Here is a 72,089-nt window from a genome sequence, read left to right as displayed (position 1 = left end):
TTTAGTTGTCGATTATTCACTTTTTAGCCGGCTTTGGTTGCTTGGACATGAGGTGGAACCATAAAATTTTGCATGAAAGGAAGACTAGCAGCCACGTTGCACCGGAGAATGCGAAAAGTGTTCATATGTAGTAAAAACCTGAGAAATCCGTCCGTTTTCGTCATTTGTTATCGAATCGTCTTAAAGCCAGATCATCACATTGGCCGCTTTTCTCTCTGAGACGGTTACATTTATCGTCTGCAAAGCTATGTCGCGTGCTGCGGTATGCGGAGACACTAAAAGCACCATAGTAGAACACAGAAGAAGCTTCTAAGTTGTAGCAATAGCCAGTAAGAAGTAGTACAATTGAAGTTTTAGTTGTCGATTATTCACTTTTTAGCCGGCTTTGGTGGCTTGGACATGACCTAGGACCATACGATTTTGCATGAAAGGAGGACTAACAGCCGCGTTGCACGGGATAATGTGAAAAGTGTTCATATGTATTAAAAACCTGAGAAATCCGTCCGTTTTCGTCATTTGTTATCGAATCGTCTTAAAGCCAGATCGTCACATTGGCCGCTTTTCTCTCTGAGACGGTTACATTTATCGTCTCCAAAGCTATGTCGCGTGCTGCGGTATGCGGAGACACTAAAAGCACCATAGTAGAACACTGAAGAAGCTTCTAAGTTAAAGCAATAGCCAGTAAGAAGTAGTACAATTGAAGTTTTAGTTGTCGATTATTCACTTTTTAGCCGGCTTTGTTGGCTTGGACATGACCTAGGACCATAAGATTTTGCATGAAAGGAGGACTAACAGCCGCGTTGCACGGGAGAATGTGAAAAGTGTTCATATGTAGTAAAAACCTGAGAAATCCAGCCGTTTTCGTCATTTGTTATCGAATCGACTTAAATCCAGAAAGTCACATTGGCCGCTTTTCTCTCTGAGACGGTTACATTTATCGTCTGCAAAGCTATGTCGCGTGCTGCGGTATGCGGAGACACTAAAAGCACCATAGTAGAACACAGAAGAAACTTCAAAGTTGAAGTAATAGCCAGTAAGAAGTAGTACAATTCAAGTTTTAGTTGTCGATTATTCACTTTTTAGCCGGCTTTGGTGGCTTGGACATGACCTAGGACCATAAGATTTTGCATGAAAGGAGGACTAGGAGACGCGTTGCACGGGAGAATGTGAAAAGTGTTCATATGTAGTAAAAACCTGAGAAATCCGTCCGTTTTCGTCATTTGTTATCGAATCGACTTTAAGCCACATAGTCACATTGGCCGCTCTACTCTCTGAAACGGTTACATTTATCGTCTGCAAAGCTATGTCGCGTGCTGCAGTATGCGGAAACACTAAAAGCACCATAGTAGAACACAGAAGAAGCTTCTAAGTTGAAGTAATAGCCAGTAAGAAGTAGTACAATTGAAGTTTTAGTTGTCGATTATTCACTTTTTAGCCGGCTTTGGTGGCTTGGACATGAGGTGGAACCATAAAATTTTGCATGAAAGGAAGACTAGCAGCCACGTTGCACCGGAGAATGTGAAAAGTGTTCATATGTAGTAAAAACCTGAGAAATCCGTCCGTTTTCGTCATTTGTTAGCGAATCGTCTTAAAGCCTGATCGTCACATTGGCCGCATTTCTCTCTGAGACGGTTACATTTATCGTCTGCAAAGCTATGTCGCGTGCTGCGGGATGCGGAGACACTAAAAGCACCATAGTAGAACACAGAAGAAGCTTCTAAGTTGAAGCAATAGCCAGTAAGAAGTAGTACAATTGAAGTTTTAGTTGTCGATTATTCACTTTTTAGCCGGCTTTGGTGGCTTGGACATGACCTAGGACCATAAGATTTTGCATGAAAGGAGGACTAACAGCCGCGTTGCACGGGAGAATGTGAAAAGTGTTCATATGTAGTAAAAACCTGAGAAATCCAGCCGTTTTCGTCATTTGTTATCGAATCGACTTAAATCCAGATCGTCACATTGGCCGCTTTTCTCTCTGAGACGATTACATTTATCGTCTGCAAAGCTATGTCGCGTGCTGCGGGATGCGGAGACACTAAAAGCACCATAGTAGAACACAGAAGAAGCTTCTAAATTGAAGTAATAGCCAGTAAGAAGAAATACAATTCAAGTTGTAGTTGTCGATTATTCACATTTTAGCCGGCTTTGGTGGCTTGGACATGACATAGGACCTTAAGATTTTGCATGAAAGGAGGACTAGCAGCCGCGTTGCACGGGAGAATGTGAAAAGTGTTCATATGTAGTAAAAACCTGAGAAATCCGTCCGTTTTCGTCATTTGTTATCGAATCGACTTAAAGCCAGATCGTCACATTGGCCGCTCTTCTCTCTGAAACGGTTACATTTATCGTCTACAAAGCTATGTCGCGTGCTGCGTTATGCGGAAACACTAAAAGCACCATAGTAGAACACTGAAGAAGCTTCTATGTTGAAGTAATAGCCAGTAAGAAGTAGTACAAATGAAGTTTTAGTTGTCGATTATTCACTTTTTAGCCGGCTTTGGTTGCTTGGACATGAGGTGGAACCATAAAATTTTGCATGAAAGGAAGACTAGCAGCCACGTTGCACCGGAGAATGCGAAAAGTGTTCATATGTAGTAAAAACCTGAGAAATCCGTCCGTTTTCGTCATTTGTTATCGAATCGTCTTAAAGCCAGATCATCACATTGGCCGCTTTTCTCTCTGAGACGGTTACATTTATCGTCTGCAAAGCTATGTCGCGTGCTGCGGTATGCGGAGACACTAAAAGCACCATAGTAGAACACAGAAGAAGCTTCTAAGTTGTAGCAATAGCCAGTAAGAAGTAGTACAATTGAAGTTTTAGTTGTCGATTATTCACTTTTTAGCCGGCTTTGGTGGCTTGGACATGACCTAGGACCATACGATTTTGCATGAAAGGAGGACTAACAGCCGCGTTGCACGGGATAATGTGAAAAGTGTTCATATGTATTAAAAACCTGAGAAATCCGTCCGTTTTCGTCATTTGTTATCGAATCGTCTTAAAGCCAGATCGTCACATTGGCCGCTTTTCTCTCTGAGACGGTTACATTTATCGTCTCCAAAGCTATGTCGCGTGCTGCGGTATGCGGAGACACTAAAAGCACCATAGTAGAACACTGAAGAAGCTTCTAAGTTAAAGCAATAGCCAGTAAGAAGTAGTACAATTGAAGTTTTAGTTGTCGATTATTCACTTTTTAGCCGGCTTTGTTGGCTTGGACATGACCTAGGACCATAAGATTTTGCATGAAAGGAGGACTAACAGCCGCGTTGCACGGGAGAATGTGAAAAGTGTTCATATGTAGTAAAAACCTGAGAAATCCAGCCGTTTTCGTCATTTGTTATCGAATCGACTTAAATCCAGAAAGTCACATTGGCCGCTTTTCTCTCTGAGACGGTTACATTTATCGTCTGCAAAGCTATGTCGCGTGCTGCGGTATGCGGAGACACTAAAAGCACCATAGTAGAACACAGAAGAAACTTCAAAGTTGAAGTAATAGCCAGTAAGAAGTAGTACAATTCAAGTTTTAGTTGTCGATTATTCACTTTTTAGCCGGCTTTGGTGGCTTGGACATGACCTAGGACCATAAGATTTTGCATGAAAGGAGGACTAGCAGACGCGTTGCACGGGAGAATGTGAAAAGTGTTCATATGTAGTAAAAACCTGAGAAATCCGTCCGTTTTCGTCATTTGTTATCGAATCGACTTTAAGCCACATAGTCACATTGGCCGCTTTACTCTCTGAAACGGTTACATTTATCGTCTGCAAAGCTATGTCGCGTGCTGCAGTATGCGGAAACACTAAAAGCACCATAGTAGAACACAGAAGAAGCTTCTAAGTTGAAGTAATAGCCAGTAAGAAGTAGTACAATTGAAGTTTTAGTTGTCGATTATTCACTTTTTAGCCGGCTTTGGTGGCTTGGACATGAGGTGGAACCATAAAATTTTGCATGAAAGGAAGACTAGCAGCCACGTTGCAGCGGAGAATGTGAAAAGTGTTCATATGTAGTAAAAACCTGAGAAATCCGTCCGTTTTCGTCATTTGTTATCCAATCGTCTTAAAGCCAGATCGTCACATTGGCCGCATTTCTCTCTGAGACGGTTACATTTATCGTCTGCAAAGCTATGTCGCGTGCTGCGGGATGCGGAGACACTAAAAGCACCATAGTAGAACACTGAAGAAGCTTCTAAGTTGCAGCAATAGCCAGTAAGAAGTAGTACAATTGAAGTTTTAGTTGTCGATTATTCACTTTTTAGCCGGCTTTGGTGGCTTGGACATGACCTAGGACCATAAGATTTTGCATGAAAGGAGGACTAACAGCCGCGTTGCACCGGAGAATGTGAAAAGTGTTCATATGTAGTAAAAACCTGAGAAATCCGTCCGTTTTCGTCATTTGTTATCGAATCGTCTTAAAGCCAGATCGTCACATTGGCCGCATTTCTCTCTGAGACGGTTACATTTATCGTCTGCAAAGCTAAGTCGCGTGCTGCGGGATGCGGAGACACTAAAAGCACCATAGTAGAACGCTGAAGAAGCTTCTAAGTTGAAGCAATAGCCAGTAAGAAGTAGTACAATTGAAGTTTTAGTTGTCGATTATTCACTTTTTAGCCGGCTTTGGTGGCTTGGACATGACCTAGGACCATACGATTTTGCATGAAATGAGGACTAACAGCCGCGTTGCACGGGAGAATGTGAAAAGTGTTCATATGTATTAAAAACCTGAGAAATCCGTCCGTTTTCGTCATTTGTTATCGAATCGTCTTAAAGCCAGATCGTCACATTGGCCGCTTTTCTCTCTGAGACGGTTACATCTATCGTCTGCAAAGCTATGTCGCGTGCTGCGGTATGCGGAGACACTAAAAGCACCATAGTAGAACACTGAAGAAGCTTCTAATTTGAAGCAATAGCCAGTAAGAAGTAGTACAATTGAAGTTTTAGTTGTCGATTATTCACTTTTTAGCCGGCTTTGTTGGCTTGGACATGACCTAGGACCATAAGATTTTGCATGAAAGGAGGACTAACAGCCGCGTTGCACGGGAGAATGTGAAAAGTGTTCATATGTAGTAAAAACCTGAGAAATCCGTCCGTTTTCGTCATTTGTTATCGAATCGACTTAAAGCCACATAGTCACATTGGCCGCTCTACTCTCTGAAACGGTTACATTTATCGTCTGCAAAGCTATGTCGCGTGCTGCAGTACGCGGAAACACTAAAAGCACCATAGTAGAACACAGAAGAAGCTTCTAAGTTGAAGTAATAGCCAGTAAGAAGTAGTACAATTGAAGTTTTAGTTGTCGATTATTCACTTTTTAGCCGTCTTTGGTGGCTTGGACATGACCTGGGACCATAAGATTTTACATGAAAGGAGGACTAACAGCCGCGTTGCACGGGAGAATGTGAAAAGTGTTCATATGTAGTAAAAACCTGATAAATCCGTCCGTTGTCGTCATTTGTTATCGAATCGACTTAAAGGCAGATCGTCACATTGGCCGCTTTTCACTCTGAGACGGTTACATTTATCGTCTGCAACGCTATGTCGCGTGCTGCGGGATGCGGAGACACTAAAAGCACCATAGTAGAACACAGAAGAAGCTTCTAAGTTGAAGTAATAGCCAGTAAGAAGTAATACAATTCAAGTTTTAGTTGTCCATTATTCACATTTTAGCCGGCTTTGGTGGCTTGGACATGACCTAGGACCATAAGATTTTGCATGAAAGGAGGACTAACAGCCGCGTTGCACGGGAGAATGTGAAAAGTGTTCATATGTAGTAAAAACCTGAGAAATCCGTCCGTTTTCGTCATTTGTTATCGAATCGACTTAAAGCCAGATCGTCACATTGGCCGCTTTTCTCTCTGAGACGGTTACATTTATCGTCTCCAAAGCCATGTCGCGTGCTGCGGTATGCGGAGACACTAAAAGCACCTTAGTAGAACACTGAAGAAGCTTCTAAGTTGAAGCAATAGCCAGTAAGAAGTAGTACAATTGAAGGTTTAGTTGTCGATTATTCACTTTTTAGCCGGCTTTGGTGGATTGGACATGAGGTGGAACCATAAAATTTTGCATGAAAGGAAGACTAGCAGCCACGTTGCAGCGGAGAATGTGAAAATGTTCATATGTAGTAAAAACCTGATAAATCCGTCCGTTGTCGTCATTTGTTATCGAATCGACTTAAAGGCAGATCGTCACATTGGCCGCTTTTCACTCTGAGACGGTTACATTTATCGTCTGCAACGCTATGTCGCGTGCTGCAGTATGCGGAAACACTAAAAGCACCATAGTAGAACACAGAAGAAGCTTCTAAGTTGAAGTAATAGCCAGTAAGAAGTAGTACAATTGAAGTTTTAGTTGTCGATTATTCACTTTTTAGCCGGCTTTGGTGGCTTGGACATGAGGTGGAACCATAAAATTTTGCATGAAAGGAAGACTAGCAGCCACGTTGCACCGGAGAATGTGAAAAGTGTTCATATGTAGTAAAAACCTGAGGAATCCGTCCGTTTTCGTCATTTGTTACCGAATCGACTTAAAGCCAGATCGTCAAATTGGCCGCTTTTCTCTCTGAGACGGTTACATTTATCGTCTGCAAAGCTATGTCGCGTGCTGCGGTATGCGGAGACACTAAAAGCACCATAGTAGAACACAGAAGAAGCTTCTAAGTTGAAGTAATAGCCAGTAAGAAGTAATACAATTCAAGTTTTAGTTGTCGATTATTCACATTTTAGCCGTCTTTGGTGGCTTGGACATGACCTAGGACCTTAAGATTTTGCATGAAAGGAGGACTAGCAGCCGCGTTGCACGGGAGAATGTGAAAAGTGTTCATATGTAGTAAAAACCTGAGAAATCCGTCCGTTTTCGTCATTTGTTATCGAATCGACTTAAAGCCAGATCGTCACATTGGCCGCTCTTCTCTCTGAAACGTTTACATTTATCGTCTATAAAGCTATGTCGCGTGCTGCGTTATGCGGAAACACTAAAAGCACCATACTAGAACACTGAAGAAGCTTCTATGTTGAAGTAATAGCCAGTAAGAAGTAGTACAAATGAAGATTTAGTTGTCGATTATTCACTTTTTAGCCGGCATTGGTTGCTTGGACATGAGGTGGAACCATAAAATTTTGCATGAAAGGAAGACTAGCAGCCACGTTGCACCGGAGAATGTGAAAAGTGTTCATATGTAGTAAAAACCTGAGAAATCCGTCCGTTTTCGTCATTTGTTATCGAATCGTCTTAAAGCCAGATCGTCACATTGGCAACTTTTCTCTCTGAGACGGTTACATTTATCGTCTGCAAAGCTATGTCGCGTGCTGCGGTATGCGGAGACACTAAAAGCTCTATAGTAGAACACTGAAGAAGCTTCTAAGTTGAAGTAATAGCCAGTAAGAAGCAGTACAATTCAAGTTTTAGTTGTCGATTATTCACATTTTAGCCGGCTTTGGTGGCTTGGACATGAGGTGGAACCATAAAATTTTGCATGAAAGGAAGACTAGCAGCCACGTTGCACCGGAGAAAGTGAAAAGTGTTCATATGTAGTAAAAACCTGAGAAATCCGTCCGTTTTCGTCATTTGTTATCGAATCGACTTAAAGCCACATAGTCACATTGGCCGCTCTACTCTCTGAAACGTTTACATTTATCGTCTGCAAAGCTATGTCGCGTGCTGCAGTATGCGGAGACACTAAAAGCACCATAGTAGAACACTGAAGAAGCTTCTAAGTTGAAGCAATAGCCAGTAAGAAGTAGTACAATTGAAGTTTTAGTTGTCGATTATTCACTTTTTAGCCGGCTTTGGTGGCTTGGACATGACCTAGGACCATAAGATTTTGCATGCAAGGAGGACTAACAGCCGCGTTGCACGGGAGAATGTGAAAAGTGTTCATATGTAGTAAAAACCTGAGAAATCCGTCCGTTTTCGTCATTTGTTATCGAATCGTCTTAAAGCCAGATCGTCACATTGGCCGCTTTTCTCTCTGAGACGGTTACATTTATCGTCTGCAAAGCTATGTCGCGTGCTGCGGTATGCGGAGACACTAAAAGCACCATAGTAGAACACTGAAGAAGCTTCTAAGTTGAAGCAGTAGCCAGTAAGAAGTAGTACAATTGAAGTTTTAGTTGTCGATTATTCACTTTTTAGCCGGCTTTGGTGGCTTGGACATGACCTAGGACCATACGATTTTTCATGAAAGGAGGACTAACAGCCGCGTTGCACGGGAGAATGTGAAAAGTGTTCATATGTATTAAAAACCTGAGAAATCCGTCCGTTTTCGTCATTTGTTATCGAATCGTCTTAAAGCCAGATCGTCACATTGGCCGCTTTTCTCTCTGAGACGGTTACATTTATCGTCTGCAACGCCATGTCGCGTGCTGCGGTATGCGGAGACACTAAAAGCACCATAGTAGAACACTGAAGAAGCTTCTAAGTTGAAGCAATAGCCAGTAAGAAGTAGTACAATTGAAGTTTTACTTGTCGATTATTCACTTTTTAGCCGGCTATGTTGGCTTGGACATGACCTAGGACCATAAGATTTTGCATGTAAGGAGGACTAACAGCCACGTTGCACGGGAGAATGTGAAAAGTGTTCATATGTAGTAAAAACCTGAGAAATCCGTCCGTTTTCGTCATTTGTTATCGAATCGACTTAAAGCCACATAGTCACATTGGCCGCTCTACTCTCTGAAACGGTTACATTTATAGTCTGCAAAGCTATGTCGCGTGCTGCAGTACGTGGAAACACTAAAAGCACCATAGTAGAACACAGAAGAAGCTTCTAAGTTGAAGTAATAGCCAGTAAGAAGTAGTACAATTGAAGTTTTAGTTGTCGATTATTCACTTTTTAGCCGTCTTTGGTGGCTTGGACATGACCTGGGACCATAAGATTTTACATGAAAGGAGGACTGGCAGGCGCGTTGCACGGGAGAATGTGAAAAGTGTTCATATGTAGTAAAAACCTGATAAATCCGTCCGTTGTCGTCATTTGTTATCGAATCGACTTAAAGGCAGATCGTCACATTGGCCGCTTTTCACTCTGAGACGGTTACATTTATCGTCTGCAACGCTATGTCACGTGCTGCGGGATGCGGAGACACTAAAAGCACCATAGTAGAACACAGAAGAAGCTTCTAAGTTGAAGTAATAGCCAGTAAGAAGTAATACAATTCAAGTTTTAGTTGTCGATTATTCACATTTTAGCCGGCTTTGGTGGCTTGGACATGACCTAGGACCATAAGATTTTGCATGAAAGGAGGACTAACAGCCGCGTTGCACCGGAGAATGTGAAAAGTGTTCATATGTAGTAAAAACCTGAGAAATCCGTCCGTTTTCGTCATTTGTTATCGAATCGACTTAAAGCCAGATCGTCACATTGGCCGCTTTTCTCTCTGAGACGGTTACATTTATCGTCTCCAAAGCCATGTCGCGTGCTGCGGTATGCGGAGACACTAAAAGCACCTTAGTAGAACACTGAAGAAGCTTCTAAGTTGAAGCAATAGCCAGTAAGAAGTAGTACAATTGAAGTTTTAGTTGTCGATTATTCACTTTTTAGCCGGCTTTGGTGGATTGGACATGAGGTGGAACCATAAAATTTTGCATGAAAGGAAGACTAGCAGCCACGTTGCAGCGGAGAATGTGAAAATGTTCATATGTAGTAAAAACCTGATAAATCCGTCCGTTGTCGTCATTTGTTATCGAATCGACTTAAAGGCAGATCGTCACATTGGCCGCTTTTCACTCTGAGACGGTTACATTTATCGTCTGCAACGCTATGTCGCGTGCTGCAGTATGCGGAAACACTAAAAGCACCATAGTAGAACACAGAAGAAGCTTCTAAGTTGAAGTAATAGCCAGTAAGAAGTAGTACAATTGAAGTTTTAGTTGTCGATTATTCACTTTTTAGCCGGCTTTGGTGGCTTGGACATGAGGTGGAACCATAAAATTTTGCATGAAAGGAAGACTAGCAGCCACGTTGCACCGGAGAATGTGAAAAGTGTTCATATGTAGTAAAAACCTGAGGAATCCGTCCGTTTTCGTCATTTGTTACCGAATCGACTTAAAGCCAGATCGTCAAATTGGCCGCTTTTCTCTCTGAGACGGTTACATTTATCGTCTGCAAAGCTATGTCGCGTGCTGCGGTATGCGGAGACACTAAAAGCACCATAGTAGAACACAGAAGAAGCTTCTAAGTTGAAGTAATAGCCAGTAAGAAGTAATACAATTCAAGTTTTAGTTGTCGATTATTCACATTTTAGCCGTCTTTGGTGGCTTGGACATGACCTAGGACCTTAAGATTTTGCATGAAAGGAGGACTAGCAGCCGCGTTGCACGGGAGAATGTGAAAAGTGTTCATATGTAGTAAAAACCTGAGAAATCCGTCCGTTTTCGTCATTTGTTATCGAATCGACTTAAAGCCAGATCGTCACATTGGCCGCTCTTCTCTCTGAAACGTTTACATTTATCGTCTATAAAGCTATGTCGCGTGCTGCGTTATGCGGAAACACTAAAAGCACCATACTAGAACACTGAAGAAGCTTCTATGTTGAAGTAATAGCCAGTAAGAAGTAGTACAAATGAAGATTTAGTTGTCGATTATTCACTTTTTAGCCGGCATTGGTTGCTTGGACATGAGGTGGAACCATAAAATTTTGCATGAAAGGAAGACTAGCAGCCACGTTGCACCGGAGAATGTGAAAAGTGTTCATATGTAGTAAAAACCTGAGAAATCCGTCCGTTTTCGTCATTTGTTATCGAATCGTCTTAAAGCCAGATCGTCACATTGGCAACTTTTCTCTCTGAGACGGTTACATTTATCGTCTGCAAAGCTATGTCGCGTGCTGCGGTATGCGGAGACACTAAAAGCTCTATAGTAGAACACTGAAGAAGCTTCTAAGTTGAAGCAATAGCCAGTAAGAAGTCGTAAAATTGAAGTTTTAGTTGACGATTATTCACTTTTTAGCCGGCTTTGTTGGCTTGGACATGACCTAGGACCATAAGATTTTGCATGAAAGGAGGACTAACAGCCGCGTTGCACGGGAGAATGTGAAAAGTGTTCATATGTGGTAAAAACCTGATAAATCCGTCCGTTTTCGTCATTTGTTATCGAATCGACTTAAAGGCAGATCGTCACATTGGCCGCTTTTCTCTCTGAGACGGTTACATTTATCGTCTGCAACGCTATGTCGCGTGTTGCGGTATGCGGAGACACTAAAAGCACCATAGTAGAACACAGAAGAAGCTTCTAAGTTGAAGTAATAGCCAGTAAGAAGTAATACAATTCAAGTTTTAGTTGTCGATTATTCACATTTTAGCCGGCTTTGGTGGCTTGGACATGAGGTGGAACCATAAAATTTTGCATGAAAGGAAGACTAGCAGCCACGTTGCACCGGAGAAAGTGAAAAGTGTTCATATGTAGTAAAAACCTGAGAAATCCGTCCGTTTTCGTCATTTGTTATCGAATCGACTTAAAGCCACATAGTCACATTGGCCGCTCTACTCTCTGAAACGTTTACATTTATCGTCTGCAAAGCTATGTCGCGTGCTGCAGTATGCGGAGACACTAAAAGCACCATAGTAGAACACTGAAGAAGCTTCTAAGTTGAAGCAATAGCCAGTAAGAAGTAGTACAATTGAAGTTTTAGTTGTCGATTATTCACTTTTTAGCCGGCTTTGGTGGCTTGGACATGACCTAGGACCATAAGATTTTGCATGCAAGGAGGACTAACAGCCGCGTTGCACGGGAGAATGTGAAAAGTGTTCATATGTAGTAAAAACCTGAGAAATCCGTCCGTTTTCGTCATTTGTTATCGAATCGTCTTAAAGCCAGATCGTCACATTGGCCGCTTTTCTCTCTGAGACGGTTACATTTATCGTCTGCAAAGCTATGTCGCGTGCTGCGGTATGCGGAGACACTAAAAGCACCATAGTAGAACACTGAAGAAGCTTCTAAGTTGAAGCAGTAGCCAGTAAGAAGTAGTACAATTGAAGTTTTAGTTGTCGATTATTCACTTTTTAGCCGGCTTTGGTGGCTTGGACATGACCTAGGACCATACGATTTTTCATGAAAGGAGGACTAACAGCCGCGTTGCACGGGAGAATGTGAAAAGTGTTCATATGTATTAAAAACCTGAGAAATCCGTCCGTTTTCGTCATTTGTTATCGAATCGTCTTAAAGCCAGATCGTCACATTGGCCGCTTTTCTCTCTGAGACGGTTACATTTATCGTCTGCAACGCCATGTCGCGTGCTGCGGTATGCGGAGACACTAAAAGCACCATAGTAGAACACTGAAGAAGCTTCTAAGTTGAAGCAATAGCCAGTAAGAAGTAGTACAATTGAAGTTTTACTTGTCGATTATTCACTTTTTAGCCGGCTATGTTGGCTTGGACATGACCTAGGACCATAAGATTTTGCATGTAAGGAGGACTAACAGCCACGTTGCACGGGAGAATGTGAAAAGTGTTCATATGTAGTAAAAACCTGAGAAATCCGTCCGTTTTCGTCATTTGTTATCGAATCGACTTAAAGCCACATAGTCACATTGGCCGCTCTACTCTCTGAAACGGTTACATTTATAGTCTGCAAAGCTATGTCGCGTGCTGCAGTACGTGGAAACACTAAAAGCACCATAGTAGAACACAGAAGAAGCTTCTAAGTTGAAGTAATAGCCAGTAAGAAGTAGTACAATTGAAGTTTTAGTTGTCGATTATTCACTTTTTAGCCGTCTTTGGTGGCTTGGACATGACCTGGGACCATAAGATTTTACATGAAAGGAGGACTGGCAGGCGCGTTGCACGGGAGAATGTGAAAAGTGTTCATATGTAGTAAAAACCTGATAAATCCGTCCGTTGTCGTCATTTGTTATCGAATCGACTTAAAGGCAGATCGTCACATTGGCCGCTTTTCACTCTGAGACGGTTACATTTATCGTCTGCAACGCTATGTCACGTGCTGCGGGATGCGGAGACACTAAAAGCACCATAGTAGAACACAGAAGAAGCTTCTAAGTTGAAGTAATAGCCAGTAAGAAGTAATACAATTCAAGTTTTAGTTGTCGATTATTCACATTTTAGCCGGCTTTGGTGGCTTGGACATGACCTAGGACCATAAGATTTTGCATGAAAGGAGGACTAACAGCCGCGTTGCACCGGAGAATGTGAAAAGTGTTCATATGTAGTAAAAACCTGAGAAATCCGTCCGTTTTCGTCATTTGTTATCGAATCGACTTAAAGCCAGATCGTCACATTGGCCGCTTTTCTCTCTGAGACGGTTACATTTATCGTCTCCAAAGCCATGTCGCGTGCTGCGGTATGCGGAGACACTAAAAGCACCTTAGTAGAACACTGAAGAAGCTTCTAAGTTGAAGCAATAGCCAGTAAGAAGTAGTACAATTGAAGTTTTAGTTGTCGATTATTCACTTTTTAGCCGGCTTTGGTGGATTGGACATGAGGTGGAACCATAAAATTTTGCATGAAAGGAAGACTAGCAGCCACGTTGCAGCGGAGAATGTGAAAATGTTCATATGTAGTAAAAACCTGATAAATCCGTCCGTTGTCGTCATTTGTTATCGAATCGACTTAAAGGCAGATCGTCACATTGGCCGCTTTTCACTCTGAGACGGCTACATTTATCGTCTGCAACGCTATGTCGCGTGCTGCAGTATGCGGAAACACTAAAAGCACCATAGTAGAACACAGAAGAAGCTTCTAAGTTGAAGTAATAGCCAGTAAGAAGTAGTACAATTGAAGTTTTAGTTGTCGATTATTCACTTTTTAGCCGGCTTTGGTGGCTTGGACATGAGGTGGAACCATAAAATTTTGCATGAAAGGAAGACTAGCAGCCACGTTGCACAGGAGAATGTGAAAAGTGTTCATATGTAGTAAAAACCTGAGGAATCCGTCCGTTTTCGTCATTTGTTACCGAATCGACTTAAAGCCAGATCGTCAAATTGGCCGCTTTTCTCTCTGAGACGGTTACATTTATCGTCTGCAAAGATATGTTGCGTGCTGCGGTATGCGGAGACACTAAAAGCACCATAGTAGAACACAGAAGAAACTTCAAAGTTGAAGTAATAGCCAGTAAGAAGTAGTACAATTCAAGTTTTAGTTGTCGATTATTCACTTTTTAGCCGTCTTTGGTGGCTTGGACATGACCCAGGACCATAAGATTTTGCATGAAAGGAGGACTAGCAGACGCGTTGCACGGGAGAATGTGAAAAGTGTTGATATGTATTAAAATCCTGAGAAATCCGTCCGTTTTCGTCATTTGTTATCGAATCGACTTAAAGCCACATAGTCACATTGGCCGCTCTACTCTCTGAAACGGTTACATTTATCGACTGCAAAGCAATGTCGCGTGCTGCAGTATGCGGAAACACTAAAAGCACCATAGTAGAACACAGAAGAAGCTTCTAAGTTGAAGTAATAGCCAGTAAGAAGTAGTACAATTGAAGTTTTAATTGTCGATTATTCACTTTTTAGCCGTCTTTGGTGGCTTGGACATGATCTGGGACTATAAGATTTTACATGAAACTAGGACTGGCAGCCGCGTTGCACGGGAGAATGTGAAAAGTGTTCATATGTAGTAAAAACCTGATAAATCCGTCCGTTTTCGTCATTTGTTATCGAATCGACTTAAAGGCAGATCGTCACATTGGCCGCTTTTCACTCTGAGACGGTTACATTTATCGTCTGCAACGCTATGTCGCGTGCTGCGGTATGCGGAGACACTAAAAGCACCATAGTAGAACACAGAAGAAGCTTCTAAGTTGAAGTAATAGCCAGTAAGAAGGAATACAATTCAAGTTTTAGTTGTCGATTATTCACATTTTAGCCGGCTTTGGTGGCTTGGACATGACCTAGGACCTTAAGATTTTGCATGAAACGAGGACTAGCAGCCGCGTTGCACGGGAGAATGTGTAAAGTGTTCATATGTAGTAAAAACCTGAGAAATCCGTCCGTTTTCGTCATTTGTTATCGAATCGACTTAAAGCCAGATCGTCACATTGGTCGCTCTTCTCTCTGAAACGGTTACATTTATCGTCTACAAAGCTATGTCGCGTGCTGCATTATGCGGAAACACTAAAAGCACCATAGTAGAACACTGAAGAAGCTTCTATGTTGAAGTAATAGCCAGTAAGAAGTAGTACAATTGAAGTTTTAGTTGTCGATTATTCACTTTTTAGCCGGCTTTGGTGGCTTGGACATGAGGTGGAACCATAAAATTTTGCATGAAAGGAAGACTAGCAGCCACGTTGCACCGGAGAATGTGAAAAGTGTTCATATGTAGTAAAAACCTGAGAAATCCGTCCGTTTTCGTCATTTGTTATCGAATCGTCTTAAAGCCAGATCGTCACATTGGCTGCTTTTCTCTCTGAGACGGTTACATTTATCGTCCGCAAATCTATGTCGCGTGCTGCGGTATGCGGAGACACTAAAAGCACCATAGTAGAACACTGAAGAAGCTTCTAAGTTATAGCAATAGCCAGTAAGAAGTAGTACTATTGAAGTTTTAGTTGTCGATTATTCACTTTTTAGCCGGCTTTGGTGGCTTGGACATGACCTAGGACCTTAAGATTTTGCATGAAAGGAGGACTAGCAGCCGCGTTGCACGGGAGAATGTGAAAAGTGTTCATATGTAGTAAAAACCTGAGATATCCGTCTGTTTTCGTCATTTGTTATCGAATCGACTTAAGGCCAGATCGTCACATTGGCCCCTCTTCTCTCTGAAACGGTTACATTTATCGTCTGCAAAGCTATGTCGCGTGCTGCGGTATGCGGAAACACTAAAAGCACCATAGTAGAACACAGAAGAAGCTTCTATGTTGAAGTAATAGCCAGTAAGATGTAGTACAATTAAAGTTTTAGTTGTCGATTATTCACTTTTTAGCCGGCTTTTGTGGCTTGGACATGAGTTGGAACCTTAAGATTTTGCATGAAAGGAAGACTAACAGCTGCGTTGCACGTTAGAATGTGAAAAGTGTTCATATGTAGTAAAAACCTGAGAAATCCGTCCGTTTTCGTCATTTGTTATCGAATCGTCTTAAAGCCAGATCGTCACATTGGCTGCTTTTCTCTCTGAGACGGTTACATTTATCGTCTGCAACTCTATGTCGCGTGCTGCGGTATGCGGAAACACTAAAAGCACCATAGAAGAACACTGAAGAAGCTTCTATGTTGAAGCAATAGCCAGTAAGAAGTAGTAAAATTGAAGTTTTAGTTGTCGATTATTCACTTTTTAGCCGGCTTCGGTGGCTTGGACATGACCTGGGACCACATGATTTTGCATGAAATGAGGACTAGCAGACAAGTTGCACGGGAGAATGTGAAAAGTGTTCATATGTAGTAAAAACCTGAGAAATCCGTCCGTTTTCGTCATTTGTTATCGAATCGACTTAAGGCCAGATCGTCACATTGGCCACTCTTCTCTCTGAAACGGTTACACTTATCGTCTGCAAAGCTATGTCGCGTGCTGCGGTATGCCGAAACACTAAAAGCACCATAGTAGAACACAGAAGAAGCTTCTAAGTTGAAGTAATAGCCAGTAAGAAATAGTACAATTCAAGTTTTAGTTGTCGATTATTCACATTTTAGCCGGCTTTGGTAGCTTGGACATGACCTAGGACCTTAAGATTTTGCATGAAAGGAGGACTAGCAAACGCGTTGCACGGGAGAATGTGAAAAGTGTTCATATGTAGTAAAAACCTGAGAAATCCGTCCGTTTTCGTCATTTGTCATCGAATCGACTTAAAGCCAGAGCGTCACCTTGGCCGCTCTACTCTCTGAAACGGTTACATTTATCGTCTGTAAAGCTATGTCGCGTGCTGCAGTATGCAGAAACACAAAAAGAACCATAGTAGAACACAGAAGAGGCTTCTAAGTTGAAGTAATAGCCAGTAAGAAGTAGTACAATTCATGTTTTAGTTGTCGATTATTCACTTTTTAGCCGGCTTTGGTGGCTATGACATGACCTAGGACCATAAGATTTTGCATGAAAGGAGGACTAACAGCCGCGTTGCACGGGAGAATTTGAAAATTGTTCATATGTAGTAAAAACCTGAGAAATCCGTCCGTTTTCGTCATTTGTTTTCGAATCGACTTAAAGCCAGATCGTCACATTGGCCGCTCTCCTCTCTGAAACGGTTACATTTATCGTCTGCAAAGCTATGTCGCGTACTGCAGTATGCGGAAACACTAAAAGCACCATAGTAGAACACAGAGGAAGCTTCTAAATTGAAGTAATAGAGAGTAAGAAGTAGTACAATTCAAGTTTTAGTTGTCGATTATTCACTTTTTGCCGGCTTTGGTGGCTATGACATGACCTAGGACCATAAGATTTTGCATGAAAGGAGGACTAGCGTCCGCGTTGCACGGGAGAAAGTGAAAAGTGTTCATATGTAGTAAAAACCTGAGAAATCCGTCCGTTTTCGTCATTTGTTATCGAATCGACTTAAAGCCAGATCGTCACATATGCCGCTTTTCTCTCTGAGACGGTTACATTTATCGTCTGCAAAGCTATGTCGCGTGCTGCGGTATGCGGAGACACTAAAAGCACCATAGTAGAGCACAGAAGAAGCTTCTAAGTTGAAGTAATAGCCAGTAAGAAGTAGTGCAATTCAAGTTTTAGTTATCGATTATTCACTTTTTAGCCGGCTTTGGTGGCTTGGACATGACCTAGGTCCTTAAGATTTTGCATGAAAGGAGGACTAGCAGCCGCGTTGCACGGGAGAATGTGAAAAGTGTTCATATGTAGTAAAAACCTGAGATATCCGTCTGTTTTCGTCATTTGTTATCGAATCGACTTAAGGCCAGATCGACACATTGGCCCCTCTTCTCTCTGAAACGGTTACATTTATCGTCTGCAAAGCTATGTCGCGTGCTGCGATATGCGGAAACACTAAAAGCACCATAGTAGAACACAGAAGAAGCTTCTAAGTTGAAGTAATAGCCAGTAAGAAGTAGTACAATTCAAGTTTTAGTTGTCGATTATTCTCTTTTTAGCCGGCTTTGGTGGCTATGACATGACCTAGGGCCATAAGATTTTGCATGAAAGGAGGACTAACAGCCGCGTTGCACGGGAGAATGTGAAAAGTGTTCATACGTAGTAAAAACCTGAGAAATCCGTCCGTTTTCGTCATTTGTTATCGAATCGACTTAAAGCCAGATCGTCACATTGGCCGCTTTTCTCTCTGAGACGGTTACATTTATCGTCTGCAAATCTATGTCGCGTGCTGCGGTATGCGGAGACACTAAAAGCACCATAGTAGAACACTGAAGAAGCTTCTAAGTTGAAGCAATAGCCAGTAAGAAGTAGTAAAATTGAAGTTTTAGTTGTCGATTATTCACATTTTAGCCGGCATTGGTAGCTTGGACATGACCTAGGACCTTAAGATTTTGCATGAAAGGAGGACTAGCAGACGCGTTGCACGGGAGAATGTGAAAAGTGTTCATATGTAGTAAAAACCTAAGAAATCCGTCCGTTTTCGTCATTTGTCGTCGATCGACTTAAAGCCATAGCGTCACATTGGCCGCTCTACTCTCTGAAACGGTTACATTTATCGTCTGCAAAGCTATGTCGCGTGCTGCAGTATGCAGAAACACAAAAAGAACCATAGTAGAACACAGAAGAAGCTTCTAAGTTGAAGTAATAGCCAGTAAGAAGTAGTACAATTCATGTTTTAGTTGTCGATTATTCACTTTTTAGCCGGCTTTGGTGGCTATGACATGACCTAGGACCATAAGATTTTGCATGAAAGGAGGACTAGCGTCCGCGTTGCACGGGAGAATGTGAAAATTGTTCATATGTAGTAAAAACCTGAGAAATCCGTCCGTTTTCGTCATTTGTTTTCGAATCGACTTAAAGCCAGATCGTCACATTGGCCGCTCTCCTCTCTGAAACGGTTACATTTATCGTCTGCAAAGCTATGTCGCGTACTGCAGTATGCGGAAACACTAAAAGCACCATAGTAGAACACAGAGGAAGCTTCTAAATTGAAGTAATAGAAAGTAAGAAGTAGTACAATTCAAGTTTTAGTTGTCGATTATTCACTTTTTAGCCGGCTTTGGTGGCTATGACATGACCTAGGACCATAAGATTTTGCATGAAAGGAGGACTAGCGTCCGCGTTGCACGGGAGAAAGTGAAAAGTGTTCATATGTAGTAAAAACCTGAGAAATCCGTCCGTTTTCGTCATTTGTTATCGAATCGACTTAAAGCCAGATCGTCACATTGGCCGCTTTTCTCTCTGAGACGGTTACATTTATCGTCTGCAAAGCTATGTCGCGTGCTGCGGTATGCGGTGACACTAAAAGCACCATAGTAGAACACAGAAGAAGCTTCTAAGTTGAAGTAATAGCCAGTAAGAAGTAGTGCAATTCAAGTTTTAGCTATCGATTATTCACTTTTTAGCCGGCTTTTGTGGCTTGGACATGACCTAGGAACTTAAGATTTTGCATGAAAGGAGGACTAGCAGCCGCGTTGCACGGGAGAATGTGAAAAGTGTTCATATGTAGTAAAAACATGGGAAATCCGTCCGTTTTCGTCATTTGTTATCGAATCGACTTAAAGCCAGATCCTCACATTGGCTGCTTTTCTTTCTGAGACTATTACATTCATCGTCTGCAAAGCTATGTCGATTGCTGCGGTCTGCGGAGACACTAAAAGCACCATAGGAGAACACAGAAGAAGCATCTAAGTTGAAGTAATAGCCAGTAAGAAGTAGTACAATTGAAGTTTTAGTTGTTGATTATTCACTTCTTAGCCGGCTTTGGTGGCTTGGACATGACCTGGGACCTTACGATTTTGCATGAAAGGAGGACTAGCAGCCGCGTTGCATGGGAGAATGTGAAAAGTGTTCGTGTGTAGTAAAAACCTGAGAAATCCGTCCGTTTTCGTCATTTGTTATCGAATCGATTTAAAGCCAGATCGTCACATTTGCCGCCTTTCTCTCTGAGAAGGTTACATTTATTGTCTGCAAAGCTATGTCGCGTGCTGCGGTATGCGGAGACACTAAAAGCACCATAGAAGAACACAGAAGTAGCTTCTAAGTTGAAGTAATAGCCAGTAAGAAGTAGTACAATTCAAGTTTTAGTTGTCGATTATTCACTTTTTAGCCGGCTTTGGTGGCTTGCACATCACCTAGGACGTTAAGATTTTGCATGGAAGGAGGACTGGCAGCCGCGTTGCACGGGAGAATGTGAAAAGAGTTCATATGTGGTAAAAACCTGATAAATCCGTCCGTTTTCGTTATTTGTTATCGAAACGACTTAAAGCCAGATCGTCACATTGGCCGCTCTCCTCTCTGAAACGGTTACATTTATCGTCTGCAAAGCTATGTCGCGTACTGCAGTATGCGGAAACACTAAAAGCACCATAGTAGAACACAGAAGAAGCTTCTAAATTGAAGTAATAGAAGGTAAGAAGTAGTACAATTCAAGTTTTAGTTGTCGATTATTCACTTTTTAGCTGGCTTTGGTGGCCATAACATGACCTAGGACCATAAGATTTTGCATGAAAGGAGGACTAGCAGCCGCGTTGCACGGGAGAAAGTGAAAAGTGTTCATATGTAGTAAAAACCTGAGAAATCCGTCCGTTTTCGTCATTTGTTATCGAATCGGCTTAAAGCCAGAGCGTCACATTGGCCGCTTTTCTCTCTGAGACGGTTACATTTATCGTCTGCAAAGCTATGTCGCGTGCTGCGGTATGCGGAGACACTAAAAGCACCATAGTAGAACACAGAAGAAGCTTCTAAGTTGAAGTAATAGCCAGTAAGAAGTAGTGCAATTCAAGTTTTAGTTATCGATTATTCACTTTTTAGCCGGCTTGGTGGCTTTTACATGACCTAGGACCGTAAGATTTTGCATGAAAGGAGGTCTAGTAGCCGCGTTGCATGGGAGAATGTGAAAAGTGTTCATACGTAGTAAAAACCTGAGAAATCCGTCCGTTTTAGTCATTTGTTATCGAATCGACTTGAAGCCAGATCGTCACATTGGCCGCTTTTCTCTCTGAGACGGTTACATTTATCGTCTGCAAAGCTATGTCGCGTGCTGCGGTATGCGGAGATACTAAAAGCACCATAGTAGAACACAGAAGAAGCTTCTAAGTTGAAGTAATAACCAGTAAGAAGTAGTTCAATTCAAGTTATAGTTGTCGATTATTCACTTTTTAGCCGGCTTTGGTGGCTTGGACATGACCTAGGACCTTAAGATTTTGCATGAAAGGAGGACTAGCAGCCGCGTTGCACGGGAGAATGTGAAAAGTGTTCATATGTAGTAAAAACCTGAGATATCCGTCTGTTTTCGTCATTTGTTATCGAATCGACTTAAAGCCAGATCGTCACATTGGACCCTCTTCTCTCTGAAACGGTTACATTTATCGTCTACAAAGCTATGTCCCGTGCTGCGGTATGCGGAAACACTAAAAGCACCATAGTAGAACACAGAAGAAGCTTTATGTTGAAGTAATAGATAGTAAGAAGTAGTACAATTGAAGTTTTAGTTGTCGATTATTCACTTTTTAGCCGGCTTTGGTCGCTATGACATGACCTAGGACCATAAGATATTGCAAGAAAGGAGGACTAACAGCCGCGTTGCACGGGAGAATATGAAAAGTGTTCATAAGTAGTAAAAACCTGAGAAATCCGTCCGTTTTCGTGATTTGTTATCGAATGGACTTAAAGCCAGATCGTCACATTGGCCGCTCTTCTCTCTGAAACGATTGCACTTATCGTCTGGAAAGCTATGTCGCGTGCTGCGGTATGCCGAAACACTAAAAGCACCATAGTATAACACAGAAGAAGCTTCTAAGTTGAAGTAACAGCCAGTAAGAAATAGTACAATTCAAGTTTTAGTTGTCGATTATTCACATTTTAGCCGGCTTTGGTGGCTTGGACATGACCTAGGACCTTACGATTTTGCATGAAAGGAGGGCTAGCAGCCGCGTTGCACGGGAGAATGTGAAAAGTGTTCATATGTAGTAAAAACCTGAGAAATCCGTCCGTTTTCGTCATTTGTTATCGAATCGAATTAAAGCGAGATCGTCACATTGGCCGCTCTACTCTCTGAAACGGTTACATTTATCGTCTGCAAAGCTATGTCGCGTGCTGCGGTATGCGGAGACACTAAAAGCACCATAGAAGAACACAGAAGTAGCTTGTAAGTTGAAGTAATAGCCAGTAAGAAGTAGTACAATTCAAGTTTTAGTTGTCGATTATTCACTTTTTAGCCGGCTTTGGTGGCTTGGACATGACCTAGGACGTTTTAGATTTTGCATGAAAGGAGGACTGGCAGCCGTGTTGCACGGGAGAATGTGAAAAGAGTTCATATGTGGTAAAAACCTGATAAATCCGTCCGTTTTCGTCATTTGTTATCGAAACGACTTAAAGGCAGATCGTCGCATTGGCCGCTCTTCTCTCTGAAACGGTTACATTGATCGTCTACAAAGCTATGTCGCGTGCTGCGTTATGCGGAAACACTAAAAGCACTATAGTAGAACACAGAAGAAGCTTCTATGTTGAAGTAATAGCCAGTAAGAAGTAGTACAATTGAAGTTGTAGTTGTCGATTATTCACTTTTTAGCCAGCTTTGGTGGCTTGGACATGAGGTGGAACCATAAGATTTTGCATGAAAAGAAGACTAGCAGCAGCGTTGCACGGGAGAATGTGAAAAGTGTTCATATGTAGTAAAAACCTGAGAAATCCGTCCGTTTTCGTCATTTGTTATCGAATCTACTTAAAGCCAGATCGTCACATTGGCCGCTCTCCTCTCTGAAACGGTTACATTTATCGTCTGCAAAGCTATGTCGCGTACTGCAGTATGCGGAAACACTAAAAGCACCATAGTAGAACACAGAAGAAGCTTCTAAATTGAAGTAATAGAAGGTAAGAAGTAGTACAATTCAAGTTTTAGTTGTCGATTATTCACTTTTTAGCTTGCTTTGGTGGCCATGACATGACCTAGGACCATAAGATTTTGCATGAAAGGAGGACTAGCAGCCGCGTTGCACGGGAGAAAGTGAAAAGTGTTCATATGTAGTAAAAACCTGAGAAATCCGTCCGTTTTCGTCATTTGTTATCGAATCGGCTTAAAGCCAGAGCGTCACATTGGCCGCTTTTCTCTCTGAGACGGTTACATTTATCGTCTGCAAAGCTATGTCGCGTGTTGCGGTATGCGGAGACACTAAAAGCACCATAGTAGAACACAGAAGAAGCTTCTAAGTTGAAGTAATAGCCAGTAAGAAGTAGTGCAATTCAAGTTTTAGTTATCGATTATTCACTTTTTAGCCGGCTTGGTGGCTTTTACATGACCTAGGACCGTAAGATTTTGCATGAAAGGAGGTCTAGTAGCCGCGTTGCATGGGAGAATGTGAAAAGTGTTCATATGTAGTAAAAACCTGAGAAATCCGTCCGTTTTAGTCATTTGTTATCGAATCGACTTAAAGCCAGATCGTCACATTGGCAGCTTTTCTCTCTGAGACGGTTACATTTATCGTCTGCAAAGCTATGTCGCGTGCTGCGGTATGCGGAGATACTAAAAGCACCATAGTAGAACACAGAAGAAGCCTCTAAGTTGAAGTAATAGCCAGTAAGAAGTAGTTCAATTCAAGTTTTAGTTGTCGATTATTCACTTTTTAGCCGGCTTTGGTGGCTTGGACATGACCTAGGACCTTAAGATTTTGCATGAAAGGAGGACTAGCAGCCGCGTTGCACGGGAGAATGTGAAAAGTGTTCATATGTAGTAGAAACCTGAGATATCCGTCTGTTTTCGTCATTTGTTATCGAATTGACTTAAAGCCAGATCGTCACATTGGACCCTCTTCTCTCTGAAACGGTTACATTTATCGTCTACAAAGCTATGTCCCGTGCTGCGGTATGCGGAAACACTAAAAGCACCATAGTAGAACACAGAAGAAGCTTTATGTTGAAGTAATAGATAGTAAGAAGTAGTACAATTGAAGTTTTAGTTGTCGATTATTCACTTTTTAGCCGGCTTTGGTGGCTATGACATGACCTAGGACCATAAGATATTGCAAGAAAGGAGGACTAACAGCCGCGTTGCACGGGAGAATATGAAAAGTGTTCATAAGTAGTAAAAACCTGAGAAATCCGTCCGTTTTCGTGATTTGTTATCGAATGGACTTAAAGCCAGATCGTCACATTGGCCGCTCTTCTCTCTGAAACGGTTGCACTTATCGTCTGGAAAGCTATGTCGCGTACTGCGGTATGCCGAAACACTAAAAGCACCATAGTATAACACGGAAGAAGTTTCTAAGTTGAAGTAATAGCCAGTAAGAAATAGTACAATTCAAGTTTTAGTTGTCGATTATTCACATTTTAGCCGGCTTTGGTGGCTTGGACATGACCTAGGACCTTACGATTTTGCATGAAAGGAGGACTAGCAGCCGCGTTGCACGGGAGAATGTGAAAAGTGTTCATATGTAGTAAAAACCTGAGAAATCCGTCCGTTTTCGTCATTTGTTATCGAATCGAATTAAAGCCAGATCGTCACATTGGCCGCTCTAGTCTCTGAAACGGTTACATTTATCGTCTGCAAAGCTATGTCGCGTGCTGCGGTATGCGGAGACACTAAAAGCACCATAGAAGAACACAGAAGTAGCTTGTAAGTTGAAGTAATAGCCAGTAAGAAGTAGTACAATTCAAGTTTTAGTTGTCGATTATTCACTTTTTAGCCGGCTTTGGTGGCTTGGACATGACCTAGGACGTTAAGATTTTGCATGAAAGGAGGACTGGCAGCCGCGTTGCACGGGAGAATGTGAAAAGAGTTGATATGTGGTAAAAACCTGATAAATCCGTCCGTTTTCGTCATTTGTTATCGAAACGACTTAAAGGCAGATCGTCACATTGGCCGCTTTTCTCTCTGAGACGGTTACATTTATCGTCTGCAACGCTATGTCGCGTGCTGCGGTATGCGGAGACACTAATAGCACCATAGTAGGACACAGAAGAAGCTTCTAAGTTGGAGTAATAGCCAGTAAGAAGTAATACAATTCAAGTTTTAGTTGTCGATTATTCACATTTTAGCCGGCTTTGGTGGCTTGGACATGACCTAGGTCCTTAAGATTTTGCATGAAAGGAGGACTAGCAGCCGCGTTGCACGGGAGAATGTGAAAAGTGTTCATATGTAGTAAAAACCTGAGAAATCCGTCCGTTTTCGTCATTTGTTTTCGAATCGACTTAAAGCCAGATCGTCACATTGACCGCTCTTCTCTCTGAAACGGTTACATTTATCGTCTACAACGCTATGTCGCGTGCTGCGTTATGCGGAAACACTAAAAGCACTATAGTAGAACACAGAAGAAGCACCTATGTTGAAGTAATAGCCAGTAAGAAGTAGTACAATTGAAGTTTTAGTTGTCGGTTATTCACTTTTTAGCCAGCTTTGGTGGATTGGACATGAGGTGGAACCATAAGATTTTGCATGAAAAGAAGACTAGCAGCAGCGTTGCACGGGAGAATGTGAAAAGTGTTCATATGTAGTAAAAACCTGAGAAATCCGTCCGTTTTCGTCATTTGTTATCGAATCGACTTAAAGCCAGATCGTCACATTGGCCGCTCTACTCTCTGAAACGTTTACATTTATCGTCTGCAAAGCTATGTCGCGTGCTGCAGTATGCGGAGACACTAAAAGCACCATAGTAGAACACTGAAGAAGCTTCTAAGTTGAAGCAATAGCCAGTAAGAAGTAGTACAATTGAAGTTTTAGTTGTCGATTATTCACTTTTTAGCCGGCTATGTTGGCTTGGACATGACCTAGGACCATAAGATTTTGCATGAAAGGAGGACTAACAGCCACTTTTCACGGGAGAATGTGAAAAGTGTTCATATGTAATAAAAACCTGAGAAATCCGTCCGTTTTCGTCATTTGTTATCGAATCGACTTAAAGCCAGATCGTCACATTGGCCGCTTTTCTCTCTGAGACGGTTACATTTATCGTCTGCAAAGCTATGTCGCGTGCTGCGGTATGCGGAGACACTAAAAGCACCATAGTAGAACACAGAAGAAACTTCAAAGTTGAAGTAATAGCCAGTAAGAAGTAGTTCAATTCAAGTTTTAGTTGTCGATTATTCACTTTTTAGCCGGCTTTGGTGGCTTGGACATGACCTAGGACCATAAGATTTTGCATGAAAGGAGGACTAGCAGACGCGTTGCACGGGAGAATGTGAAAAGTGTTGATATGTAGTAAAATCCTGAGAAATCCGTCCGTTTTCGTCATTTGTTATCGAATCGACTTAAAGCCACATAGTCACATTGGCCGCTCTACTCTCTGAAACGGTTACATTTATCGTCTGCAAAGCAATGTCGCGTGCTGCAGTATGCGGAAACACTAAAAGCACCATAGTAGAACACAGAAGAAGCTTCTAAGTTGAAGTAATAGCCAGTAAGAAGTAGTACAATTGAAGTTTTAGTTGTCGATTATTCACTTTTTAGCCGTCTTTGGTGGCTTGGACATGACCTAGGACCATACGATTTTTCATGAAAGGAGGACTAACAGCCGCGTTGCACGGGAGAATGTGAAAAGTGTTCATATGTATTAAAAACCTGATAAATCCGTCCGTTTTCGTCATTTGTTATCGAAACGACTTAAAGGCAGATCGTCACATTGGCCGCTTTTCTCTCTGAGACGGTTACATTTATCGTCTGCAACGCTATGTCGCGTGCTGCGGTATGCGGAGACACTAAAAGCACCATAGTAGAACACAGAAGAAACTTCAAAGTTGAAGTAATAGCCAGTAAGAAGTAGTTCAATTCAAGTTTTAGTTGTCGATTATTCACTTTTTAGCCGGCTTTGGTGGCTTGGACATGACCTAGGACCATAAGATTTTGCATGAAAGGAGGACTAGCAGACGCGTTGCACGGGAGAATGTGAAAAGTGTTGATATGTAGTAAAATCCTGAGAAATCCGTCCGTTTTCGTCATTTGTTATCGAATCGACTTAAAGCCACATAGTCACATTGGCCGCTCTACTCTCTGAAACGGTTACATTTATCGTCTGCAAAGCAATGTCGCGTGCTGCAGTATGCGGAAACACTAAAAGCACCATAGTAGAACACAGAAGAAGCTTCTAAGTTGAAGTAATAGCCAGTAAGAAGTAGTACAATTGAAGTTTTAGTTGTCGATTATTCACTTTTTAGCCGTCTTTGGTGGCTTGGACATGACCTAGGACCATACGATTTTTCATGAAAGGAGGACTAACAGCCGCGTTGCACGGGAGAATGTGAAAAGTGTTCATATGTATTAAAAACCTGATAAATCCGTCCGTTTTCGTCATTTGTTATCGAAACGACTTAAAGGCAGATCGTCACATTGGCCGCTTTTCTCTCTGAGACGGTTACATTTATCGTCTGCAACGCTATGTCGCGTGCTGCGGTATGCGGAGACACTAATAGCACCATAGTAGGACACAGAAGAAGCTTCTAAGTTGGAGTAATAGCCAGTAAGAAGTAATACAATTCAAGTTTTAGTTGTCGATTATTCACATTTTAGCCGGCTTTGGTGGCTTGGACATGACCTAGGTCCTTAAGATTTTGCATGAAAGGAGGACTAGCAGCCGCGTTGCACGGGAGAATGTGAAAAGTGTTCATATGTAGTAAAAACCTGAGAAATCCGTCCGTTTTCGTCATTTGTTTCCGAATCGACTTAAAGCCAGATCGTCACTTTGACCGCTCTTCTCTCTGAAACGGTTACATTTATCGTCTACAACGCTATGTCGCGTGCTGCGTTATGCGGAAACACTAAAAGCACTATAGTAGAACACAGAAGAAGCACCTATGTTGAAGTAATAGCCAGTAAGAAGTAGTACAATTGAAGTTTTAGTTGTCGGTTATTCACTTTTTAGCCAGCTTTGGTGGATTGGACATGAGGTGGAACCATAAGATTTTGCATGAAAAGAAGACTAGCAGCAGCGTTGCACGGGAGAATGTGAAAAGTGTTCATATGTAGTAAAAACCTGAGAAATCCGTCCGTTTTCGTCATTTGTTATCGAATCGACTTAAAGCCAGATCGTCACATTGGCCGCTCTACTCTCTGAAACGTTTACATTTATCGTCTGCAAAGCTATGTCGCGTGCTGCAGTATGCGGAGACACTAAAAGCACCATAGTAGAACACTGAAGAAGCTTCTAAGTTGAAGCAATAGCCAGTAAGAAGTAGTACAATTGAAGTTTTAGTTGTCGATTATTCACTTTTTAGCCGGCTTTGGTGGCTTGGACATGACCTAGGACCATAAGATTTTGCATGCAAGGAGGACTAACAGCCGCGTTGCACGGGAGAATGTGAAAAGTGTTCATATGTAGTAAAAACCTGAGAAATCCGTCCGTTTTCGTCATTTGTTATCGAATCGTCTTAAAGCCAGATCGTCACATTGGCCGCTTTTCTCTCTGAGACGGTTACATTTATCGTCTGCAAAGCTATGTCGCGTGCTGCGGTATGCGGAGACACTAAAAGCACCATAGTAGAACACTGAAGAAGCTTCTAAGTTGAAGCAGTAGCCAGTAAGTAGTAGTACAATTGAAGTTTTAGTTGTCGATTATTCACTTTTTAGCCGGCTTTGGTGGCTTGGACATGACCTAGGACCATACGATTTTTCATGAAAGGAGGACTAACAGCCGCGTTGCACGGGAGAATGTGAAAAGTGTTCATATGTATTAAAAACCTGAGAAATCCGTCCGTTTTCGTCATTTGTTATCGAATCGTCTTAAAGCCAGATCGTCACATTGGCCGCTTTTCTCTCTGAGACGGTTACATTTATCGTCTGCAAAGCTATGTCGCGTGCTGCGGTATGCGGAGACACTAAAAGCACCATAGTAGAACACTGAAGAAGCTTCTAAGTTGAAGCAATAGCCAGTAAGAAGTAGTACAATTGAAGTTTTAGTTGTCGATTATTCACTTTTTAGCCGGCTATGTTGGCTTGGACATGACCTAGGACCATAAGATTTTGCATGAAAGGAGGACTAACAGCCACTTTTCACGGGAGAATGTGAAAAGTGTTCATATGTAATAAAAACCTGAGAAATCCGTCCGTTTTCGTCATTTGTTATCGAATCGACTTAAAGCCAGATCGTCACATTGGCCGCTTTTCTCTCTGAGACGGTTACATTTATCGTCTGCAAAGCTATGTCGCGTGCTGCGGTATGCGGAGACACTAAAAGCACCATAGTAGAACACAGAAGAAACTTCAAAGTTGAAGTAATAGCCAGTAAGAAGTAGTTCAATTCAAGTTTTAGTTGTCGATTATTCACTTTTTAGCCGGCTTTGGTGGCTTGGACATGACCTAGGACCATAAGATTTTGCATGAAAGGAGGACTAGCAGACGCGTTGCACGGGAGAATGTGAAAAGTGTTGATATGTAGTAAAATCCTGAGAAATCCGTCCGTTTTCGTCATTTGTTATCGAATCGACTTAAAGCCACATAGTCACATTGGCCGCTCTACTCTCTGAAACGGTTACATTTATCGTCTGCAAAGCAATGTCGCGTGCTGCAGTATGCGGAAACACTAAAAGCACCATAGTAGAACACAGAAGAAGCTTCTAAGTTGAAGTAATAGCCAGTAAGAAGTAGTACAATTGAAGTTTTAGTTGTCGATTATTCACTTTTTAGCCGTCTTTGGTGGCTTGGACATGATCCTGGACCATAAGATTTTACATGAAAGGAGGACTGGCAGCCGCGTTGCACGGGAGAATGTGAAAAGTGTTCATATGTAGTAAAAACCTGATAAATCCGTCCGTTTTCGTCATTTGTTATCGAATCGACTTAAAGGCAGATCGTCACATTGGCCGCTTTTCACTCTGAGACGGTTACATTTATCGTCTGCAACGCTATGTCGCGTGCTGCGGTATGCGGAGACACTAAAAGCACCATAGTAGAACACAGAAGAAGCTTCTAAGTTGAAGCAGTAGCCAGTAAGTAGTAGTACAATTGAAGTTTTAGTTGTCGATTATTCACTTTTTAGCCGGCTTTGGTGGCTTGGACATGACCTAGGACCATACGATTTTTCATGAAAGGAGGACTAACAGCCGCGTTGCACGGGATAATGTGAAAAGTGTTCATATGTATTAAAAACCTGAGAAATCCGTCCGTTTTCGTCATTTGTTATCGAATCGTCTTAAAGCCAGATCGTCACATTGGCCGCTTTTCTCTCTGAGACGGTTACATTTATCGTCTGCAAAGCTATGTCGCGTGCTGCGGTATGCGGAGACACTAAAAGCACCATAGTAGAACACTGAAGAAGCTTCTAAGTTGAAGCAATAGCCAGTAAGAAGTAGTACAATTGAAGTTTTAGTTGTCGATTATTCACTTTTTAGCCGGCTTTGGTGGCTTGGACATGAGGTGGAACCATAAAATTTTGCATGAAAGGAAGACTAGCAGCCACGTTGCACCGGAGAATGTGAAAAGTGTTCATATGTAGTAAAAACCTGAGAAATCCGTCCGTTTTCGTCATTTGTTATCGAATCGTCTTAAAGCCAGATCGTCACATTGGCTGCTTTTCTCTCTGAGACGGTTACATTTATCGTCCGCAAATCTATGTCGCGTGCTGCGGTATGCGGAGACACTAAAAGCACCATAGTAGAACACTGAAGAAGCTTCTAAGTTATAGCAATAGCCAGTAAGAAGTAGTACTATTGAAGTTTTAGTTGTCGATTATTCACTTTTTAGCCGGCTTTGGTGGCTTGGACTTGACCTAGGACCATAAGATTTTGCATGAAAGGAGGACTAACAGCCGCGTTGCACGGGAGAATGTGAAAAGTGTTCATATGTAGTAAAAACCTGAGAAATCCGTCCGTTTTCGTCATTTGTTATCGAATCGTCCTAAAGAAAGATCGTCACATTGGCCGCTTTTCTCTCTGAGACGGTTACATTTATCGTCTGCAAAGCTATGTCGCGTGCTGCGGTATGCGGAGACACTAAAAGCACCATAGTAGAACACTGAAGAAGCTTCTAAGTTGAAGCAATAGCCAGTAAGAAGTAGTACAATTGAAGTTTTAGTTGTCGATTATTCACTTTTTAGCCGGCTTTGGTGGCTTGGACATGACCTAGGACCATAAGATTTTGCATGAAAGGAGGACTAACAGCCGCGTTGCACGGGAGAATGTGAAAAGTGTTCATATGTATTAAAAATCTGAGAAATCCGTCCGTTTTCGTCATTTGTTATCGAATCGTCTTAAAGCCAGATCGTCACATTGGCCGCTTTTCTCTCTGAGACGGTTACATTTATCGTCTGCAAAGCTATGTCGCGTGCTGCGGTATGCGGAGACACTAAAAGCACCATAGTAGAGCACAGAAGAAGCTTCTAAGTTGAAGTAATAGCCAGTAAGAAGTAGTGCAATTCAAGTTTTAGTTATCGATTATTCACTTTTTAGCCGGCTTTGGTGGCTTGGACATGACCTAGGACCTTAAGATTTTGCATGAAAGGAGGACTAGCAGCCGCGTTGCACGGGAGAATGTGAAAAGTGTTCATATGTAGTAAAAACCTGAGATATCCGTCTGTTTTCGTCATTTGTTATCGAATCGACTTAAGGCCAGATCGTCACATTGGCCCCTCTTCTCTCTGAAACGGTTACATTTATCGTCTGCAAAGCTAGGTCGCGTGCTGCGGTATGCGGAAACACTAAAAGCACCATAGTAGAACACAGAAGAAGCTTCTATGTTGAAGTAATAGCCAGTAAGAAGTAGTACAATTAAAGTTTTAGTTGTCGATTATTCACTTTTTAGCCGGCTTTTGTGGCTTGGACATGAGTTGGAACCTTAAGATTTTGCATGAAAGGAAGACTAACAGCTGCGTTTCACGGGAGAATGTGAAAAGTGTTCATATGTAGTAAAAACCTGAGAAATCCGTCCGTTTTCGTCATTTGTTATCGAATCGACTTAAAGCCAGATCGTCACATTGGCCGCTTTTCTCTCTGAGACGGTTACATTTATCGTCTGCAACTCTATGTCGCGTGCTGCGGTATGCGGAGACACTAAAAGCACCATAGTAGAACACTGAAGAAGCTTCTAAGTTGAAGCAATAGCCAGTAAGAAGTAGTAAAATTGAAGTTTTAGTTGTCGATTATTCACTTTTTAGCCGGCTTCGGTGGCTTGGACATGACCTAGGACCACATGATTTTGCATGAAAGGAGGACTAGCAGACAAGTTGCACGGGAGAATGTGAAAAGTGTTCATATGTAGTAAAAACCTGAGAAATCCGTCCGTTTTCGTCATTTGTTATCCAATCGACTTAAGGCCAGATCGTCACATTGGCCGCTCTTCTCTCTGAAACGGTTACACTTATCGTCTGCAAAGCTATGTCGCGTGCTGCGGTATGCCGAAACACTAAAAGCACCATAGTAGAACACAGAAGAAGCTTCTAAGTTGAAGTAATAGCCAGTAAGAAATAGTACAATTCAAGTTTTAGTTGTCGATTATTCACATTTTAGCCGGCTTTGGTAGCTTGGACATGACCTAGGACCTTAAGATTTTGCATGAAAGGAGGACTAGCAAACGCGTTGCACGGGAGAATGTGAAAAGTGTTCATATGTAGTAAAAACCTGAGAAATCCGTCCGTTTTCGTCATTTGTCATCGAATCGACTTAAAGCCAGAGCGTCACCTTGGCCGCTCTACTCTCTGAAACGGTTACATTTATCGTCTGTAAAGCTATGTCCCGTGCTGCAGTATGCAGAAACACAAAAACAACCATAGTAGAACACAGAAGAGGCTTCTAAGTTGAAGTAATAGCCAGTAAGAAGTAGTACAATTCATGTTTTAGTTGTCGATTATTCACTTTTTAGCCGGCTTTGGTGGCTATGACATGACCTAGGACCATAAGATTTTGCATGAAAGGAGGACTAACAGCCGCGTTGCACGGGAGAATGTGAAAATTGTTCATATGTAGTAAAAACCTGAGAAATCCGTCCGTTTTCGTCATTTGTTTTCGAATCGACTTAAAGCCAGATCGTCACATTGGCCGCTCTCCTCTCTGAAACGGTTACATTTATCGTCTGCAAAGCTATGTCGCGTACTGCAGAATGCGGAAACACTAAAAGCACCATAGTAGAACACAGAGGAAGCTTCTAAACTGAAGTAATAGAGAGTAAGAAGTAGTACAATTCAAGTTTTAGTTGTCGATTATTCACTTTTTGCCGGCTTTGGTGGCTATGACATGACCTAGGACCATAAGATTTTGCATGAAAGGAGGACTAGCAGCCGCGTTGCACGGGAGAATGTGAAAAGTGTTCATATGTAGTAAAAACCTGAGATATCCGTCTGTTTTCGTCATTTGTTATCGAATCGACTTAAGGCCAGATCGTCACATTGGCCCCTCTTCTCTCTGAAACGGTTACGTTTATCGTCTGCAAAGCTATGTCGCGTGCTGCGATATGCGGAAACACTAAAAGCACCATAGTAGAACACAGGAAAGGTTCTAAGTTGAAGTAATAGCCAGTAAGAAGTAGTACAATTCAAGTTTTAGTTGTCGATTATTCACTTTTTAGCCGGCTTTGGTGGCTATGACATGACCTAGGACCATAAGATTTTGCATGAAAGGAGGACTAACAGCCGCGTTGCACGGGAGAATGTGAAAAGTGTTCATATGTAGTAAAAACCTGAGAAATCCGTCCGTTTTCGTCATTTGTTATCGAATCGACTAAAAAGCCAGATCGTCACATCGGCCGCTTTTCTCTCTGAGACGGTTACATTTGTCGTCTGCAAATCTATGTCGCGTGCTGCGGTATGCTGAGACACTAATAGCACCAGAGTAGAACACTGAAGAAGCTTCTAAGTTGAAGCAATAGCCAGTAAGAAGTAGTAAAATTGAAGTTTTAGTTGTCGATTATTCACATTTTAGCCGGCATTGGTAGCTTGGACATGACGTAGGACCTTAAGATTTTGCATGAAAGGAGGACTAGCAGACGCGTTGCACGGGAGAATGTGAAAAGTGTTCATATGTAGTAAAAACCTGAGAAATCCGTCCGTTTTCTTCATTTGTCGTCGAATCGACTTAAAGCCAGAGCGTCACATTGGCCGCTCTACTCTCTGAAACGGTTACATTTATCGTCTGCAAAGCTATGTCGCGTGCTGCAGTATACAGAAACACAAAAAGAACCATAGTAGAACACAGAAGAAGCTTCTAAGTTGAAGTAATAGCCAGTAAGAAGTAGTATAATTCATGTTTTAGTTGTCGATTATTCACTTTTTAGCCGGCTTTGGTGGCTATGACATGACCTAGGACCTTAAGATTTTGCATGAAAGGAGGACTAGCAAACGCGTTGCACGGGAGAATGTGAAAAGTGTTCATATGTAGTAAAAACCTGAGAAATCCGTCCGTTTTCGTCATTTGTCATCGAATCGACTTAAAGCCAGAGCGTCACCTTGTCCGCTCTACTCTCTGAAACGGTTACATTTATCGTCTGCAAAGCTATGTCGCGTGCTGCAGTATGCAGAAACACAAAAACAACCATAGTAGAACACAGAAGAAGCTTCTAAGTTGAAGTAATAGCCAGTAAGAAGTAGTACAATTCATGTTTTAGTTGTCGATTATTCACTTTTTAGACGGCTTTGGTGGCTATGACATGACCTAGGACCATAAGATTTTGCATGAAAGGAGGACTAACAGCCGCGTTGCACGGGAGAATGTGAAAATTGTTCATATGTAGTAAAAACCTGAGAAATCCGTCCGTTTTCGTCATTTGTTTTCGAATCGATTTAAAGCCAGATCGTCACATTGGCCGCTCTCCTCTCTGAAACGGTTACATTTATCGTCTGCAAAGCTATGTCGCGTACTGCAGTATGCGGAAACACTAAAAGCACCATAGTAGAACACAGAGGAAGCTTCTAAATTGAAGTAATAGAGAGTAAGAAGTAGTACAATTCAAGTTTTAGTTGTCGATTATTCACTTTTTGCCGGCTTTGGTGGCTATGACATGACCTAGGACCATAAGATTTTGCATGAAAGGAGGACTAGCGTCCGCGTTGCACGGGAGAAAGAGAAAAGTGTTCATATGTAGTAAAAACCTGAGAAATCCGTCCGTTTTCGTCATTTGTTATCGAATCGACTTAAAGCCAGATCGTCACATTGGCCGCTTTTCTCTCTGAGACGGTTACATTTATCGTCTGCAAATCTATGTCGCGTGCTGCGGTATGCGGAGACACTAAAAGCACCATAGTAGAGCACAGAAGAAGCTTCTAAGTTGAAGTAATAGCCAGTAAGAAGTAGTGCAATTCAAGTTTTAGTTATCGATTATTCACTTTTTAGCCGGCTTTGGTGGCTTGGACATGACCTAGGACCTTAAGATTTTGCATGAAAGGAGGACTAGCAGCCGCGTTGCACGGGAGAATGTGAGAAGTGTTCATATGTAGTAAAAACCTGAGATATCCGTCTGTTTTCGTCATTTGTTATCGAATCGACTTAAGGCCAGATCGACACATTGGCCCCTCTTCTCTCTGAAACGGTTACATTTATCGTCTGCAAATCTATGTCGCGTGCTGCGGTATGCGGAGACACTAAAAGCACCATAGTAGAACACTGAAGAAGCTTCTAAGTTGAAGCAATAGCCAGTAAGAAGTAGTGAAATTGAAGTTTTAGTTGTCGATTATTCACATTTTAGCCGGCATTGGTAGCTTGGACATGACCTAGGACCTTAAGATTTTGCATGAAAGGAGGACTAGCAGACGCGTTGCACGGGAGAATGTGAAAAGTGTTCATATGTAGTAAAAACCTGAGAAATCCGTCCGTTTTCGTCATTTGTCGTCGAATCGACTTAAAGCCATAGCGTCACATTGGCCGCTTTACTCTCTGAAACGGTTACATTTATCGTCTGCAAAGCTATGTCGCGTGCTGCAGTATGCAGAAACACAAAAAGAACCATAGTAGAACACAGAAGAAGCTTCTAAGTTGAAGTAATAGCCAGTAAGAAGTGGTTCAATTCATGTTTTAGTTGTCGATTATTCACTTTTTAGCCGGCTTTGGTGGCTATGACATGACCTAGGACCATAAGATTTTGCATGAAAGGAGGACTAACAGCCGCGTTGCACGGGAGAATGTGAAAATTGTTCATATGTAGTAAAAACCTGAGAAATCCGTCCGTTTTCGTCATTTGTTTTCGAATCGACTTAAAGCCAGATCGTCACATTGGCCGCTCTTCTCTCTGAAACGGTTGCACTTATCGTCTGGAAAGCTATGTCGCGTGCTGCGGTATGCCGAAACACTAAAAGCACCATAGAAGAACACAGAAGTAGCTTGTAAGTTGAAGTAATAGCCAGGAAGAGGTAGTACAATTCAAGTTTTAGTTGTCGATTATTCACTTTTTAGCCGGCTTTGGTGGCTTGGACATGACCTAGGACGTTAAGATTTTGCATGAAAGGAGGACTGGCAGCCGCGTTGCACGGGAGAATGTGAAAAGAGTTCATATGTGGTAAAAACCTGATAAATCCGTCCGTTTTCGTCATTTGTTATCGAAACGACTTAAAGGCAGATCGTCGCATTGGCCACTCTTCTCTCTGAAACGGTTACATTGATCGTCTACAAAGCTATGTCGCGTGCTGCGTTATGCGGAAACACTAAAAGCACTATAGTAGAACACAGAAGAAGCTTCTATGTTGAAGTAATAGCCAGTAAGAAGTAGTACAATTGAAGTTGTAGTTGTCGATTATTCACTTTTTAGCCAGCTTTGGTGGCTTGGACATGATGTGGAACCATAAGATTTTGCATGAAAAGAAGACTAGCAGCAGCGTTGCACGGGAGAATGTGAAAAGTGTTCATATGTAGTAAAAACCTGAGAAATCCGTCCGTTTTCGTCATTTGTTATCGAATCGACTTAAAGCCATATCGTCACATTGGCCGCACTCCTCTCTGAAACGGTTACATTTATCGTCTGCAAAGCTATGTCGCGTACTGCAGTATGCGGAAACACTAAAAGCACCATAGTAGAACACAGAAGAAGCTTCTAAATTGAAGTAATAGAAGGTAAGAAGTAGTACAATTCAAGTTTTAGTTGTCGATTATTCACTTTTTAGCTTGCTTTGGTGGCCATGACATGACCTAGGACCATAAGATTTTGCATGAAAGGAGGACTAGCAGCCGCGTTGCACGGGAGAAACTGAAAAGTGTTCATATGTAGTAAAAACCTGAGAAATCCGTCCGTTTTCGTCATTTGTTATCGAATCGGCTTAAAGCCAGAGCGTCACATTGGCCGCTTTTCTCTCTGAGACGGTTACATTTATCGTCTGCAAAGCTATGTCGCGTGCTGCGGTATGCGGAGACACTAAAAGCACCATAGTAGAACACAGAAGAAGCTTCTAAGTTGAAGTAATAGCCAGTAAGAAGTAGTGCAATTCAAGTTTTAGTTATCGATTATTCACTTTTTAGCCGGCTTGGTGGCTTTTACATGACCTAGGACCGTAAGATTTTGCATGAAAGGAGGTCTAGTAGCCGCGTTGCATGGGAGAATGTGAAAAGTGTTCATATGTAGTAAAAACCTGAGAAATCCGTCCGTTTTAGTCATTTGTTATCGAATCGACTTGAAGCCAGATCGTAACATTGGCCGCTTTTCTCTCTGAGACGGTTACATTTATCGTCTGCAAAGCTATGTCGCGTGCTGCGGTATGCGGAGATACTAAAACCATAGTAGCACACAGAAGAAGCTTCTAAGTTGAAGTAATAGCCAGTAAGAAGTAGTTCAATTCAAGTTTTAGTTGTCGATTATTCACTTTTTAGCCGGCTTTGGTGGCTTGGACATGACCTAGGACCTTAAGATTTTGCATGAAAGGAGGACTAGCAGCCGCGTTGCACGGGAGAATGTGAAAAGTGTTCATATGTAGTAAAAACCTGAGATATCCGTCTGTTTTCGTCATTTGTTATCGAATCGACTTAAAGCCAGATCGTCACATTGGACCCTCTTCTCTCTGAAACGGTTACATTTATCGTCTACAAAGCTATGTCCCGTGCTGCGGTATGCGGAAACACTAAAAGCACCATAGTAGAACACAGAAGAAGCTTTATGTTGAAGTAATAGATAGTAAGAAGTAGTACAATTGAAGTTTTAGTTGTCGATTATTCACTTTTTAGCCGGCTTTGGTGGCTATGACATGACCTAGGACCATAAGATATTGCAAGAAAGGAGGACTAACAGCCGCGTTGCACGGGAGAATATGAAAAGTGTTCATAAGTAGTAAAAACCTGAGAAATCCGTCTGTTTTCGTGATTTGTTATCGAATGGACTTAAAGCCAGATCGTCACATTGGCCGCTCTTCTCTCTGAAACGGTTGCACTTATCGTCTGGAAAGCTATGTCGCGTGCTGCGGTATGCCGAAACACTAAAAGCACCGTAGTATATCACAGAAGAAGCTTCTAAGTTGAAGTAATAGCCAGTAAGAAATAGTACAATTCAAGTTTTAGTTGTCGATTATTCACATTTTAGCCGGCTTTGGTGGCTTGGACATGACCTAGGACCTTAAGATTTTGCATGAAAGGAGGACTAGCAGCCGCGTTGCACGGGAGAATGTGAAAAGTGTTCATATGTGGTAAAAACCTGATAAATCCGTCCGTTTTCGTCATTTGTTATCGAAACGACTTAAAGGCAGATCGTCGCATTGGCCGCTATTCTCTCTGAAACGGTTACATTGATCGTCTACAAAGCTATGTCGCGTGCTGCGTTATGGGGAAACACTAAAAGCACTATAGTAGAACACAGAAGAAGCTTCTATGTTGAAGTAATAGCCAGTAAGAAGTAGTACAATTGAAGTTGTAGTTGTCGATCATTCACTTTTTAGCCAGCTTTGGTGGCTTGGACATGAGGTGGAACCATAAGATTTTGCATGAAAAGAAGACTAGCAGCAGCGTTGCACGGGAGAATGTGAAAAGTGTTCATATGTAGTAAAAACCTGAGAAATCCGTCCGTTTTCGTCATTTGTTATCGAATCGACTTAAAGCCAGATCGTCACATTGGCCGCTCTCCTCTCTGAAACGGTTACATTTATCGTCTGCAAAGCTATGTCGCGTACTGCAGTATGCGGAAACACTAAAAGCACCATAGTAGAACACAGAAGAAGCTTCTAAATTGAAGTAATAGAAGGTAAGAAGTAGTACAATTCAAGTTTAAGTTGTCGATTATTCACTTTTTAGTTTGCTTTGGTGGCCATGACATGACCTAGGACCATAAGATTTTGCATGAAAGGAGGACTAGCAGCCGCGTTGCACGGGAGAAAGTGAAAAGTGTTCATATGTAGTAAAAACCTGAGAAATCCGTCCGTTTTCGTCATTTGTTATCGAATCGACTTAAAGCCAGATCGTCACATTGGCCGCTTTTCTCTCTGAGACGGTTACATTGATCGTCTGCAAAGCTATGTCGCGTGCTGCGGTATGCGGAGATACTAAAAGCACCATAGTAGAACACAGAAGAAGCTTCTAAGTTGAAGTAATAGCCAGTAAGAAGTAGTTCAATTCAAGTGTTAGTTGTCGATTATTCACTTTTTAGCCGGCTTTGGTGGCTTGGACATGACCTAGGACCTTAAGATTTTGCATGAAAGGAGGACTAGCAGCCGCGTTGCACGGGAGAATGTGAAAAGTGTTCATATGTAGTAAAAACCTCAGATATCCGTCTGTTTTCGTCATTTGTTATCGAATCGACTTAAAGCCAGATCGTCACATTGGACCCTCTTCTCTCTGAAACGGTTACATTTATCGTCAACAAAGCTATGTCGCGTGCTGCGGTATGCGGAAACACTAAAACCACCATAGTAGAACACAGAAGAAGCTTTATGTTGAAGTAATAGATAGTAAGAAGTAGTACAATTGAAGTTTTAGTTGTCGATTATTCACTTTTTAGCCGGCTTTGGTGGCTATGACATGACCTAGGACCATAAGATATTGCAAGAAAGGAGGACTAACAGCCGCGTTGCACGGGAGAATATGAAAAGTGTTCATAAGTAGTAAAAACCTGAGAAATCCGTCCGTTTTCGTGATTTGTTATCGAATGGACTTAAAGCCAGATCGTCACATTGGCCGCTCTTCTCTCTGAAACGGTTGCACTTATCGTCTGGAAAGCTATGTCGCACGCTGCGGTATGCCGAAACACTAAAAGCACCATAGTATAACACAGAAGAAGCTTCTAAGTTGAAGTAATAGCCAGTAAGAAATAGTACAATTCAAGTTTTAGATGTCGATTATTCACATTTTAGCCGGCTTTGGTGGCTTGGACATGACCTAGGACCTTACGATTTTGCATGAAAGGAGGACTAGCAGCCGCGTTGCACGGGAGAATGTGAAAAGTGTTCATATGTAGTAAAAACCTGAGAAATCCGTCCGTTTTCGTCATTTGTTATCGAATCGACTTAAAGCCAGATCGTCACATTGGCCGCTCTACTCTCTGAAACGGTTACATTTATCGTCTGCAAAGCTATGTCGCGTGCTGCGGTATGCGGAGACACTAAAAGCACCATAGAAGAACACAGAAGTAGCTTGTAAGTTGAAGTAATAGCCAGTAAGAAGTAGTACAATTCAAGTTTTAATTGTCGATTATTCACTTTTTAGCCGGCTTTGGTGGCTTGGACATGACCTAGGACGTTAAGATTTTGCATGAAAGGAGGACTGGCAGCCGCGTTGCACGGGAGAATGTGAAAAGAGTTGATATGTGGTAAAAACCTGATAAATCCGTCCGTTTTCGTCATTTGTTATCGAAACGACTTAAAGGCAGATCGTCACATTGGCCGCTTTTCTCTCTGAGACGGTTACATTTATCGTCTGCAACGCTATGTCGCGTGCTGCGGTATGCGGAGACACTAATAGCACCATAGTAGGACACAGAGGAAGCTTCTAAGTTGGAGTAATAGCCAGTAAGAAGTAATACAATTCAAGTTTTAGTTGTCGATTATTCACATTTTAGCCGGCTTTGGTGGCTTGGACATGACCTAGGTCCTTAAGATTTTGCATGAAATAAGGACTAGCAGCCGCGTTGCACGGGAGAATGTGAAAAGTGTTCATATGTAGTAAAAACCTGAGAAATCCGTCCGTTTTCGTCATTTGTTTTCGAATCGACTTAAAGCCAGATCGCCACATTGACCGCTCTTCTCTCTGAAACGGTTACATTTATCGTCTACAACGCTATGTCGCGTGCTGCGTTATGCGGAAACACTAAAAGCACTATAGTAGAACACAGAAGAAGCACCTACGTTGAAGTAATAGCCAGTAAGAAGTAGTACAATTGAAGTTTTAGTTGTCGGTTATTCACTTTTTAGCCAGCTTTGGTGGCTTGGACATGAGGTGGAACCATAAGATTTTGCATGAAAAGAAGACTAGCAGCAGCGTTGCACGTGAGAATGTGAAAAGTGTTCATATGTAGTAAAAACCTGAGAAATCCGTCCGTTTTCGTCATTTGTTATCGAATCGACTTAAAGCCAGATCGTCACATTGGCCGCTCTCCTCTCTGAAACGGTTACATTTATCGTCTGCAAAGCTATGTCGCGTACTGCAGTATGCGGAAACACTAAAAGCACCATAGTAGAACACAGAAGAAGCTTCTAAATTGAAGTAACAGAAGGTAAGAAGTAGTACAATTCAAGTTTTAGTTGTCGATTATTCACTTTTTAGCTTGCTTTGGTGGCCATGACATGACCTAGGACCATAAGATTTTGCATGAAAGGAGGACTAGCAGCCGCGTTGCACGGGAGAAACTGAAAAGTGTTCATATGTAGTAAAAACCTGAGAAATCCGTCCGTTTTCGTCATTTGTTAACGAATCGGCTTAAAGCCAGAGCGTCACATTGGCCGCTTTTCTCTCTGAGACGGTTACATTTATCGTCTGCAAAGCTATGTCGCGTGCTGCGGTATGCGGAGACACTAAAAGCACCATAGTAGAACACAGAAGAAGCTTCTAAGTTGAAGTAATAGCCAGTAAGAAGTAGTGCAATTCAAGTTTTAGTTATCGATTATTCACTTTTTAGTCGGCTTGGTGGCTTTTACATGACCTAGGACCGTAAGATTTTGCATGAAAGGAGGTCTAGTAGCCGCGTTGCATGGGAGAATGTGAAAAGTGTTCATATGTAGTAAAAACCTGAGAAATCCGTCCGTTTTAGTCATTTGTTATCGAATCGACTTAAAGCCAGATCGTCACATTGGCCGCTTTTCTCTCTGAGACGGTTACATTTATCGTCTGCAAAGCTATGTCGCGTGCTGCGGTATGCGGAGATACTAAAAGCACCATAGTAGAACACAGAAGAAGCTTCTAAGTTGAAGTAATAGCCAGTAAGAAGTAGTTCAATTCAAGTTTTAGTTGTCGATTATTCACTTTTTAGCCGGCTTTGGTGGCTATGACATGACCTAGGACCATAAGATATTGCAAGAAAGGAGGACTATCTGCCGCGTTGCACGGGAGAATATGAAAAGTGTTCATAAGTAGTAAAAACCTGAGAAATCCGTCCGTTTTCGTGATTTGTTATCGAATGGACTTAAAGCCAGATCGTCACATTGGCCGCTCTTCTCTCTGAAACGGTTGCACTTATCGTCTGGAAAGCTATGTCGCGTGCTGCGGTATGCCGAAACACTAAAAGCACCATAGTATAACACAGAAGAAGCTTCTAAGTTGAAGTAATAGCCAGTAAGAAATAGTACAATTCAAGTTTTAGTTGTCGATTTTTCACATTTTAGCCGGCTTTGGTGGCTTGGACATGACCTAGGACCTTACGATTTTGCATGAAAGGAGGACTAGCAGCCGCGTTGCACGGGAGAATGTGAAAAGTGTTCATATGTAGTAAAAACCTGAGAAATCCATCCGTTTTCGTCATTTGTTATCGAATCGAATTAAAGCCAGATCGTCACATTGGCCGCTCTACTCTCTGAAACGGTTACATTTATCGTCTGCAAAGCTATGTCGCGTGCTGCGGTATGCGGAGACACTAAAAGCACCATAGAAGAACACAGAAGTAGCTTGTAAGTTGAAGTAATAGCCAGTAAGAAGTAGTACAATTCAAGTTTTAATTGTCGATTATTCACTTTTTAGCCGGCTTTGGTGGCTTGGACATGACCTAGGACGTTAAGATTTTGCATGAAAGGAGGACTGGCAGCCGCGTTGCACGGGAGAATGTGAAAAGGGTTGATATGTGGTAAAAACCTGATAAATCCGTCCGTTTTCGTCATTTGTTATCGAAACGACTTAAAGGCAGATCGTCACATTGGCCGCTTTTCTCTCTGAGACGGTTACATTTATCGTCTGCAACGCTATGTCGCGTGCTGCGGTATGCGGAGACACTAATAGCACCATAGTAGGACACAGAAGAAGCTTCTAAGTTGGAGTAATAGCCAGTAAGAAGTAATACAATTCAAGTTTTAGTTGTCGATTATTCACATTTTAGCCGGCTTTGGTGGCTTGGACATAACCTAGGTCCTTAAGATTTTGCATGAAAGGAGGACTAGCAGCCGCGTTGCACGGGAGAATGTGAAAAGTGTTCATATGTAGTAAAAACCTGAGAAATCCGTCCGTTTTCGTCATTTGTTTTCGAATCGACTTAAAGCCAGATCGCCACATTGACCGCTCTTCTCTCTGAAACGGTTACATTTATCGTCTACAACGCTATGTCGCGTGCTGCGTTATGCGGAAACACTAAAAGCACTATAGTAGAACACAGAAGAAGCACCTATGTTGAAGTAATAGCCAGTAAGAAGTAGTACAATTGAAGTTTTAGTTGTCGGTTATTCACTTTTTAGCCAGCTTTGGTGGCTTGGACATGAGGTGGAACCATAAGATTTTGCATGAAAAGAAGACTAGCAGCAGCGTTGCACGGGAGAATGTGAAAAGTGTTCATATGTAGTAAAAACCTGAGAAATCCGTCCGTTTTCGTCATTTGTTATCGAATCGACTTAAAGCCAGATCGTCACATTGGCCGCTCTCCACTCTGAAACGGTTACATTTATCGTCTGCAAAGCTATGTCGCGTACTGCAGTATGCGGAAACACTAAAAGCACCATAGTAGAACACAGAAGAAGCTTCTAAATTGAAGTAACAGAAGGTAAGAAGTAGTACAATTCAAGTTTTAGTTGTCGATTATTCACTTTTTAGCTTGCTTTGGTGGCCATGACATGATCTAGGACCATAAGATTTTGCATGAAAGAAGGACTAGCAGCCGCGTTGCACGGGAGAAACTGAAAAGTGTTCATATGTAGTAAAAACCTGAGAAATCCGTCCGTTTTCTTCATTTGTTATCGAATCGGCTTAAAGCCAGAGCGTCACATTGGCCGCTTTTCTCTCTGAGACGGTTACATTTATCGTCTGCAAAGCTATGTCGCGTGCTGCGGTATGCGGAGACACTAAACGCACCATAGTAGAACACAGAAGAAGCTTCTAAGTTGAAGTAATAGCCAGTAAGAAGTAGTGCAATTCAAGTTTTAGTTATCGATTATTCACTTTTTAGTCGGCTTGGTGGCTTTTACATGACCTAGGACCGTAAGATTTTGCATGAAAGGAGGTCTAGTAGCCGCGTTGCATGGGAGAATGTGAAAAGTGTTCATATGTAGTAAAAACCTGAGAAATCCGTCCGTTTTAGTCATTTGTTATCGAATCGGCTTAAAGCCAGATCGTCACATTGGCCGCTTTTCTCTCTGAGACGGTTACATTTATCGTCTGCAAAGCTATGTCGCGTGCTGCGGTATGCGGAGATACTAAAAGCACCATAGTAGAACACAGAAGAAGCTTCTAAGTTGAAGTAATAGCCAGTAAGAAGTAGTGCAATTCAAGTTTTAGTTATCGATTATTCACTTTTTAGACGGCTTGGTGGCTTTTACATGACCTAGGACCGTAAGATTTTGCATGAAAGGAGGTCTAGTAGCCGCGTTGCATGGGAGAATGTGAAAAGTGTTCATATGTAGTAAAAACCTGAGAAATCCGTCCGTTTTAGTCATTTGTTATCGAATCGACTTAAAGCCAGATCGTCACATTGGCCGCTTTTCTCTCTGAGACGGTTACATTTATCGTCTGCAAAGCTATGTCGCGTGCTGCGGTATGCGGAGATACTAAAAGCACCATAGTAGAACACAGAAGAAGCTTCTAAGTTGAAGTAATAGCCAGTAAGAAGTAGTTCAATTCAAGTGTTAGTTGTCGATTATTCACTTTTTAGCCGGCTTTGGTGGCTTGGACATGACCTAGGACCTTAAGATTTTGCATGAAAGGAGGACTAGCAGCCGCGTTGCACGGGAGAATGTGAAAAGTGTTCATATGTAGTAAAAACCTGAGATATCCGTCTGTTTTCGTCATTTGTTATCGAATCGACTTATAGCCAGATCGTCACATTGGACCCTCTTCTCTCTGAAACGGTTACATTTATCGTCTACAAAGCTATGTCCCGTGCTGCGGTATGCGGAAACACTAAAAGCACCATAGTAGAACACAGAAGAAGCTTTATGTTGAAGTAATAGATAGTAAGAAGTAGTACAATTGAAGTTTTAGTTGTCGATTATTCACTTTTTAGCCGGCTTTGGTGGCTATGACATGACCTAGGACCATAAGATATTGCAAGAAAGGAGGACTAACTGCCGCGTTGCACGGGAGAATATGAAAAGTGTTCATAAGTAGTAAAAACCTGAGAAATCCGTCCGTTTTCGTGATTTGTTATCGAATGGACTTAAAGCCAGATCGTCACATTGGCCGCTCTTCTCTCTGAAACGGTTGCACTTATCGTCTGGAAAGCTATGTCGCGTGCTGCGGTATGCCGAAACACTAAAAGCACCATAGTATAACACAGAAGAAGCTTCTAAGTTGAAGTAATAGCCAGTAAGAAATAGTACAATTCAAGTTTTAGTTGTCGATTTTTCACATTTTAGCCGGCTTTGGTGGCTTGGACATGACCTAGGTCCTTAAGATTTTGCATGAAAGGAGGACTAGCAGCCGCGTTGCACGGGAGAATGTTAAAAGTGTTCATATGTAGTAAAAACCTGAGAAATCCGTCCGTTCTCGTCATTTGTTTTCGAATCGACTTAAAGCCAGATCGTCACATTGACCGCTCTTCTCTCTGAAACGGTTACATTTATCGTCTACAACGCTATGTCGCGTGCTGCGTTATGCGGAAACACTAAAAGCACTATAGTAGAACACAGAAGAAGCACCTATGTTGAAGTAATAGCCAGTAAGAAGTAGTACAATTGAAGTTTTAGTTGTCGGTTATTCACTTTTTAGCCAGCTTTGGTGGCTTGGACATGAGGTGGAACCATAAGATTTTGCATGAAAAGAAGACTAGCAGCAGCGTTGCACGGGAGAATGTGAAAAGTGTTCATATGTAGTAAAAACCTGAGAAATCCGTCCGTTTTCGTCATTTGTTATCGAATCGACTTAAATCCAGATCGTCACATTGGCCGCTCTCCTCTCTGAAACGGTTACATTTATCGTCTGCAAAGCTATGTCGCGTACTGCAGTATGCGGAAACACTAAAAGCACCGTAGTAGAACACAGAAGACGCTTCTAAATTGAAATAATAGAAAGTAAGAAGTAGTACAATTCAAGTTTTAGTTGTCGATTATTCACTTTTTAGCCGGCTTTGGTGGCTATGACATGACCTAGGACCATAAGATTTTGCATGAAAGGAGGACTAGCAGCCGCGTTGCACGGGAGAAAGTGAAAAGTGTTCATATGTAGTAAAAACCTGAGGAATCCGTCCGTTTTCGTCATTTGTTATCGAATCGGCTTAAAGCCAGATCGTCACATTGGCCGCTTTTCTCTCTGAGACGGTTACATTTATCGTCTGCAAAGCTATGTCGCGTGCTGCGGTATGCGGAGACACTAAAAGCACCATAGTAGAACACAGAAGAAGCTTCTAAGTTGAAGTAATAGCCAGTAAGAAGTAGTGCAATTCAAGTTTTAGTTGTCGATTATTCACGTTTTAGCCGGCTTTGGTGGCTTTTACATGAACTAGGACCGTAAGATTTTGCATGAAAGGAGGTCTAGTAGCCGCGTTGCATGGGAGAACGTGAAAAGTGTTCATATGTAGTAAAAACCTGAGAAATCCGTCCGTTTTAGTCATTTGTTATCGAATCGACTTAAATCCAGATCGTTACATTGGCCGCATTTCTCTCTGAGACGGTTACATTTATCGTCTGCAAAGCTATGTCGCGTGCTGCGGTATGCGGAGACACTAAAAGCACCATAGTAGAACACAGAAGAAGCTTTATGTTGAAGTAATAGATAGTAAGAAGTAGTACAATTGAAGTTTTAGTTGTCGATTATTCACTTTTTAGCCGGCTTTGGTGGCTTGGACATGACCTAGGACCTTAAGATTTTGCATGAAAGGTCGACTAGCAGCCGCGTTGCACAGGAGAGTGTGAAAAGTGTTCATATGTAGTAAAAACCTGAGAAATCCGTCCGTTTTCGTCATTTGTTATCGAATCGACTTAAAGCCAGATCGTCAAATTGGCCGCTCTTCTCTCTGAAACGGTTGCACTTATCGTCTGCAAAGCTATGTCGCGTTCTGCGGTATGCCGATACACTAAAAGCACCATAGTAGAACACAGAAGAAGCTTCTAAGTTGAAGTAATAGCCAGTAAGAAATAGTACAATTCAAGTTTTAGTTGTCGATTATTCACATTTTAGCCGGCTTTGGTGGCTTGGACATGACCTAGGACCTTAAGATTTTGCATGAAAGGAGGACTAGCAGCCGCGTTGCACGGGAGAATGTGAAAAGTGTTCATATGTAGTAAAAACCTGATAAATCCGTCCGTTTTCGTCATTTGTTATCGAATCGAATTAAAGCCAGATCGTCACATTGGCCGCTCTACTCTCTGAAACGGTTACATTTATCGTCTGCAAAGCTATGTCGCGTGCTGCGGTATGCGGAAAAACTAAAAGCACCATAGTAGAACACAGAAGAATCTTCTATGTTGAAGTAATAGCCAAATAGAAGTAGTACAATTGAAGTTTTATTTGTCGATTATTCACTTTTTAGCCGGCTTTAGTGGCTGGGACATGACCTAGGACCATAAGATTTTGCATGAAAGGAGGACTAACAGCCGCGTTGCACGGGAGAATGTGAAAAGTGTTCATATGTAGTAAAAACCTGATAAATCCGTCCGTTTTCGTGATTTGTTATCGAATCGACTTAAAGCCAGATCGTCACATTGGCCGCTTTTCTCTCTGAGACGGTTACATTTATCGTCTGCAAAGCTATGTCGCGTGCTGCGGTATGCGGAGACACTAAAAGCACCATAGTAGAACACTGAAGAAGCTTCTAAGTCGAAGCAATAGCCAGTAAGAAGTAGTACAATTCAAGTTTTAGTTGTCGATTATTTACTTTTTAGCCGGCTTTGGTGGCTTGGACATGCGGTGGAACCTTAAGATTTTGCATGAAAGGAAGACTAGCAGCCGCGTTGCACGGGAGAATGTGAAAAGTGTTCATATGTAGTAAAAACCTGAGAAATCCGTCCGTTTTCGTCATTTGTTATCGAATCGACTTAAAGCCAGATCGTCACATTGGCCGCTCTTCTCTCTGAAACGGTTGCACTTATCGTCTGCAAAGCTATGTCGCGTTCTGCGGTATGCCGATACACTAAAAGCACCATAGTAGAACACAGAAGAAGCTTCTAAGTTGAAGTAATAGCTAGTAAGAAATAGTACAATTCAAGTTTTAAATGTCGATTATTCACATTTTAGCCGGCTTTGGTGGCTTGGACATGACCTAGGACCTTAAGACTTTGCATGAAAGGAGGACTAGCAGCCGCGTTGCACGGGAGAATGTGAAAAGTGTTCATATGTAGTAAAAACCTGAGAAATCCGTCCGTTTTCGTCATTTGTTATCGAATCGAATTAAAGCCAGATCGTCACATTGGCCGCTCTACTCTCTGAAACGGTTACATTTATCGTCTGCAAAGCTATGTCGCGTGCTGCGGTATGCGGAAAAACTAAAAGCACCATAGTAGAACACAGAAGAATCTTCTATGTTGAAGTAATAGCCAGTTAGAAGTAGTACAATTGAAGTTTTATTTGTCGATTATTCACTTTTTAGCCGGCTTTAGTGGCTGGGACATGACCTAGGACCATAAGATTTTGCATGAAAGGAGGATTAACAGCCGCGTTGCACGGGAGAATGTGAAAAGTGTTCATATGTAGTAAAAACCTGATAAATCCGTCCGTTTTCGTGATTTGTTATCGAATCGACTTAAAGCCAGATCGTCACATTGGCCGCTTTTCTCTCTGAGACGGTTACATTTATCGTCTGCAAAGCTATGTCGCGTGCTGCGGTATGCGGAGACACTAAAAGCACCATAGTAGAACACTGAAGAAGCTTCTAAATTGAAGTAACAGAAGGTAAGAAGTAGTACAATTCAAGTTTTAGTTGTCGATTATTCACTTTTTAGCTTGCTTTGGTGGCCATGACATGACCTAGGACCATAAGATTTTGCATGAAAGGAGGACTAGCAGCCGCGTTGCACGGGAGAAACTGAAAAGTGTTCATATGTAGTAAAAACCTGAGAAATCCGTCCGTTTTCGTCATTTGTTATCGAATCGGCTTAAAGCCAGAGCGTCACATTGGCCGCTTTTCTCTCTGAGACGGTTACATTTATCGTCTGCAAAGCTATGTCGCGTGCTGCGGTATGCGGAGACACTAAAAGCACCATAGTAGAACACAGAAGAAGCTTCTAAGTTGAAGTAATAGCCAGTAAGAAGTAGTGCAATTCAAGTTTTAGTTATCGATTATTCACTTTTTAGTCGGCTTGGTGGCTTTTACATGACCTAGGACCGTAAGATTTTGCATGAAAGGAGGTCTAGTAGCCGCGTTGCATGGGAGAATGTGAAAAGTGTTCATATGTAGTAAAAACCTGAGAAATCCGTCCGTTTTAGTCATTTGTTATCGAATCGACTTAAAGCCAGATCGTCACATTGGCCGCTTTTCTCTCTGAGACGGTTACATTTATCGTCTGCAAAGCTATGTCGCGTGCTGCGGTATGCGGAGATACTAAAAGCACCATAGTAGAACACAGAAGAAGCTTCTAAGTTGAAGTAATAGCCAGTAAGAAGTAGTTCAATTCAAGTGTTAGTTGTCGATTATTCACTTTTTAGCCGGCTTTGGTGGCTTGGACATGACCTAGGACCTTAAGATTTTGCATGAAAGGAGGACTAGCAGCCGCGTTGCACGGGAGAATGTGAAAAGTGTTCATATGTAGTAAAAACCTGAGATATCCGTCTGTTTTCGTCATTTGTTATCGAATCGACTTAAAGCCAGATCGTCACATTGGACCCTCTTCTCTCTGAAACGGTTACATTTATCGTCTACAAAGCTATGTCCCGTGCTGCGGTATGCGGAAACACTAAAAGCACCATAGTAGAACAAAGAAGAAGCTTTATGTTGAAGTAATAGATAGTAAGAAGTAGTACAATTGAAGTTTTAGTTGTCGATTATTCACTTTTTAGCCGGCTTTGGTGGCTATGACATGACCTAGGACCATAAGATATTGCAAGAAAGGAGGACTAACTGCCGCGTTGCACGGGAGAATATGAAAAGTGTTCATAAGTAGTAAAAACCTGAGAAATCCGTCCGTTTTCGTGATTTGTTATCGAATGGACTTAAAGCCAGATCGTCACATTGGCCGCTCTTCTCTCTGAAACGGTTGCACTTATCGTCTGGAAAGCTATGTCGCGTGCTGCGGTATGCCGAAACACTAAAAGCACCATAGTATAACACAGAAGAAGCTTCTAAGTTGAAGTAATAGCCAGTAAGAAATAGTACAATTCAAGTTTTAGTTGTCGATTTTTCACATTTTAGCCGGCTTTGGTGGCTTGGACATGACCTAGGACCTTACGATTTTGCATGAAAGGAGGACTAGCAGCCGCGTTGCACGGGAGAATGTGAAAAGTGTTCATATGTAGTAAAAACCTGAGAAATCCGTCCGTTTTCGTCATTTGTTATCGAATCGAATTAAAGCCAGATCGTCACATTGGCCGCTCTACTCTCTGAAACGGTTACATTTATCGTCTGCAAAGCTATGTCGCGTGCTGCGGTTATCGGAGACACTAAAAGCACCATAGAAGAACACAGAAGTAGCTTGTAAGTTGAAGTAATAGCCAGTAAGAAGTAGTACAATTCAAGTTTTAATTGTCGATTATTCACTTTTTAGCCGGCTTTGGTGGCTTGGACATGACCTAGGACATTAAGATTTTGCATGAAAGGAGGACTGGCAGCCGCGTTGCACGGGAGAATGTGAAAAGAGTTGATATGTGGTAAAAACCTGATAAATCCGTCCGTTTTCGTCATTTGTTATCGAAACGACTTAAAGGCAGATCGTCACATTGGCCGCTTTTCTCTCTGAGACGGTTACATTTATCGTCTGCAACGCTATGTCGCGTGCTGCGGTATGCGGAGACACTAATAGCACCATAGTAGGACACAGAAGAAGCTTCTAAGTTGGAGTAATAGCCAGTAAGAAGTAATACAATTCAAGTTTTAGTTGTCGGTTATTCACTTTTTAGCCAGCTTTGGTGGCTTGGACATGAGGTGGAACCATAAGATTTTGCATGAAAAGAAGACTAGCAGCAGCGTTGCACGGGAGAATGTGAAAAGTGTTCATATGTAGTAAAAACCTGAGAAATCCGTCCGTTTTCGTCATTTGTTATCGAATCGACTTAAAGCCAGATCGTCACATTGGCCGCTCTCCTCTCTGAAACGGTTACATTTATCGTCTGCAAAGCTATGTCGCGTACTGCAGTATGCGGAAACACTAAAAGCACCATAGTAGAACACAGAAGAAGCTTCTAAATTGAAGTAACAGAAGGTAAGAAGTAGTACAATTCAAGTTTTAGTTGTCGATTATTCACTTTTTAGCTTGCTTTGGTGGCCATGGCATGACCTAGGACCATAAGATTTTGCATGAAAGGAGGACTAGCAGCCGCGTTGCACGGGAGAAACTGAAAAGTGTTCATATGTAGTAAAAACCTGAGAAATCCGTCCGTTTTCTTCATTTGTTATCGAATCGGCTTAAAGCCAGAGCGTCACATTGGCCGCTTTTCTCTCTGAGACGGTTACATTTATCGTCTGCAAAGCTATGTCGCGTGCTGCGGTATGCCGAGACACTAAAAGCACCATAGTAGAACACAGAAGAAGCTTCTAAGTTGAAGTAATAGCCAGTAAGAAGTAGTGCAATTCAAGTTTTAGTTGTCGATTATTCACGTTTTAGCCGGCTTTGGTGGCTTTTACATGAACTAGGACCGTAAGATTTTGCATGAAAGGAGGTCTAGTAGCCGCGTTGCATGGGAGAACGTGAAAAGTCTTCATATGTAGTAAAAACCTGAGAAATCCGTCCGTTTTAGTCATTTGTTATCGAATCGACTTAAAGCCAGATCGTCAAATTGGCCGCTCTTCTCTCTGAAACGGTTGCACTTATCGTCTGCAAAGCTATGTCGCGTTCTGCGGTATGCCGATACACTAAAAGCACCATAGTAGAACACAGAAGAAGCTTCTAAGTTGAAGTAATAGCCAGTAAGAAATAGTACAATTCAAGTTTTAGTTGTCGATTATTCACATTTTAGCCGGCTTTGGTGGCTTGGACATGACCTAGGACCTTAAGATTTTGCATGAAAGGAGGACTAGCAGCCGCGTTGCACGGGAGAATGTGAAAAGTGTTCATATGTAGTAAAAACCTGAGAAATCCGTCCGTTTTCGTCATTTGTTATCGAATCGAATTAAAGCCAGATCGTCACATTGGCCGCTCTACTCTCTGAAACGGTTACATTCATCGTCTGCAAAGCTATGTCGCGTGCTGCGGTATGCGGAAAAACTAAAAGCACCATAGTAGAACACAGAAGAATCTTCTATGTTGAAGTAATAGCCAAATAGAAGTAGTACAATTGAAGTTTTATTTGTCGATTATTCACTTTTTAGCCGGCTTTAGTGGCTGGGACATGACCTAGGACCATAAGATTTTGCATGAAAGGAGGACTAACAGCCGCGTTGCACGGGAGAATGTGAAAAGTGTTCATATGTAGTAAAAACCTGATAAATCCGTCCGTTTTCGTGATTTGTTATCGAATCGACTTAAAGCCAGATCGTCACATTGGCCGCTATTCTCTCTGAGACGGTTACATTTGTCGTCTGCAAAGCTATGTCGCGTGCTGCGGTATGCGGAGACACTAAAAGCACCATAGTAGAACACTGAAGAAGCTTCTAAGTCGAAGCAATAGCCAGTAAGAAGTAGTACAATTCAAGTTTTAGTTGTCGATTATTTACTTTTTAGCCGGCTTTGGTGGCTTGGACATGCGGTGGAACCTTAAGATTTTGCATGAAAGGAAGACTAGCAGCCGCGTTGCACGGGAGAATGTGAAAAGTGTTCATATGTAGTAAAAACCTGAGAAATCCGTCCGTTTTCGTCATTTGTTATCGAATCGACTTAAAGCCAGATCGTCACATTGGCCGCTCTTCTCTCTGAAACGGTTGCACTTATCGTCTGCAATGCTATGTCGCGTTCTGCGGTATGCCGATACACTAAAAGCACCATAGTAGAACACAGAAGAAGCTTCTAAGTTGAAGTAATAGCTAGTAAGAAATAGTACAATCCAAGTTTTAAATGTCGATTATTCACATTTTAGCCGGCTTTGGTGGCTTGGACATGACCTAGGACCTTAAGACTTTGCATGAAAGGAGGACTAGCAGCCGCGTTGCACGGGAGAATGTGAAAAGTGTTCATATGTAGTAAAAACCTGAGAAATCCGTCCGTTTTCGTCATTTGTTATCGAATCGAATTAAAGCCAGATCGTCACATTGGCCGCTCTACTCTCTGAAACGGTTACATTTATCGTCTGCAAAGCTATGTCGCGTGCTGCGGTATGCGGAAACACTAAAAGCACCATAGTAGAACACAGAAGAATCTTCTATGTTGAAGTAATAGCCAGTTAGAAGTAGTACAATTGAAGTTTTATTTGTCGATTATTCACTTTTTAGCCAGCTTTAGTGGCTGGGACATGACCTAGGACCATAAGATTTTGCATGAAAGGAGGATTAACAGCCGCGTTGCACGGGAGAATGTGAAAAGTGTTCATATGTAGTAAAAACCTGATAAATCCGTCCGTTTTCGTGATTTGTTATCGAATCGACTTAAAGCCAGATCGTCACATTGGCCGCTTTTCTCTCTGAGACGGTTACATTTAGCGTCTGCAAAGCTATGTCGCGTGCTGCGGTATGCGGAGACACTAAAAGCACCATAGTAGAACACTGAAGAAGCTTCTAAATTGAAGTAACAGAAGGTAAGAAGTAGTACAATTCAAGTTTTAGTTGTCGATTATTCACTTTTTAGCTTGCTTTGGTGGCCATGACATGACCTAGGACCATAAGATTTTGCATGAAAGGAGGACTAGCAGCCGCGTTGCACGGGAGAAACTGAAAAGTGTTCATATGTAGTAAAAACCTGAGAAATCCGTCCGTTTTCGTCATTTGTTATCGAATCGGCTTAAAGCCAGAGCGTCACATTGGCCGCTTTTCTCTCTGAGACGGTTACATTTATCGTCTGCAAAGCTATGTCGCGTGCTGCGGTATGCGGAGACACTAAAAGCACCATAGTAGAACACAGAAGAAGCTTCTAAGTTGAAGTAATAGCCAGTAAGAAGTAGTGCAATTCAAGTTTTAGTTATCGATTATTCACTTTTTAGTCGGCTTGGTGGCTTTTACATGACCTAGGACCGTAAGATTTTGCATGAAAGGAGGTCTAGTAGCCGCGTTGCATGGGAGAATGTGAAAAGTGTTCATATGTAGTAAAAACCTGAGAAATCCGTCCGTTTTAGTCATTTGTTATCGAATCGACTTAAAGCCAGATCGTCACATTGGCCGCTTTTCTCTCTGAGACGGTTACATTTATCGTCTGCAAAGCTATGTCGCGTGCTGCGGTATGCGGAGATACTAAAAGCACCATAGTAGAACACAGAAGAAGCTTCTAAGTTGAAGTAATAGCCAGTAAGAAGTAGTTCAATTCAAGTGTTAGTTGTCGATTATTCACTTTTTAGCCGGCTTTGGTGGCTTGGACATGACCTAGGACCTTAAGATTTTGCATGAAAGGAGGACTAGCAGCCGCGTTGCACGGGAGAATGTGAAAAGTGTTCATATGTAGTAAAAACCTGAGATATCCGTCTGTTTTCGTCATTTGTTATCGAATCGACTTAAAGCCAGATCGTCACATTGGACCCTCTTCTCTCTGAAACGGTTACATTTATCGTCTACAAAGCTATGTCCCGTGCTGCGGTATGCGGAAACACTAAAAGCACCATAGTAGAACAAAGAAGAAGCTTTATGTTGAAGTAATAGATAGTAAGAAGTAGTACAATTGAAGTTTTAGTTGTCGATTATTCACTTTTTAGCCGGCTTTGGTGGCTATGACATGACCTAGGACCATAAGATATTGCAAGAAAGGAGGACTAACTGCCGCGTTGCACGGGAGAATATGAAAAGTGTTCATAAGTAGTAAAAACCTGAGAAATCCGTCCGTTTTCGTGATTTGTTATCGAATGGACTTAAAGCCAGATCGTCACATTGGCCGCTCTTCTCTCTGAAACGGTTGCACTTATCGTCTGGAAAGCTATGTCGCGTGCTGCGGTATGCCGAAACACTAAAAGCACCATAGTATAACACAGAAGAAGCTTCTAAGTTGAAGTAATAGCCAGTAAGAAATAGTACAATTCAAGTTTTAGTTGTCGATTTTTCACATTTTAGCCGGCTTTGGTGGCTTGGACATGACCTAGGACCTTACGATTTTGCATGAAAGGAGGACTAGCAGCCGCGTTGCACGGGAGAATGTGAAAAGTGTTCATATGTAGTAAAAACCTGAGAAATCCGTCCGTTTTCGTCATTTGTTATCGAATCGAATTAAAGCCAGATCGTCACATTGGCCGCTCTACTCTCTGAAACGGTTACATTTATCGTCTGCAAAGCTATGTCGCGTGCTGCGGTATGCGGAGACACTAAAAGCACCATAGAAGAACACAGAAGTAGCTTGTAAGTTGAAGTAATAGCCAGTAAGAAGTAGTACAATTCAAGTTTTAATTGTCGATTATTCACTTTTTAGCCGGCTTTGGTGGCTTGGACATGACCTAGGACGTTAAGATTTTGCATGAAAGGAGGACTGGCAGCCGCGTTGCACGGGAGAATGTGAAAAGAGTTGATATGTGGTAAAAACCTGATAAATCCGTCCGTTTTCGTCATTTGTTATCGAAACGACTTAAAGGCAGATCGTCACATTGGCCGCTTTTCTCTCTGAGACGGTTACATTTATCGTCTGCAACGCTATGTCGCGTGCTGCGGTATGCGGAGACACTAATAGCACCATAGTAGGACACAGAAGAAGCTTCTAAGTTGGAGTAATAGCCAGTAAGAAGTAATACAATTCAAGTTTTAGTTGTCGATTATTCACATTTTAGCCGGCTTTGGTGTCTTGGACATAACCTAGGTCCTTAAGATTTTGCATGAAAGGAGGACTAGCAGCCGCGTTGCACGGGAGAATGTGAAAAGTGTTCATATGTAGTAAAAACCTGAGAAATCCGTCCGTTTTCGTCATTTGTTTTCGAATCGACTTAAAGCCAGATCGCCACATTGACCGCTCTTCTCTCTGAAACGGTTACATTTATCGTCTACAACGCTATGTCGCGTGCTGCGTTATGCGGAAACACTAAAAGCACTATAGTAGAACACAGAAGAAGCACCTATGTTGAAGTAATAGCCAGTAAGAAGTAGTACAATTGAAGTTTTAGTTGTCGATTATTCACTTTTTAGCCAGCTTTGGTGGCTTGGACATGAGGTGGAACCATAAGATTTTGCATGAAAAGAAGACTAGCAGCAGCGTTGCACGGGAGAATGTGAAAAGTGTTCATATGTAGTAAAAACCTGAGAAATCCGTCCGTTTTCGTCATTTGTTATCGAATCGACTTAAAGCCAGATCGTCACATTGGCCGCTCTCCTCTCTGAAACGGTTACATTTATCGTCTGCAAAGCTATGTCGCGTACTGCAGTATGCGGAAACACTAAAAGCACCATAGTAGAACACAGAAGAAGCTTCTAAATTGAAGTAACAGAAGGTAAGAAGTAGTACAATTCAAGTTTTAGTTGTCGATTATTCACTTTTTAGCTTGCTTTGGTGGCCATGGCATGACCTAGGACCATAAGATTTTGCATGAAAGGAGGACTAGCAGCCGCGTTGCACGGGAGAAACTGAAAAGTGTTCATATGTAGTAAAAACCTGAGAAATCCGCCCGTTTTCTTCATTTGTTATCGAATCGGCTTAAAGCCAGAGCGTCACATTGGCCGCTTTTCTCTCTGAGACGGTTACATTTATCGTCTGCAAAGCTATGTCGCGTGCTGCGGTATGCGGAGACACTAAAAGCACCATAGTAGAACACAGAAGAAGCTTCTAAGTTGAAGTAATAGCCAGTAAGAAGTAGTGCAATTCAAGTTTTAGTTATAGATTATTCACTTTTTAGCCGGCTTGGTGGCTTTTACATGACCTAGGACCGTAAGATTTTGCATGAAAGGAGGTCTAGTAGCCGCATTGCATGGGAGAATGTGAAAAGTGTTCATATGTAGTAAAAACCTGAGAAATCCGTCCGTTTTAGTCATTTGTTATCGAATCGACTTAAAGCCAGATCGTCACATTGGCCGCTTTTCTCTCTGAGACGGTTACATTTATCGTCTGCAAAGCTATGTCGCGTGCTGCGGTATGCGGAGATACTAAAAGCACCATAGTAGAACACAGAAGAAGCTTCTAAGTTGAAGTAATAGCCAGTAAGAAGTAGTTCAATTCAAGTGTTAGTTGTCGATTATTCACTTTTTAGCCGGCTTTGGTGGCTTGGACATGACCTAGGACCTTAAGATTTTGCATGAAAGGAGGACTAGCAGCCGCGTTGCACGGGAGAATGTGAAAAGTGTTCATATGTAGTAAAAACCTGAGATATCCGTCTGTTTTCGTCATTTGTTATCGAATCGACTTATAGCCAGATCGTCACATTGGACCCTCTTCTCTCTGAAACGGTTACATTTATCGTCTACAAAGCTATGTCCCGTGCTGCGGTATGCGGAAACACTAAAAGCACCATAGTAGAACACAGAAGAAGCTTTATGTTGAAGTAATAGATAGTAAGAAGTAGTACAATTGAAGTTTTAGTTGTCGATTATTCACTTTTTAGCCGGCTTTGGTGGCTATGACATGACCTAGGACCATAAGATATTGCAAGAAAGGAGGACTAACTGCCGCGTTGCACGGGAGAATATGAAAAGTGTTCATAAGTAGTAAAAACCTGAGAAATCCGTCCGTTTTCGTGATTTGTTATCGAATGGACTTAAAGCCAGATCGTCACATTGGCCGCTCTTCTCTCTGAAACGGTTGCACTTATCGTCTGGAAAGCTATGTCGCGTGCTGCGGTATGCCGAAACACTAAAAGCACCATAGTATAACACAGAAGAAGCTTCTAAGTTGAAGTAATAGCCAGTAAGAAATAGTACAATTCAAGTTTTAGTTGTCGATTTTTCACATTTTAGCCGGCTTTGGTGGCTTGGACATGACCTAGGTCCTTAAGATTTTGCATGAAAGGAGGACTAGCAGCCGCGTTGCACGGGAGAATGTTAAAAGTGTTCATATGTAGTAAAAACCTGAGAAATCCGTCCGTTTTCGTCATTTGTTTTCGAATCGACTTAAAGCCAGATCGTCACATTGACCGCTCTTCTCTCTGAAACGGTTACATTTATCGTCTACAACGCTATGTCGCGTGCTGCGTTATGCGGAAACACTAAAAGCACTATAGTAGAACACAGAAGAAGCACCTATGTTGAAGTAATAGCCAGTAAGAAGTAGTACAATTGAAGTTTTAGTTGTCGGTTATTCACTTTTTAGCCAGCTTTGGTGGCTTGGACATGAGGTGGAACCATAAGATTTTGCATGAAAAGAAGACTAGCAGCAGCGTTGCACGGGAGAATGTGAAAAGTGTTCATATGTAGTATAAACCTGAGAAATCCGTCCGTTTTCGTCATTTGTTATCGAATCGACTTAAAGACAGATCGTCACATTGGCCGCTCTCCTCTCTGAAACGGTTACATTTATCGTCTGCAAAGCTATGTCGCGTACTGCAGTATGCGGAAACACTAAAAGCACCGTAGTAGAACACAGAAGATGCTTCTAAATTGAAGTAATAGAAAGTAAGAAGTAGTACAATTCAAGTTTTAGTTGTCGATTATTCACTTTTTAGCCGGCTTTGGTGGCTATGACATGACCTAGGACCATAAGATTTTGCATGAAAGGAGGACTAGCAGCCGCGTTGCACGGGAGAAAGTGAAAAGTGTTCATATGTAGTAAAAACCTGAGGAATCCGTCCGTTTTCGTCATTTGTTATCGAATCGGCTTAAAGCCAGATCGTCACATTGGCCGCTTTTCTCTCTGAGACGGTTACATTTATCGTCTGCAAAGCTATGTCGCGTGCTGCGGTATGCGGAGACACTAAAAGCACCATAGTAGAACACAGAAGAAGCTTCTAAGTTGAAGTAATAGCCAGTAAGAAGTAGTGCAATTCAAGTTTTAGTTGTCGATTATTCACGTTTTAGCCGGCTTTGGTGGCTTTTACATGAACTAGGACCGTAAGATTTTGCATGAAAGGAGGTCTAGTAGCCGCGTTGCATGGGAGAACGTGAAAAGTGTTCATATGTAGTAAAAACCTGAGAAATCCGTCCGTTTTAGTCATTTGTTATCGAATCGACTTAAATCCAGATCGTTACATTGGCCGCATTTCTCTCTGAGACGGTTACATTTATCGTCTGCAAAGCTATGTCGCGTGCTGCGGTATGCGGAGACACTAAAAGCACCATAGTAGAACACAGAAGAAGCTTTATGTTGAAGTAATAGATAGTAAGAAGTAGTACAATTGAAGTTTTAGTTGTCGATTATTCACTTTTTAGCCGGCTTTGGTGGCTTGGACACGACCTAGGACCTTAAGATTTTGCATGAAAGGTCGACTAGCAGCCGCGTTGCACAGGAGAGTGTGAAAAGTGTTCATATGTAGTAAAAACCTGAGAAATCCGTCCGTTTTCGTCATTTGTTATCGAATCGACTGAAAGCCAGATCGTCAAATTGGCCGCTCTTCTCTCTGAAACGGTTGCACTTATCGTCTGCAAAGCTATGTCGCGTTCTGCGGTATGCCGATACACTAAAAGCACCATAGTAGAACACAGAAGAAGCTTCTAAGTTGAAGTAATAGCCAGTAAGAAATAGTACAATTCAAGTTTTAGTTGTCGATTATTCACATTTTAGCCGGCTTTGGTGGCTTGGACATGACCTAGGACCTTAAGATTTAGCATGAAAGGAGGACTAGCAGCCGCGTTGCACGGGAGAATGTGAAAAGTGTTCATATGTAGTAAAAACCTGAGAAATCCGTCCGTTTTCGTCATTTGTTATCGAATCGAATTAAAGCCAGATCGTCACATTGGCCGCTCTACTCTCTGAATCGGTTACATTTATCGTCTGCAAAGCTATGTCGCGTGCTGCGGTATGCGGAAAAACTAAAAGCACCATAGTAGAACACAGAAGAATCTTCTATGTTGAAGTAATAGCCAAATAGAAGTAGTACAATTGAAGTTTTATTTGTCGATTATTCACTTTTTAGCCGGCTTTAGTGGCTGGGACAAGACCTAGGACCATAAGATTTTGCATGAAAGGAGGACTAACAGCCGCGTTGCACGGGAGAATGTGAAAAGTGTTCATATGTAGTAAAAACCTGATAAATCCGTCCGTTTTCGTGATTTGTTATCGAATCGACTTAAAGCCAGATCGTCACATTGGCCGCTTTTCTCTCTGAGACGGTTACATTTATCGTCTGCAAAGCTATGTCGCGTGCTGCGGTATGCGGAGACACTAAAAGCACCATAGTAGTACACTGAAGAAACTTCTAAGTCGAAGCAATAGCCAGTAAGAAGTAGTACAATTCAAGTTTTAGTTGTCGATTATTTACTTTTTAGCCGGCTTTGGTGGCTTGGACATGCGGTGGAACCTTAAGATTTTGCATGAAAGGAAGACTAGCAGCCGCGTTGCACGGGAGAATGTGAAAAGTGTTCATATGTAGTAAAAACCTGAGAAATCCGTCCGTTTTCGTCATTTGTTATCGAATCGACTTAAAGCCAGATCGTCACATTGGCCGCTCTTCTCTCTGAAACGGTTGCACTTATCGTCTGCAAAGCTATGTCGCGTTCTGCGGTATGCCGATACACTAAAAGCACCATAGTAGAACACAGAAGAAGCTTCTAAGTTGAAGTAATAGCTAGTAAGAAATAGTACAATTCAAGTTTTAGTTGTCGATTATTCACATTTTAGCCGGCTTTGGTGGCTTGGACATGACCTAGGACCTTAAGACTTTGCATGAAAGGAGGACTAGCAGCCGCGTTGCACGGGAGAATGTGAAAAGTGTTCATATGTAGTAAAAACCTGAGAAATCCGTCCGTTTTCGTCATTTGTTATCGAATCGAATTAAAGCCAGATCGTCACATTGGCCGCTCTACTCTCTGAAACGGTTACATTTATCGTCTGCAAAGCTATGTCGCGTGCTGCGGTATGCGGAAAAACTAAAAGCACCATAGTAGAACACAGAAGAATCTTCTATGTTGAAGTAATAGCCAGTTAGAAGTAGTACAATTGAAGTTTTATTTGTCGATTATTCACTTTTTAGCCGGCTTTAGTGGCTGGGACATGACCTAGGACCATAAGATTTTGCATGAAAGGAGGATTAACAGCCGCGTTGCACGGGAGAATGTGAAAAGTGTTCATATGTAGTAAAAACCTGATAAATCCGTCCGTTTTCGTGATTTGTTATCGAATCGACTTAAAGCCAGATCGTCACATTGGCCGCTTTTCTCTCTGAGACGGTTACATTTATCGTCTGCAAAGCTATGTCGCGTGCTGCGGTATGCGGAGACACTAAAAGCACCATAGTAGAACACTGAAGAAGCTTCTAAGTTGAAGTAATAGCCAGTAAGAAATAGTAAAATTCAAGTTTTAGTTGTCGATAAATCACTTTTTAGCCGGCTTTGGTGGCTTGGAAATGACCTAGGACCTTAAGATTTTGCATGAAAGGAGGACTAGCAGCCGCGTTGCACGGGAGAATGTGAAAAGTGTTCATATGTGGTAAAAACCTGATAAATGCGTCCGTTTTCGTCATTTGTTATCGAATCGACTTAAAGCCAGATCGTCACATTGGCCGCTTTTCTCTCTGAGACGGTTACATTTATCGTCTTTAACGCTATGTCGCGTGCTGCGGTATGCGGAGACAATAAAAGCACCATAGTAGAACACAGAACATGCTTCTAAGTTGAAGCAATAGCCAGTAAGAAGTAGTACAATTTAGGTTTTAGGTATTGATTATTCACTTTTTAGCCGGCTTTGGTGGCTTGGACATGACCTAGGTCCTTAAGATTTTGCATGAAAGGAAGACTAGAAGCCGCGTTGCTTGGGAGAATGTGAAAAGTGTTCATATGTAGTAAAAACCTGAGAAATCTGTCCGGTTTCGTCTTTGTTATTGAATCGACTTAAAGCCAGATCGTCACATTGGTCGCTCTTCTCTCTGAGACGGTTACATTTATCGTCTGCAAAGCTATGTCGCGTGCTGCGGTATCCGGAGACACTAAAAGCACGATAGTAGAACACAGAAGATGCTTCTAAGTTGAAGTAAAAGCCAGTAGGAAGTAGTTCAATTCAAGTTTTAGTTGTCGATTATTTACTCTTTAGCCGGCTTTGGTGGCTTGGACATGACCTAGGACCTTAAGATTTTGCATGAAAGGAGGACTAGCAGCCGCGTTGCACGGGAGAATGTGAAAAGTGTTCATATGTAGTAAAAACCTGAGAAATCCGTCCGTTTTCGTCATTTGTTATCGAATCGACTTAAAGCCAGATCGTCACATTGGCCGCTTTTCTCTCTGAGACGGTTACATTTATCGCCTGCAAAGCTATGTCGCGTGCTGCGGTATGCGGAGACACTAAAAGCACCATAGTAGAGCACAGAAGAAGCTTCTAAGTTGAAGCAATAGCCAGTAAGAAGTAGTACAATTCAAGTTTTAGTTGTCGATTTTTCACTTTTTAGCCGGCTTTGGTGGCTTGGACATCACCTAGGACGTTAAGATTTAGCATGAAAGGAGAACTAGCAGCCGAGTTGCACGGGGATGTGAAAAGTGTTCATATGTAGTAAAAACATAAGAAATCTGTCCGTTTTCGTCATTTGTTATCGAATCGACTTAAAGCCAGATCGTCACATTGGCCGCTTTTCTCTCTGAGACGGTCACATTTATCGTCTGCAAAGCTATGTCACGTGCTGCGGTATGCGGAGACACTAAAAGCACCATAGAAGAACACAGAAGATGCTTCTAAGTTGAAGTAATAGCCAGTAAGAAGTAGTAGAATTTAAGTTTTAGGTATTGATTATTCACTTTTTAGCCGGCTTTGGTGGCTTGGACATGACCTAGGTCCTTAAGATTTTGCATGAAAGGAAGACTAGAAGCCGCGTTGCTTGGGAGAATGTGAAAAGTGTTCATATGTAGTAAAAACCTGAGAAATCTGTCCGGTTTCGTCTTTGTTATTGAATCGACTTAAAGCCAGATCGTCACATTGGTCGCTCTTCTCTCTGAGACGGTTACATTTATCGTCTGCAAGGCTATGTCGCGTGCTGCGGTATCCGGAGACACTAAAAGCACGATAGTAGAACACAGAAGATGCTTCTAAGTTGAAGTAAAAGCCAGTAGGAAGTAGTTCAATTCAAGTTTTAGTTGTCGATTATTTACTCTTTAGCCGGCTTTGGTGGCTTGGACATGACCTAGGACCTTAAGATTTTGCATGAAAGGAGAACTAGCAGCCGCGTTGCACGGGAGAATGTGAAAAGTGTTCATATGTAGTAAAAACCTGAGAAATCCGTCCGTTTTCGTCATTTGTTATCGAATCGACTTAAAGCCAGATCGTCACATTGGCCGCTTTTCTCTCTGAGACGGTTACATTTATCGCCTGCAAAGCTATGTCGCGTGCTGCGGTATGCGGAGACACTAAAAGCACCATAGTAGAGCACAGAAGATGCTTCTAAGTTGAAGCAATAGCCAGTAAGAAGTAGTACAATTCAAGTTTTAGTTGTCGATTTTTCACTTTTTAGCCGGCTTTGGTGGCTTGGACATCACCTAGGACGTTAAGATTTAGCATGAAAGGAGAACTAGCAGCCGCGTTGCACGGGAGAATGTGAAAAGTGTTCATATGTAGTAAAAACATAAGAAATCTGTCCGTTTTCGTCATTTGTTATCGAATCGACTTAAAGCCAGATCGTCACATTGGCCGCTTTTCTCTCTGAGACGGTCACATTTATCGTCTGCAAAGCTATGTCACGTGCTGCGGTATGCGGAGACACTAAAAGCACCATAGAAGAACACAGAAGATGCTTCTAAGTTGAAGTAATAGCCAGTAAGAAGTAGTACAATTCAAGTTTTAGTTGTCGATTATTCACTTTTTAGCCGGCTTTGGTGGCTTGGACATCACCTAGGACGTTAAGATTATGCATGAAAGGAGGACTGGCAGCCGCGTTGCACGGGAGAATGTGAAAAGTGTTCATATGTGGTAAAAACCTGAGAAATGCGTCCATTTTCATCATTTGTTATCGAATCGACTTAAAGAAAGATCGTCACATTGGCCGCTTTTCTCTCTGAGACGGTTACATTTATCGTCTTTAACGCTATGTCGCGTGCTGCGGTATGCGGAGACACTAAAAGCACCATAGTAGAACACAGAAGAAGCTTCGAAGTTGAAGTAATAGTCAGTAAGAAGTAGTACAATTCAAGTTTTAGTTATTGATTATTCACTTTTTAGCCGGCTTTGGTGGCTTGGACATGAGGTGGAACCTTAAGATTTTGCATGAAAGGAGGACTAGCAGCCGCGTTGCACGGGAGAATGTGAAAAGTGTTCATATGTAGTAAAAACCTGAGAAATCCGTCCGTTTTCGTCATTTGTTATCGAATCGACTTAAAGCCAGATCGTCACATTGGCCGCTTTTCTCTCTGAGACGGTCACATTTATCGTCTGCAAAGCTATGTCGCGTGCTGCGGTATGCGGAGACACTAAAAGCACGATAGTAGAACACAGAAGAAGCTTCTAAGTTGAAGTAAAAGCCAGTAAGAAGTAGTACAATTCAAGTTTTAGTTGTCGATTGTTCACTTTTTAGACGGCTTTGGTGGCTATGACATGACCTAGGATCATAAGATTTTGCATGAAAGGAGGACTAGCAGCCGCGTTGCACGGGAGAATGTGAAAAGTGTTCATATGTAGTACAAACCTGAGAAATCCGTCCGTTTTCATCATTTGTTATCGAATCGACTTAAAGCCAGATCGTCACAATGGCCGCTCTTCTCTCTGAAATGGTACTTTTATCGTCTACAAAGCTATGTCGCGTGCTGCGGTATGCGGAAACACTAAAAGCACCATAGGAGAACACAGAAGAAGCTTCTAAGTTGAAGTAATAGCCAGTAAGAAGTAGTACAATTGAAGTTTTGAGTTGTCAATTATTCACTTTTAGCCGCCTTTGTTGGCTTGAACATGCCCTAGGACCTTAAGATTTTGCATGAAAGGAGGACTAGCAGCCGAGTTGCATGGGAGAATGTGAAAAGTGTTCATATGTAGTAAAAACCTGAGAAATCCGTCCGTTTTCGTCATTTGTTATCGAATCTACTTAAAGCCAGATTGTCACATTGGCCGCTCTTCTCTCTGAAACGGTTACATTTATCGTCTACAAAGCTATGTCGCGTGCTGCGGTATGCGGAAACACTAAAAGCACCATAGTAGAACACAGAAGAAGCTTCTAATTTGAAGTAATAGCCAGTAAGAAGTAGTACAATTCAAGTTTTAGTTTTCGATTATTCACTTTTTAGCCGGCTTTGGTGTCTTCGACATTAGGTGGAACCTTAATATTTTGCATGAAAGGAGGAGTAGCAGCCGCGTTGCACGGGAGAATGTGAAAAGTGTTCATATGTAGAAAAACCTGAGAAATCCGTCCGTTTTCGTCATTTGTTATCGAATCGACTAAAAGCCAGATCGTCACATTGGCCGCTCTTCTCTCTGAAACGGTTACATTTATCGTCTGCAAAGTTATGTCGCGTGCTGCAGTATGCGGAAACACTAAAAGCACCATAGTAGAACACAGAAGAAGCTTCTAATTTGAAGTAATAGCCAGTAAGATGTAGTACAATTCAAGTTTTAGTTGTCGATTATTCACTTTTTAGCAGGCTTTGGTGGCTATGACATGTCCTTGGACCATAAGATTTTGCATGAAAGGAGGACTAGCAGCCGCGTTGCACGGGAGAATGTGAAAAGTGTTCATATGTAGTAAAAACCTTAGAAATCCGTTCGTTTTCGTCACTTGTTGTCGAATCGACTTAAAGCCAGATCGTCACATTGGCCGCTCTTCTGTCTGAAACGGTTACATTTATCGTCTGCAAAGCTATGTCGCGTGCTGCGGTATGCGGAGACACAAAAAGCACCATAGTAGAACACAAAAGAAGCTTCTAAGTTGAACTAATAGCCAGTAAGAAGTAGTAAAATTCAAGTTTTAGTTATCGATTATTCACTTTTTAGCCGTCTTTGGTAACTTGGACATGACCTAGGACCTTAAGATTTTGCATGAAAGGCGGACTAGCAGCAGCGTTGCATGGGAGAATGTGAAAAGTGTTCATATGTAGTAAAAACCTGAGAAATCCGTCCGTTTTCGTCATTTATTATCGAATTGACTTAAAGCCAGATCGTCACATTGGCCGTTCTTCTCTCTGAAACGGTTACATTTATCGCCTGCAAAGCTATGTCGCGTGCTGCGGTATGCCGAAACACTAAAAGCACCATAGTAGAACACAGAAGAAGCATGTAATTTGAAGTAATAGCCAGTAAGAAGTAGTACAATTCAAGTTTTAGTTGTCGATTATTCACTTTTTAGCCGGCTTTGGTGGCTTTTACATGAACTAGGACCGTAAGATTTTGCATGAAAGGAGGTCTAGTAGCCGCGTTGCATGGGAGAACGTGAAAAGTGTTCATATGTAGTAAAAACCTGAGAAATCCGTCCGTTTTAGTCATTTGTTACCGAATCGACTTAAATCCAGATCGTTACATTGGCCGCATTTCTCTCTGAGACGGTTACATTTATCGTCTGCAAAGCTATGTCGCGTGCTGCGGTATGCGGAGACACTAAAAGCACCATAGTAGAACACAGAAGAAGCTTTATGTTGAAGTAATAGATAGTAAGAAGTAGTACAATTGAAGTTTTAGTTGTCGATTATTCACATTTAGCCGGCTTTGGTGGCTTGGACATGACCTAGGACCTTAAGATTTTGCATGAAAGGTCGACTAGCAGCCGCGTTGCACAGGAGAGTGTGAAAAGTGTTCATATGTAGTAAAAACCTGAGAAATCCGTCCGTTTTCGTCATTTGTTATCGAATCGACTTAAAGCCAGATCGTCAAATTGGCCGCTCTTCTCTCTGAAACGGTTGCACTTATCGTCTGCAAAGCTATGTCGCGTTCTGCGGTATGCCGATACACTAAAAGCACCATAGTAGAACACAGAAGAAGCTTCTAAGTTGAAGTAATAGCCAGTAAGAAATAGTACAATTCAAGTTTTAGTTGTCGATTATTCACATTTTAGCCGGCTTTGGTGGCTTGGACATGACCTAGGACCTTAAGATTTTGCATGAAAGGAGGACTAGCAGCCGCGTTGCACGGGAGAATGTGAAAAGTGTTCATATGTAGTAAAAACCTGAGAAATCCGTCCGTTTTCGTCATTTGTTATCGAATCGAATTAAAGCCAGATCGTCACATTGGCCGCTCTACTCTCTGAATCGGTTACATTTATCGTCTGCAAAGCTATGTCGCGTGCTGCGGTATGCGGAAAAACTAAAAGCACCATAGTAGAACACAGAAGAATCTTCTATGTTGAAGTAATAGCCAAATAGAAGTAGTACAATTGAAGTTTTATTTGTCGATTATTCACTTTTTAGCCGGCTTTAGTGGCTGGGACATGACCTAGGACCATAAGATTTTGCATGAAAGGAGGACTAACAGCCGCGTTGCACGGGAGAATGTGAAAAGTGTTCATATGTAGTAAAAACCTGATAAATCCGTCCGTTTTCGTGATTTGTTATCGAATCGACTTAAAGCCAGATCGTCACATTGGCCGCTTTTCTCTCTGAGACGGTTACATTTATCGTCTGCAAAGCTATGTCGCGTGCTGCGGTATGCGGAGACACTAAAAGCACCATAGTAGAACACTGAAGAAGCTTCTAAGTCGAAGCAATAGCCAGTAAGAAGTAGTACAATTCAAGTTTTAGTTGTCGATTATTTACTTTTTAGCCGGCTTTGGTGGCTTGGACATGACCTAGGACCTTAAGATTTTGCATGAAAGGAGGACTAGCAGCCGCGTTGCACGGGAGAATGTGAAAAGTGTTCATATGTAGTAAAAACCTGAGAAATCCGTCCGTTTTCGTCATTTGTTATCGAATCGAATTAAAGCCAGATCGTCACATTGGCCGCTCTACTCTCTGAAACGGTTACATTTATCGTCTGCAAAGCTATGTCGCGTGCTGCGGTATGCGGAAAAACTAAAAGCACCATAGTAGAACACAGAAGAATCTTCTATGTTGAAGTAATAGCCAGTTAGAAGTAGTACAATTGAAGTTTTATTTGTCGATTATTCACTTTTTAGCCGGCTTTAGTGGCTGGGACATGACCTAGGACCATAAGATTTTGCATGAAAGGAGGACTAACAGCCGCGTTGCACGGGAGAATGTGAAAAGTGTTCATATGTAGTAAAAACCTGATAAATCCGTCCGTTTTCGTGATTTGTTATCGAATCGACTTAAAGCCAGATCGTCACATTGGCCGCTTTTCTCTCTGAGACGGTTACATTTATCGTCTGCAAAGCTATGTCGCGTGCTGCGGTATGCGGAGACACTAAAAGCACCATAGTAGAACACTGAAGAAGCTTCTAAGTTGAAGTAATAGCCAGTAAGAAATAGTAAAATTAAAGTTTTAGTTGTCGATAAATCACTTTTTAGCCGGCTTTGGTGGCTTGGACATGACCTAGGACCTTAAGATTTTGCATGAAAGGAGGACTAGCAGCCGCGTTGCACGGGAGAATGTGAAAAGTGTTCATATGTGGTAAAAACCTGATAAATGCGTCCGTTTTCGTCATTTGTTATCGAATCGACTTAAAGCCAGATCGTCACATTGGCCGCTTTTCTCTCTGAGACGGTTACATTTATCGTCTTTAACGCTATGTCGCGTGCTGCGGTATGCGGAGACACTAAAAGCACCATAGTAGAGCACAGAAGAAGCTTCTAAGTTGAAGCAATAGCCAGTAAGAAGTAGTACAATTCAAGTTTTAGTTGTCGATTTTTCACTTTTTAGCCGGCTTTGGTGGCTTGGACATCACCTAGGACGTTAAGATTTAGCATGAAAGGAGAACTAGCAGCCGCGTTGCACGGGAGAATGTGAAAAGTGTTCATATGTAGTAAAAACATAAGAAATCTGTCCGTTTTCGTCATTTGTTATCGAATCGACTTAAAGCCAGATCGTCACATTGGCCGCTTTTCTCTCTGAGACGGTCACATTTATCGTCTGCAAAGCTATGTCACGTGCTGCGGTATGCGGAGACACTAAAAGCACCATAGAATAACACAGAAGATGCTTCTAAGTTGAAGTAATAGCCAGTAAGAAGTAGTACAATTCAAGTTTTAGTTATTGATTATTCACTTTTTAGCCGGCTTTGGTGGCTTGGACATGAGGTGGAACCTTAAGATTTTGCATGAAAGGAGGACTAGCAGCCGCGTTGCACGGGAGAATGTGAAAAGTGTTCATATGTAGTAAAAACCTGAGAAATCCGTCCGTTTTCGTCATTTGTTATCGAATCGACTTAAAGCCAGATCGTCACATTGGCCGCTTTTCTCTCTGAGACGGTCACATTTATCGTCTGCAAAGCTATGTCGCGTGCTGCGGTATGCGGAGACACTAAAAGCACGATAGTAGAACACAGAAGAAGCTTCTAAGTTGAAGTAAAAGCCAGTAAGAAGTAGTACAATTCAAGTTTTAGTTGTCGATTGTTCACTTTTTAGACGGCTTTGGTGGCTATGACATGACCTAGGATCATAAGATTTTGCATGAAAGGAGGACTAGCAGCCGCGTTGCACGGGAGAATGTGAAAAGTGTTCATATGTAGTACAAACCTGAGAAATCCGTCCGTTTTCATCATTTGTTATCGAATCGACTTAAAGCCAGATCGTCACATTGGCCGCTCTTCTCTCTGAAATGGTACATTTATCGTCTACAAAGCTATGTCGCGTGCTGCGGTATGCGGAAACACTAAAAGCACCATAGGAGAACACAGAAGAAGCTTCTAAGTTGAAGTAATAGCCAGTAAGAAGTAGTACAATTGAAGTTTTGAGTTGTCAATTATTCACTTTTAGCCGCCTTTGTTGGCTTGAACATGCCCTAGGACCTTAAGATTTTGCATGAAAGGAGGACTAGCAGCCGAGTTGCATGGGAGAATGTGAAAAGTGTTCATATGTAGTAAAAACCTGAGAAATCCGTCCGTTTTCGTCATTTGTTATCGAATCTACTTAAAGCCAGATTGTCACATTGGCCGCTCTTCTCTCTGAAACGGTTACATTTATCGTCTACAAAGCTATGTCGCGTGCTGCGGTATGCGGAAACACTAAAAGCACCATAGTAGAACACAGAAGAAGCTTCTAATTTGAAGTAATAGCCAGTAAGAAGTAGTACAATTCAAGTTTTAGTTTTCGATTATTCACTTTTTAGCCGGCTTTGGTGTCTTCGACATTAGGTGGAACCTTAATATTTTGCATGAAAGGAGGAGTAGCAGCCGCGTTGCACCGTAGAATGTGAAAAGTGTTCATATGTAGAAAAACCTGATAAATCCGTCCGTTTTCGTGATTTGTTATCGAATCGACTTAAAGCCAGATCGTCACATTGGCCGCTTTTCTCTCTGAGACGGTTACATTTATCGTCTGCAAAGCTATGTCGCGTGCTGCGGTATGCGGAGACACTAAAAGCACCATAGTAGAACACTGAAGAAGCTTCTAAGTCGAAGCAATAGCCAGTAAGAAGTAGTACAATTCAAGTTTTAGTTGTCGATTATTTACTTTTTAGCCGGCTTTGGTGGCTTGGACATGCGGTGGAACCTTAAGATTTTGCATGAAAGGAAGACTAGCAGCCGCGTTGCACGGGAGAATGTGAAAAGTGTTCATATGTAGTAAAAACCTGAGAAATCCGTCCGTTTTCGTCATTTGTTATCGAATCGACTTAAAGCCAGATCGTCACATTGGCCGCTCTTCTCTCTGAAACGGTTGCACTTATCGTCTGCAAAGCTATGTCGCGTTCTGCGGTATGCCGATACACTAAAAGCACCATAGTAGAACACAGAAGAAGCTTCTAAGTTGAAGTAATAGCTAGTAAGAAATAGTACAATTCAAGTTTTAAATGTCGATTATTCACATTTTAGCCGGCTTTGGTGGCTTGGACATGACCTAGGACCTTAAGACTTTGCATGAAAGGAGGACTAGCAGCCGCGTTGCACGGGAGAATGTGAAAAGTGTTCATATGTAGTAAAAACCTGAGAAATCCGTCCGTTTTCGTCATTTGTTATCGAATCGAATTAAAGCCAGATCGTCACATTGGCCGCTCTACTCTCTGAAACGGTTACATTTATCGTCTGCAAAGCTATGTCGCGTGCTGCGGTATGCGGAAAAACTAAAAGCACCATAGTAGAACACAGAAGAATCTTCTATGTTGAAGTAATAGCCAGTTAGAAGTAGTACAATTGAAGTTTTATTTGTCGATTATTCACTTTTTAGCCGGCTTTAGTGGCTGGGACATGACCTAGGACCATAAGATTTTGCATGAAAGGAGGATTAACAGCCGCGTTGCACGGGAGAATGTGAAAAGTGTTCATATGTAGTAAAAACCTGATAAATCCGTCCGTTTTCGTGATTTGTTATCGAATCGACTTAAAGCCAGATCGTCACATTGGCCGCTTTTCTCTCTGAGACGGTTACATTTATCGTCTGCAAAGCTATGTCGCGTGCTGCGGTATGCGGAGACACTAAAAGCACCATAGTAGAACACTGAAGAAGCTTCTAAGTTGAA

Source organism: Schistocerca gregaria, unplaced genomic scaffold (genome assembly GCF_023897955.1).
Source record: "Schistocerca gregaria isolate iqSchGreg1 unplaced genomic scaffold, iqSchGreg1.2 ptg000256l, whole genome shotgun sequence".
NCBI lineage: Eukaryota > Metazoa > Arthropoda > Insecta > Orthoptera > Acrididae > Schistocerca > Schistocerca gregaria.
This window is presented reverse-complemented; position numbering follows the sequence as displayed.